The sequence below is a fragment of the Dryobates pubescens genome, chromosome 27 (genome assembly GCF_014839835.1).
Source record: "Dryobates pubescens isolate bDryPub1 chromosome 27, bDryPub1.pri, whole genome shotgun sequence".
Lineage (NCBI taxonomy): Eukaryota > Metazoa > Chordata > Aves > Piciformes > Picidae > Dryobates > Dryobates pubescens.
Window position 1 is genome coordinate 12,737,985 of NC_071638.1, and position 72,089 is coordinate 12,810,073.

General features: G+C 42.4%; 2 protein-coding genes across 4 annotated transcripts; both read right to left on the reverse strand.

Moving 5' to 3' along the window:
- Positions 1-5,183: 5,183 nt before the first annotated feature.
- On the reverse strand, positions 5,184-6,275 carry PHLDA1 (pleckstrin homology like domain family A member 1). Its single transcript, XM_054173909.1, has 2 exons — positions 5,693-6,275; positions 5,184-5,499 (listed from the first exon to the last, which is right to left on the reverse strand). The coding sequence occupies exon 1, from the start codon at positions 6,166-6,168 to the stop codon at positions 5,698-5,700; it is 471 nt and encodes a 156-aa protein (XP_054029884.1). The 5' UTR covers positions 6,169-6,275; the 3' UTR covers positions 5,184-5,499; positions 5,693-5,697.
- A 7,005-nt stretch (positions 6,276-13,280) lies between these two features.
- On the reverse strand, positions 13,281-42,614 carry NAP1L1 (nucleosome assembly protein 1 like 1). Of its 3 annotated transcripts, none has more exons than XM_054173797.1 (15): positions 42,497-42,614; positions 28,589-28,623; positions 27,775-27,863; positions 25,443-25,545; positions 22,298-22,439; positions 21,760-21,840; positions 21,399-21,524; positions 20,856-20,927; positions 20,076-20,215; positions 19,190-19,335; positions 19,084-19,103; positions 17,436-17,558; positions 16,427-16,459; positions 15,968-16,018; positions 13,281-14,425 (listed from the first exon to the last, which is right to left on the reverse strand). In XM_054173797.1, the coding sequence occupies exons 2-15, from the start codon at positions 28,603-28,605 to the stop codon at positions 14,387-14,389; spliced, it is 1,182 nt and encodes a 393-aa protein (XP_054029772.1). In that variant the 5' UTR covers positions 28,606-28,623; positions 42,497-42,614; the 3' UTR covers positions 13,281-14,386. The 3 variants fall into 3 exon arrangements, with proteins under 3 accessions (XP_054029772.1, XP_054029771.1, XP_054029770.1); XM_054173796.1 differs by having other exon boundaries at positions 13,282-14,422; positions 21,399-21,527; XM_054173795.1 differs by having other exon boundaries at positions 13,282-14,425; positions 21,399-21,527.
- Between the last annotated feature and the right edge of the window lie 29,475 nt (positions 42,615-72,089).

Consider the following 72,089-nt stretch of genomic DNA (forward strand, 5'->3'; position numbering starts at 1 on the left):
CAACAAACAAAAAACCCCCAAACAAACAGAAGTGTGGAAGTGAGGAAAGTCATTTGGGCACTTTCTAGGAATGACTGAGATGCTCCTGCTTAGAAACAGGCAAGGCAGTAAAGGCTTTAGTTTAGTTCTAATCCAGGTTCAATGACAAAGAAAATTGTTCCACTTCACCTACGCTGTGAATTCAATGAAACTGCAAGAAACTGTTCCGGTGTAGATTTTGTTTTAGAGGGGAAAGGAAACATTTAGATTGGTCTTCATATTTTGTTTAGACTGGGAAATGCAGGCATTGTTTCATCTTCTTACTGCTCTCCCCCTCATTCCATTGGCAATGATGAACACCATCATGTCAGTGCTATCATAACCACACACCATGTACAGATTGCAGGCAGAGGTCCTGCTTCTGGGGTTTCATTCCTGGGCTTTCCGAACAGAAAGAGAAGCAGCCATAATTTTTACAGAAGGTCAAAATCTGGTTTAGTACAGAAAATTCCAATTCAATGGATTTTGAATCAGGTTCACATTTTACTTCCATACCTCAAGTTCATCTCAGTTTCTGCATTCTTCCTATCCTACTTTAGGTCAGAGGAAGCTTTAAGGCAATACTCCCCACTAGAAAACAATGGCCCAGTTTCTAAGCCCATTTCATATGCACCACGAGTATGGGAACAGCCTTAGTTTGTGTCCCCTTAGTCAAAACTTAAGTCCTTAGAGTAGAAAACCAAGTTTTCAATGTACCTTTATAAAGGTATCATCACTGGTGCAGGATCAGAAACAAAACCAAGTTGTTAAGTTTTTATTCTACTCTATTTGTCCCTTACAGACCTACTTATTTATTGCTGTTACTAAAGGGACACCTTAAGGAACATCTCCAAAAGCTGTAAGCAACAATAGGCCCTCAAATAGGCAATAAACCTGGAGATGCTTAACTGGCTCTTCAAAGTTGCTGAGCACCAGCACTTGTGAGAAGTCAACTTTATAAGCCATCATTTGTGTAGCAAATATTAAGTTCAAATGCCTACATTCTGGATGTGTACTAGTGAAAGAGAACTGTTGTTACAGCGAGAGCTTTCTTATGTAAGAGGTTGCTGGTATGTCTCCAGTGAAGGAAAACACCACTAATAATAAGGCTAGGTCAGTGCAGACTGTGCCACTAAAGCCAATGCCCTTTTAGAAGATGATGATTTGAGTTCAAGGTATCAAAAAGGCTGCAGTTCTGTGGAACCCCTAAAGCAGCAGAAGCCATCACACATTTTTCTCATCGTACTTCTTTTCCCACAAAGCTAGAAGAAAATGGGTCAGAGGATGCACTGAATGGTGGAAGTGTTCTTTCCCCACTGCTTTCAGGTCACTTCAAATTCAATCACAGTGCTTCAGATACATAGAAGAAAAGAAGCAACAAGGCACATTTAATGCTTTGTTTTAGATTCCTAATCAGTGAAGATTAGGAGCCCCAAGTCTGTGTCCCAAAGATTTGTTGTGCATAGACTGTGATGCCAGGCAGAGTATTACTGCAGCTCGAAGGACTCTGCGTGGGTGCTCGCACCTCTCACACAGCCAAAAGCAAACCTGATGACTGTCTCCTAATGGTGCTATGTATGAAGATTAAGTGGAGCACCTAGGTGGCTCTTCCCTGTGGAAGATATCGACACAGGTTCAAAGCATTTCTCTTAGGCTTAGGTTAAGACATTGAAAAAGCTTAGATCAGGCTTTAATCATAACAGACAGCCCACCAACCAACCATGCCTCCAACATATCAAGAGCTCTTTCAATAGATACCTCTTTATTTGAAATGGAATGCATCTTGGAAAATATGAAAAATAAATCACATCTCTCAGAAATCATTTATGAGCCATATTTACACACACTTTTTGTTTTATCACACCGATATTTCTCCTCACAACAGAATATGCTAGAAAACATTTGGTACATCACTGCAGCTATAATTCAGAAGCTGGCATTTGCATATCATGAACCTTAAAAAAAAAAGAGGAATTACTTCAGGATGTCAGGGACAACATCCACTTGATCTTCCATTTCCCCAAATTCTACGTTTTCTTGGTTGCCACAGCTTGAATTTTGTTGCCTTTTTAATCACTTTTAATTTTTTTTTATTAAGGCATGTAATTTTGACTTGTGAACTGACTCTCCACAGTTTTGCTACCATATGCTTGCCCCTGTGTATTTTACTGGCATTGGCTTATTCTGCAATGAACTAACTTCAGCCACAGGCTGCTGGCTTTTGTTTCATTTGGGGTATTTTGTTGTGGTAAGGGGAAGGACAACTTGATTTCTTTACTCAAAAAGCTCCAGTAAGATGAAGCATGACCTGCTGGACTTCTTCATATCCATTGATTACAAGGCAGTGACAGTATTTAATCAAGTTAGCTCCAATGAAGACTATGGAGTAGTAGAGCAGCAATCTCCTCTTCCCACCCCCACCCCCCCACCCCTAAAGGAAAAAAAGCCCAGAACAACCAAATTTAAAACATCAATTTCCTGGTCTAAAAATCAAAACAAAACCCATCCCCACCCCCCCCAAAAAAAACCCAAACCCCAAAACTAAACAAAAAGCCCAAACAAACAAAAGCAACCAACCAACCAACGCCCCCAAAACCTCATGGAATTTAGAGCGTGAGAAAGTTGTCAGACTGCTCACATCAGACAATTTAGCCTTATTTATACTGACATGGTGTGAGCCACGCAGTCTGACTGTCCCCCAGGGGACCCCAGCCAATTTGTTCCCATTCAGTTTCCAGGAGACAGTCAGAGGCACAAGGGGAAGGCTTGATCCTTACATGCATCCCACCAACTCAGGCTGCAGGCTCAGGAACAGCTCAAGGTGGATTCTGTGATGTGACCACATCAGACTAAGAGTTTGGCTGACATAAACATTTTTATAAAGGTTACACAGCAGGCAACGGCAACCACCAGAAGTTTGTTGATGTCCAAACCAAATGATTTTGAGAGCATCCTTGAAACCAACTTGAAACAAGAAATGTAAGCTAAAAGTGGGACAGTGACCTCGAGCTGGTGGGAAAAAAGCATAGCAAATTCAAAACGAATGCTGGCAATTTCCTTGTAGATTATGTCTGTAAAACTGCCATGTTTCAGTTTTGAAGTACAAGTACTTCCAGAAGAGCAGTAAAATGTCAGCTTTAGACTAGATTCACAGATTTTTGTGGCATTTAGGGACTTGCATCCACTAGGGATTGGAGTTATCTGGCTCTCCTAGAGAAATGTGTGTCTCTGATCCCATCAGAATTAATTTTCATCAGTTACATTTGTCCTTCAGTAGGTTAAACATATTTTAGTAGGTGAGACATCTGCATATCTGAAAAGGTGGATTAGTTACTCAGTAAACTGTAATTAATGACTCTAAAGAGAGGAGCCAAATTACAGCCTATTTTGCGAATCTTTGACTAGCTCATTAGAGAATCCCCTTGCAGCTCTAACATCCAAGCATTAGCAGAATGATAATGGCAGACGTACAGAGATGTGGAAATTGGCTGTTACGATTGCCAAGACAGCGAATCTAATCCTTGAAGATGCAAGGCATCTTCAATTTCAATTAGTCTCAAAGTAATAACTTTGTTAGGACAGCTGTAATCTACCAACCTGAGCTCATCACACAACCTTGTCAGGGCCAGAATGGAAAGAGGAGTAGCCACAGAGTCCTCTGAGGTCTGGGCTTTTGGTGTGCACCACGGCATATTTTGCACATCTAGGTATGTGACTCCAACACATGAAGGCAAGGAAGCAAAGCAGAGGGCTAGAAGAGATCTCAACTTTTTCTTTACAGGCCTGAGCTCATGCTTAGGGTGCAGAGGAAGGGATTGCCACATGCAGTAGCCAATTCCTTCTAATGTCTCTTCAGTCTTGTGCTTTGAACACTCACAGACACAGCTTGAACCAAGAACGCAGAGCTTTTACAGTCAAGCTTCGTCTCAGTTACACAAATCGTAAAGTCCTTGGGGGGGGGGGGGGGGTGTTAAAAGATTTTGTTTACATTCATGTAACTTGTGAAGGGGCCAAAAGCCATTTTTCCTCACTGTGCTAGTTAAAATAAATAGCTCCATGGCTGCAACTTTTTACCTTGAACCAGAGACAAGGATCCCTGCTGCTCCACCCCACTAACAACCTACCCTCTCAATCTGTAGCAGCACGGCGATGTGAAACCGCCAATTGCTTGAGGGGCCCTGACCTGGAAAGCACCCCCGGCTTGCACCCAGCCCCCTCCCCTGCACCCTGGTGAACGGCTCACAAACCACTCTCACCAGTACCCACAGCCAAACTTCCACTGACTTCAGAGGCACAGGCAGACACATCAGCTGTGCAATTAGCCCTTTGTTTTACAACTTCATGGCTCGGTCAATGTTTTTAGAGTTGAGATTGCATGCCTCTCAACATCTGACAGTGCCAAACACCAATATTCATCTAGTTTTTCTCAGCCAGAGAGCAACTTTCAGCTTATGAAAACTGTGACCAGAATAGTCCCCTTGCACATTAAGACATACATAAAATGGGTATTAAACTAGGGGACACTTTAATACATGACATTTTAAAGCTGCCATGAAAATTCAGCACAGGTGGAGAGCTCAGACTGCTTACAAACCAACCATGAAGAGGTAGCCCTGAACTTGGACACTAAGAAGCATTCACAGACACTTCTCAGCTCTGGCCCTGCAGCCTAGGAGCATCACCAAATAGGTGACTGGGATCCAGCTGCACAAAAGAAGTTGGTCAGGATTCCCTCTGCTCATACATTAAACAGAGGGGTGTTAATCTCAGAATGATGATCAACTTTTCTTTTCTGAACAACCAAGTGTGGATGAACTTTATCATCTTCCACCACACACCACATTTTAAAAGGAAAACACTTAAAACCCAGACTGTAATTGTCTCATTAGACAGGTTGTTTGTTTGTTTTTTTTATGCAGCATGGGTTCTAGACAAATTCCAAACCACACATCACATTTTCCATATTAGTGTAATACAACAAATTTCAAGCAGAAATGAAAACCTCTTTTGTCAAATTGCACACGGCCAAACTACCCAGAACTTTTCAGTTCCTCTCAGGAGCAAATGCACATGTTGATTTTTCCTTTGTTTTTTTTTTTCTTGAATATAGCCTACATTCAGAAATTTCTTGCAACAAGGCTTAAAAAAACCCCCAAACACAAACAAAAAACACAACGGAAAACCCAACCAATTCTAATAAATAAAATAAAGTACATTAAAATAAAGTTACAGTACATCATGTCTCCTAGAAGTCCCATCGCACCAACGGATCCTTTCCAAGGTTCATAAATAATAGATTTGAAATGCTTCTCGGCACCGAGGGCGGCAAAGCAGCAGCAGCTAGCTGGGGTTCAGGTGGTTGAGCCGCTTCTTTCCAGTCCACCCGCATCTCTGGCGCTTGCCCAGTTTCTCGCCAACTGAAGTACGTCCGCCACGAACACGCTCAGTCTCGCTTCCCCGAAGCCCTCTGCTTAACTTAACCTGCAATAAGACAGCGCGGCGCAGGGCAGCCGGCGAGCCGAAGGAACGGCGCCCGGAGCCGATTCTCCCTCCCGGGAGCCGCGCTGCAGGGCCAGCTGCTCCAGTCCGGGGCACCCGGGGGGCGGCCAGAGTCGGGCGGGGGAGCGCGGCCGCGCCGCGGGGCTGGGGAGCGGAGCAGGAGCCGCGTCCCTACCTGCGCTAGGCGGAGTTAGAGGCGGCGCGGAGGCGCGGGCCATGGGGCTGCTGCGCCAGGTGCTGCTGCTTCTGGCGGGTGGAGCGGACGGCCAGGATGGCCTGGCGGTTCTTGTACTGTACCATCTGCAGCGTGATCGCCGCGTTCCAGCCCTGCTCCTGCGCGCACCGAAAGTCGATCTCCTTCCCCTCGGCCATCACCACTGTGAAGTACACGTACTTGCCCTTCCGTTCCACGCAGTCCACGGTCTTCATGTTAGAGAAGTGAAGCTCCTTTATCTTGGCCGCCGGTTCGGCCGGCAGCGGAGGTGGCGGCTGCTGCTGCTGAGGCGGCGGCGACGGCTGCTGCTTGGGAGGGATGAGGAGCAGCCCCTCCTCAGTAAGGATGCAGCGCTTCTTCTTCCAGAGCTGCAGGAGCCCGTCGCTCCTCTTCTCCAGCACGCCCTCCTTCACCGCCTTGCAGCCGCCCTCCAGCATCCTTCTCGCATGGGCCGGTGGGGCCAACAGCCTCTGTCCGCAGGGACTAGGGTCGGGGGGCAGCCGGCACCAACCGATGACTCTCCGCCCCGCGCCGGCTCCGAGGCGGAGGGCCGGGAGCGTCCCGGCCCGCAGGAAGCGGAGCGCCTGCCGCCCGTGCCGCGGCGTGGCGGGCAGCGGCAGGAGCGCTGCCGGTGCAGACGACTGTGTCGGCGGGCTTCTCCCTCCCCTCGGCTTTTGAAGGCGCCTCTCCCACCCCGGAGTGACACCCAGCGGAAAGGACGGCTCCTCCCGCCGGCACCGGGGAAGCCCAGCGTCGCCGATGGCGCGGCCGCGGTGCTGAGCGGCGAGAAGCCCACGGAGCGACCGCCCCGCCCGTCGCGCCTGCGGGGCGCGCTCCCTCGGCCGAGCCTTGCCGCCCCTCCGCTCAGCACTGGGTAACACCGCCGCCCCCCTGCCCCGCCTCCTAGGCAGAGCATGAAACGGCTGCGGAAAGGGCTTCCCCGCTCTATCTGCTAATACAGGATCAAAGTAATAGCCCAAACGCTCGAAAGCGAGCTTTGGCTTTCACCGCGGTATTCCGGTAGTATTTGGATTATATTTCCTCAGCCTCCTCGCGTGGGGAACAGCAGCAAAAAGGCCCCTTTCTGTATGGTTTTGGTTCAAGTCCAATAGAGCCAGCGCCGATCTCCAACAACGATCATTGCTCCATTAAACAACCCAGCACGACCGCGTTACCTGTTATACACCTGCACTGCTCTCCTCTGCGGGGGAAGAAACAGTTTCTACTCTACAGAACACAAACAACTATCGATTGCAGAGCAGTACGAGTAATGCCTACAGCAAGGAACGATTCATACCACTTCCCCAAAGGAACACTGATCAGTACTTTGAAATGTTAAAAGCAAAGGGGAAAAAACCCCAACAAAACCCACACCAAACCGGCAACCAGCTAGAACCATTTTTCTTATTATTCTGCTCTGCTGCCACACATTTGGTTACTGTTTGAATTATTCCCCGAGGTTAGCTTTTTAATTCATTTATTTGAGTAGAAAAGTGACCCAAGATTAAACTACTTTTAAGTCTTTTGATGCATTAGATGTAAATCAAAGCCCCATGGAGCAGAAAGCGGCTGATAATGCCAGTGTAAACTGAATGCCGTTCGTTTCACGCAATGAGAGACCATAGTTGTGTTTTTAAGTAAGTATTTCACATGGACATAAAAAAAAACTCCTCACAAACTTGGCAGCTACAAAGTAGGTCATGCTGTAGCATAGGTCAGTGGGAGAACATTAGAAAACAATCACTATCAATGATAGCTGTAACATTTTAGAGAGGTTTTCCTCTTATAATCTCTTCCTCTTGAAGCACAAAGTTAATTTTGATAAACTGTTGAGAGATAAACCATCAAGATAATAGCAGCAATTAAAATTATTTACCTGCTTTACCTTTACCTTTCCTGAGGTACCAGGAAGGCATTCAGAATTAGTAACAAAGCCAACATGCTAGCCATGAACTGGACAGATTAGTATCCTAATCAGCCATTTATCTGAAGAATATAGACTTTTCTCCTCCAGCTTTACATGCTGTAAGATGCACCTTGTTCTCAGAACTATCTCCCATGGATTTTTAAACAGAGGCACATATAATTTCCAAGAGATATTAACACCATTTGAGATCGTCTCAATCAATATATTCACTGCCACATGAATCTAAATTCTCCAGCACAACCATCTGCACACACACCTCCCACACACTGGTGTTCCCCCTCTACTCCACTCTCATGAGACCCCACCTGGAGTACTGCGTCCAGTTCTGGAGCCTCTATTACAAGAAGGAGCTGGAGGTGCTGGAATATGTCCAGAGAAGGGCCACAAGGGTGATCAGAGGGCTGGAGCACCTCTCCTGTGAGGACAGACTGAGACAATTTGGGCTGTTCAGTCTGAAGAACACTCCAAGGAGACCTTATTGTGGCCTTCCAGTATCTCAGGGGACAAGAAAGCTGGGGAAGGACTTCTTAGGGTATCAGGTAGTGGCAGGACTAGGGGGAATGGAACAAAACTAGAAAGGGGTAGATTCACATTGGATGTTAGGAAGAAGTTCTTCACCATGAGGGTGGTGAGACACTGGAACAGGTTTGCCCAGGGAGGTGGTGGAAGCCTCATCCCTGGAGGTTCTGAAGGCCAGGCTGCATGCAGCTGTGAGCAACCTGATGTAGTGTGAGGTGGCCCTGCCCATGGCAGGGGGATTGGAACTGGATGATCCTTGAGGTCCCTTGCAACCCTAACAATTCTGTGATTTGTGATTCTGAAACTGAACTTCTGGAAACTTTTACATTTATATTTTGAAACCCCACTTTGAACACAGTTAAGCGTACTGCATTATCCCACTGAGATGTTGCTTTTCTTTAAATATACATTTACACCATTGCAATTGTATGTTCCATGCCTGTTACCTACACTGAAGTTCCACTAGCTAGGCAGATCCTGCAGCCCTTCCTCCTGAAATAATCTGATGTGCAGATGCCTCCTACCGGCAGACCTGAAATATAACCTGAAAAACTACAACCTGGTTCTCCAAAGTCTCTACATCTAAAATGCATTTATTCCTGAATGATTTTTTTTTCCTGTTCCATGTTCAAAGTTGGTATGAGTTTGGACCTTGAATACATTGTTCTCTGCCATCACCCTAACTTAGACTCAAGTAGTTGAAATTTTACATACGTAACCTTAAAGAGTAACTACAGTTAAGAGAAAATAAAAGTGTTCTTTATAATCCCTGAGGCAAGACTAACACTGGGTTTGGGTAGCCACCACAGAAGACTAAGAAGTCCCTATTTTTACTAGTGTTCTGCTGGGTAATACATCTGCAGACAGTGGCCTGACACCAACTTGTCAGCTATTACTTTCAAAGGGATAAACTTGTCCTCAGTGACAACCCTTAAAACATCATAATTTCTCCTGATACTGAGAAGAGGCTTAAACAGAAAAAGGTTTATCATGGAAACCTAAAGGAAATATGAGCTGGTCATTGCTAGACAGAAGGAAACTGAGGGGAAAAGTAGCCAAGGGTTGAGAAATACATGGCAAATAGATGTGTTGCAATATGCAGATAAAGCAACTAGACATTGTTTACTACTTAAGGGATTTTCTTGATTTTTACTACCTCCCAGTCATTTCACTGGAACCTGCTGCTGACTGGAGACTGAAGCACCAAACATGTGATCTGAGGGGGCAGATTTCTCTTTTTGCAAATTCCATCTCACCAATACTTGTCATTGCTCCACAGCACACCAGACAAAGGAAAGATTTACTCCAACTGTCCAACACATTTCCCTCAGCCTCAGCACTCCCTATTACCCATGGCACTACCAAGCAAAGAAACTACAGTTCAGACTCTTGACATTGCAGCTGCTCTGGCTTGGCTTTTCCGAAATCCCCTGCAGTGCTCAGATAGCTGTCTTCCAATAACATTAAAAAGCACTTAAACACACATTGCAGAGCAAAGCCAGCCTCTAAGAGTGTTTAAATGACTGGCTGTTCTACATTCATCACCTAAGTGCAGAGTAAAACACAGGAGCTGCTCATCAGCTGCAGAGCAGGCAAGATTGGACAGACACATGCAATACTTAAGCACATAGAAGCAAAACGCAGATCAGGAGCGAGGCCTTCTCTGCAGCTGCACAAAGATTAACTTTTCTTGTCAACACAGCACACTTTAGTTAGGCACCTATGAAAACAGCAAGAACCCCTCTGCCACACACCCACACTCCTTGTGTATCTACTTCTGGTGTGCAGCAAGCAGATCCAAATGCAGAACAGCTTACCTTCCACTTGGTGTACTCCATCTTCTCTGCTTGACTTGTTCCAATTTTTCTGCTAAAGCAGAGACACAGGTCTCTAGCCTGGAAGACCACTGGCTCTTAGCAGAGGTCTAACACTGACTATTTAAAGTGACACAACCAACCTTGTCCGGCATGGCCATGGACAAACTTCCATGCTTCCACTGTTCACTGTAGGCAAGCATTAGCCATTGAAAGCCATCTTGAAAACTTGCAGGGAGTAAGTGCATCTCAAACACAGCTAAGCAGTTAAGAAATGAAACCCAGTGTGGTAACAACAACTTTTCTGACCCATAACATCTTGGATGGGAAGATGCTAAATCTATAGAAGGGAGAAAGCACTGGAGGGCTGAGTCTACCTAAATCCAAATGCAGTCCAGCTCTAAGCCCCAACCTAGCAGGCCATCACATATAGAACCACAGAATTGTTAGGGTTAGAAGGGACCTCAAGGATCATCTAGTTCCAACTCCCCTGCCATGGGCAGATCCTTCTTGTAATAGGGGAAATCACTTCATTATGAGACCGTTCCCTTCATACTGAATTTTATATCCTTACATCATTAAGCATGGCAGCACAATCCTCATCAACATAATATGAAAAGCAACTGTTGCATAGATCCCTTTGAAAAGAGTTAGTGCCTGGCAGACATACACAGGTGATCAGCTTATCAGCTTAAGTCCCCTATCAATTTCTGAATCAGGTCTACAATGGGCCTTAAAAACAGCTGAAGAACCAGCCAGAGTCAAAGATCAGTTATGGCAGTTTTCTGTATCTGCTGTGTTTTTCAACATTGTAAATGAAGACATGTCAAAATTAAGGAGTATCTGCAATGTAGCTTGGGAAACATGAGTTTCAAAAATCCAGCTAAGAATCTGAGCTTGTGAGGCTCATTAACTGTAGAAGAGAGTGGTAGGAAGTGTTGCTGTACCTAGCATTTAAATAAAGGTAAGATTTCTAACTGCACCTGACATAACCCTTCTCCAGAAAGTAAAACTTAATAGATCTAAGTTTACATCTGGTCCACTACTTTAAGGGTATTGTAATTATTTTTTTCCCTAACCATTAAACTTACATCAGACAGGAACCCTGTAGTGCTAACAATCTAACCTACCATTGCTGGAAGTACAGAATTACCAAGAAGCATCCCTTTCCATCAAGCACAAGGCACTGAGAAGCCTTCCCTCTCATCCAAAGTTTCAGTTTTAACTCCAAGAAGCTAATTCTCCCTTCAGTACTGCAACCAAAACTGGCATCGATACAGATTTTAAATTTCAGTGCAGTACTGCAACTGACCAAGAAATCCTATTTCAGTGACATGTTTTCCTAGCTTGAACTTGTGAGCAAGGTAACTTACCCTCCTCAAATACTACTGTAAGGAGAAAAATACTCTTTCATTACATGGTGGCATGTTGATCATTTGAATCACAACTATCAGATGTTAGCTTTGTTACTTCTTAGCTGAGGGCAATTTGTTAACTAGGAAGTGGGCAGAGGAATTGAGTACCCAGTTAACCATGGCTGCTCTCCCTGATATAAATCCATGAGAAGTGAAAAGAATGAGTCACAATAGTCCAATCAATGTTGAAAGTTTAATGTTCCTGTGACATGCTGCTTTTCAGAGCTGCTAAAGAAGTGTCACTGATCACAAAACTACATTAAGCACCAAGACAGTTTATTTAGCTGATGCCATGAGAACTGGCACCTCGATTTGTATGATCATAACTTTCCTTTTGCCACAGTCTGGAGAGCACAAGGTTAGCCTAGAGAGCACCTTACCAAAATCCATCAACAGAGATGGATTCATGGCCCTGGATCTTGCAGGCTGCAGGTGAGTTTTGACATCTGTCAACTCCCCTTTTAAAATACTGCATCCCATTGTGTGATCGAGATATTAATGAGAAAGCAATCTAGAGATGCCAAATTTCTTAAGAACAGTGACCTCTGGAACACATGAGAATTCTAACAGTGCTTTCTCTTTTTAAGATAGTTTGCCAGATGCTGTTAGTGAAAGTGGGCTAGATCTAAGTAAGGACTTCAATACTTACGTCCAAAAGTATGGACCTCAAAGCCCTGTAACTAATGACTGCTCAAACTCATAACATACCATTAATTATGTGTCTGCATGTCCCAATTTTCCAGTTTAAACTTAATCCTGGGAAAGATTCAGAAGAGACTTAAATGATACGTAAACATCTGGTAAGGTCAGTGCCTCACAGGCTAAGCATATTCTGGCAGGATTTATGTTATCACAAGAACACAACCACATCTACATTAATAGACAGCTACCAGAGAATATGATACTAACTTTTCACTACATTAAAAGCTACAGGCTACCTAAAAAGCACTTAAGAGCACAGCTTTAACAGTACTATATTTAATAAGATCTCCTTCTCCCACATTCATGAAGAGGATACAGATGACACCTGACAAGATTCCAAAATCAAGCAGTATGGCATTTAAGCCTTCAAGGAAGAAGTAAAACAAACCCAAATCACAAACAAAAAACCAAACAAAACCCCCCTCAAAACCCAAATGAAGCAAGCAAACAAACCAAAAAAACCCAGAACCGTTTAGAGCACCTTAAACCTTCCTTACAGCAGGGCTGAGGATTCAGAACAGCACATGGGATAACTTTCATTCTGTACTACTAACCTACCTCCAAGCAAGAGGTGTATTACAGAACACCATCCACCAGCCCCATCCTCATGTGGCTGTTACATTTTTCTTGTCCTCTTCTTTTCAAACTTTTCAACCTTTATGGCTAAGTCAGTATATTAATGGCAAGAAAAAAAAACCAAAATCACCACACAAGAAAAACACAAAACAATGAAAAGTAGCTACTGAAGAGACGGCAACAAGACCCATGGTGAGGTTGGACATTTTTATCCTACCCTACAAGGACCTTCCTGTGTCCAAAAAACCCACCAAACCCACCACTATCTGGGTGGGTACTTAGAAGATCAGAACTTCTATAGTTATGTGAAGGACAAGACTGTGTGTGATACAGTAGCATCTTGCTGACTGTGGTAATTCAAATGGAAGATGTGACTTCAAGCCAAATACATTCAAAACCCCATCTCAAGAGACCTCTAGTGCTGGGTTAGAGGAAAAGTTAGGATGAGAAGGATCTTCCATCTGTATGTTTCAATTGTCAATGAACATCCAATATGGAAATAGCATGAACCAGAATGTGCAAACTAGTGAACAAAACATTAGGTGAGGAAAGAAGAATTCCTCAGTGGTTTTTTTTTGTCTTCTGTAGATGCTTGATTTAGCGAGTACAAACTATAATACACCTAAATGTTCTAGTGTTCCCTTAGGGTGCAGGGCAGGTTGTTTGGGATACCTGAAAATCCAAGGCATCTTTCTTGGCTCCAGATTTCATACTAATAGCCAATGCCTAAGTCAAGCAGGCAATACTGAAGTCCTTCATCAGACCTAGCACCACCTCTAGAAACTTGTCTTCTCAAAACCACTAAATCACCTAGCTCAGATTCACACTGCAAATTGGAAGCATGGATCAAACTTACCAACTGTTGTGCTTGTTTTAAAAATGCTATGCAATTTACTTTCCAGGAACTCCCAACTTTGTTTTCTAGTAAGAAGTGAACTGCAGCATGGAAGATATGCCTTACCAGCTTACACATGCAGATAACACACATCATAATAAAACAAGACTAGCTTCTGAAAATAACTAGGTTTTATTCACACCCCAGTGGTAAACAATAACCTTAACATGACTAGGTTTCTTTTGTAGATCACTATGTCACATAAAATACAAAACCCATAGCATAAACAAGCTGACAGTTATGGATGTTTAATGTGGTCTCACTGGAAATTAAACAAGTTATACTAGTCTTCTCAAGTAGTCAAATCCAAAACGCATCATCATCATCATCTCCTAGCTAGTACAAGTCACTGCCATTTCTATAACAAAGTAATGAAGGCACAGCTAGTGCAAGCAGACTTAAACCCGTTCAGACTACTGGGCTGGAAAATACTTTGGTTGGCTCTTCAGGAGAGAGTTTAAACAAATATTGGTCTCAGTTAACAGTTCTGATAAATCTTCACAGCTGCAGTCTAATAGCTACATGACAAAGACTTCACAAGAACCAAACTATGTAGCAATGAATTCACATTCATGCTTTAAGGGATTTACTGCATTCTACGTTATTGGCAGAAAATTATACTGTTAAAATGCTAGGTAGACTGAACCTACATTTTAAACTGGTTCTTATGTGTTTGATTTTATTTTTGTTTTTAACAAATTGGTTACTTAATTCTACCAAGATACAAAACATAAGGCTGTAAGTAACTAATAGTTGTGTTTAGGCTATTACAGTGCAGGTAATCCTCAAGGCCACATACACACTGCTTCACTGCTGCTTGCATTCTGCTGGGTTTTGATCCTTCTGCTGAGAAAAAAAAAAAGGAAGTATCAGTTTGCAGATATCAAGTTTTAGAAGAACTATTAATATTGCTAAGCATACTTCATCAAGTGCCAGTACTCTTTTTTTCATCTTTGCCCTTAAATCAAGGGCCTAGTGGTATTAATGCCGTTGTCTGTGGATGTAGCAACTGACAGTGCATTTATTTTCTTTGTTAGTGCACAGGTATATGATCCAAGAACAAAAATCTGTTCAGAACTAAGTGTAGCAGAAGCAACTGTAGAGTAATGCAAGGAAACACCAAACTGTGGTTCATTCTTAACACTCTGGAAATACCTTTTGCAATAAACTCTAGTTCTGTTGTATTGAAACAACCAACAATATCCTAAGCTAATATGGAAATTTGAGGAAAGGGCTTTGGGGGGCGGGGGGAGCAGGAGAGAGCTCTGCTGCAAGCTTTACTCCATTACCTTGGTCTGGATTCTAGCACCACAATGCTTTAATAAAATTCAGCTAGTTTTCAGCCTGTGATCAGCTTATAAGTAGTTATTCTTAAGTTAATACACTATTGTACTATTACTGTCTCTGGTGCAGTGGAAGCTCACTCTGACCACTCTGTCTTGTCCTTTTCTCAGTTCTGTTTAGCCTATAAAAATCAATCTGAAATGGTGGAGCCCATCTTGCAGTTGTTTCATTTTGATTCCTAAACTTTCTTGAATGGGAAGCAATTGGAATACCCTACTGGAGATTAAAGATCACCAACAGGTTGTACATTTTGATCAACAGTTCTATATCCTACATCTTTCTAGGTACAATGCTCAGAATAGTAATTCCTACTGAAAAACATGCTGCCTCCTCCTTTGAAATTGCAAGCACATTTTGCAACAGACATTTAACACAGATTTAATTTTCATGGCTGAAACTTTCACCTATCACTATCAGATGCTTTCAGGTGGCCAGACATGCCATTTCTCAGCCAGGAAAATTATATTAATTGAGTGGCTCAATTTTTCCAGCAAACTGAGCCTGTCTGGTGATTTGCCCTTCCCATAGAATAAGAAAGCTGCCAGATGCTTTTGGCTGTTCCCATTTTAGTACTGGCTGTAGGTGCATTCCTGAACTTGATTTCTGTTAGGTACTGCCTACCTTGAGAAAGCCTCAGTTTTGTACTCTGATGGGAAAATCTGTGCCAGAATCAGCTAGTGGTAAGTTCCCCAAAACTGAGTCTGGATTACTCACTTCTCTCCATGTTCTTACAAGCATTACAGAGTATTTTCACCATCAGCAGCTACTTGCTGTAAGTCAGTTTCATACAAACCCAAGCCTGAATGATTTCACCACTTGAAGCCAAAAGTTCCTTTCACAAAATGATTAATGGAGAAAACTTGTTTTTAAAGTTGATCTACCAATATTAGTCTGTCATAATAGGGACTGAAGCAATCTCAGCTAAGTGATACTCACTATAGAACTACCAATTAAATGCTTACACTAAAAATCAATATTGAATCTACACAATATTTTAAATGTGTGTATGCACACAGACTTTAAACCTGCTTTTTAATTTCTTACTTTTGGGTCGTAATCAGGATCATTTTCTTCATCTGCTTCTTCTTCCCCCTCCTGAAAGAAAACATTTGTTTACATTTCTCTAGCTTATCCACATCCAGGTTCCTGAGGCATTTTTCAAGAAAATCAATCAAATTATACTCTTAGGTGCATTAATTACCACTTTAACTTAGGCATTTTTGTTGCCTCCCACAAAGCACATAATCCTTGGACATCAACTGCAACTTAATTTGTAAGATACCTTAGAGTTGCTTTTGTTTCATGTGACTTTTTTGTTTGGGTTTTGTGGTTGTTGTTTTTCTTCTGCTGGTTTGGTTCTTTTCTAATATTCACCCTAGGTGTTGTATCTTGCATTCATATGTAACACTTAAACTTCATATCCAGTAAATCAAAAAGGAATTTATTCCAGCTAACAAATGACAAAAGGGAAATAATTGAAATCAAAGTCATCTGTCAGCTTACCTCATCATCTGCCTCTTCACCTTCTTCATCATACTAGGAGAAAAAACAAATGGTTTTCATAGTGTCATATATACAGCCATCTATAGCTCAAGTAGACGTCAGAGATGACATTTTATTGTGTTCTAAAGATCTTCACATGCCTGAGATTTAAAAGTGCTTTACACATGAGCATGAACAACGCTCAGTCTCTTAAGGTATGCTCTGGCAGAGAAAACCATCTGCCTTAAGTTCCTTATGTGCAACACTGGAAGAGCTTATTATTAGACTGTGCTAACCGTTCTGGCCAGCAGAGTGTCTCAAAGCCTAAGACAAACCACAGTTACTTCCCTTTTCCACCTCCCCCCAGCAAAGGCTTTGGACTAAGGCTTACCATTTTACATTCTAAAACTTATCTGAGGCAGGATTGATCTTAACCAAATCAAACTGTCCTTGTTGGCACAGAGGCAGAAAAGAGAAATATTTTACCCAGATAATGATCTGGGGCTCTGTGGTTGGTGGTTTTTTTGTTTGGGTTTTTTCCCTTTTCAGGTGGAGAACCTTCAAAAGCATTTAATTTATGCTTTTGCAGAGCTTTGAACATCTTGGCATGCTTTGAATGTATTTATCACTTTCTAAGAAGAATGTCCCCCTGAAAGGAGCAGGCTTAAATCACAAGGAACTTGGTAGCCCAGTATCACTGTAAGCACAAAGAGCAGGCTGAGCAGCTAAACTAATTGTTCTCTGGCAGCTCATTATACTTCCATCAAAGTACTGGGTACACCACCCTAGGAATGCCTTATGCACAAAATTCTACTTGTCTTCTAAACATTCAGCTTCCACCATTACTTCTACCACAAAACTCTGAAGTCACCACTTCAAAGATTAGTTACTTTTATGCTGCTCTTCACTGAGTAATCTAGGAAGCTCAGCTGAAACTACTGTTGACACATTCCATTCTAAGGATATAAACACTCTAAGTGAGAAACTACCCAAAGTCTTTAAGCAAGATCAGAAAGATCATCATACTTACATCATCATCATCATCTTCAATAGCTTCTCCTGTGAAGTACAACACTGATCGGGGTACTATACGCTCACGCAGGAAGTGGCCTATTTCGAAGTCTGCAGCAAGGACTGCCTCAGAATCATCATCCTGCATAAAACATTATTTCCTGAACCATAAGCTGATAACCACTTTTGACACAACACAAATTGCACAGCCTTCATGAACAGATTTAAACAAATCCTACACAGTGATGTTTTTTGTTCAGAACTTGGCTTTATAGAACTGATATTGTGGAGCCCAGCTGTACTCTCTGAACAGCCTACCTGCATCCTGCAGTGGGTTTTTTTTATTCAGTAGGCATAATTATACAGAAGTCTGCTGTTTTATTCTCTCCCCACCCTCAACTTCTGTTCTAAGTAGAAAAATTTTTTAGTATCTCCCTTAGACTTTCAGTCCCTATGCACAATATCCTTAAGAACTAAACACTAACCTATAGTATTAAAGATATATAGTATTAAAGATATAGCCTATAGTATTAAAGATTTTACAAGCTACTTGCAATTCCTGCAGCACATCTCCTCCATGATGCCCATTAAACAAGACATTGTAAAGCTCCTGAGCACCTAAAAGTACTCTGATCCAATCCCAGGCTTTCACTCCTTTTGTTTACACACTACATGTTCTGCTGTCTCCCACTTGAGAGGTTATCTTCAGTTCAAAAGGCTTCTTAGAATTAACATTATGAACATATGGATTTTGGTATCCATGCCAACTGGAGTTATAACAGTATGCTTCAGGAGGCTTTCGTCAGATTTCTCACTCAAGCTGCATAACATATTGAAAACACACTGAAAAACATCAACTCGGCAATTCCCTCCCCTCCTCTGGCCAAGGACAGCACAAGCTGACAAGGAAACACAAATCTGAGACATTTCTCTCCATCTCCTCTCCTCTGGCTGAAGATAGAAAAGCATCTTGGGGGGTAATACTATAATTCCTTTTCTGCTCTCCCCCTCTTTCTCCTTTCCTTTGTTCTGTTTGATTTATCCTTTAATAACTAGCCTTGCTTGGGCCTTAATTTCCCATACAGGAACATTATAAAAAAGAACAAGTCTCTTCGCCAACCTTCAGACTGACACATGCATTCAGCACTGGTTTAGTGGCTTTGGTAGTAGTTCTCCTTACAAAAACATGGCTTATTGCCAGAGTTCACTAACAGTGAGCACACAAAAGGGTAGGCTCTTGCAATTTTCTCTACTTTCTTTATTAACCCTCTCCAAGAGTTAATAGCTTGGCAACTTTTTAACAGCATAAATTACAAACCAGATAGATGCAGCCGTTAGAGAAAATCATCCAAACAGCACCCAAAAGGAGAGACTTAAACACTACCTGTTAGACCAGAGGCTAAAAATAAAGATCACTATGTTTGTACAACTGTGAACCATTCACAAGGTGCCTTTCAGGAAAGCTTTTAATTTACTAAGTTGAACTCCACCATCCAACTCCTCAAATACTCCTTCTAACAGATAAAACTCAAGTGCATTATATTAAATACAGAAATAGCTAAAGCAGAAGCTTAAATTCCCAGTTTCAACAAATACTTTGCACATAAGGCAGGAATTCTACTGGTGTTTCTCCTCCACACCTCCATATTTTAAATAAGCCAACTTACCAGGTCTCCACTTTCAGGAACTGTAGGAAAAAAAAGAGGAAGAAACAAATGAGCTAAGTACATGCTGCAGTTAAAGTCAATGTAGATAAACTAATGTGCAGTTTACCTTCAGGAGGACTAAAGAAGTTGAAGAAAGAGTCATTTGTAACGGTTTTTGTCACTGTTCTAACTGTTCCACGACCCTTATGTTTCTGCTTCTTCTTAATGGTTTTCAAAGTAACGTTCTTTCCTTTTTTCCAGTCTATTTGGCAACTGAAGAGGAAAGGGAAAAAAGTGAACAGCTGCAAGCTTAACCCTGACTCTGCAGTGATATGCTCTAATTTAGTTATCACTCAGAAGAACAGTCAGAACATTAAAGCAACATTAAGAAAACAAAACAGGCCATGACGCATAGAGCTCTGATATATGCACAAGGGTAACTATGTAAAACCTGGGTTTCTCTCCTCCTCCTGTTCACAAGGAATATGTATAGATTCTTCAGAGTGAGAAATAAGAGCTAATTTAGAACAAAAGACATCACTGCAAAAGGACTGTGGGAGCTCTTAAAAATCATGAGAAATTTGGATTTAAAATGATTGATTCCCATTCCTGTTCTCCTTCTCTCAAATAGATCAACTGCAAGACACTCAGTTCAACACTTACAAAACCAATTAAGCCAACTGCAGTATAGAAAGCAAAACTGCAGTAGTTTTCAAAATGCTGCATGTCAGAAATATGAAAAGAATAAAGGTGATCAAAGTTTGAAAAGGCTACCACGGTCTACAAAAAGATAGTATCATCCACCTTCCAATTCAGCTTTAGTGATTGCAGAACAGCATTTCCAAATAAACATTAATTTTTAAAATATTACATATACTTACAAATTATATTATAAAATACAGCTTCACATATTTATTGAAGTTACTGAAAAGCACTAAAAAACCCCATATCAAACCCAGCTCTCTAAAAGCAACTAGGTAGTAACATCTAATTTGCAACTTATCACCACTTACCCTGTACAACCCATGATTTCTGGTCCATCAAAGGAGAAGGGATCAGAATCATCTGGCTCTGACCTCATTCTGTATGTCTTTGTCAATACTTCATTTGTGAAGTAGTCATTTGGTTCAAAATGGAATTCTAATGTGAAACTCTTCAAAAGAATGGCAGAATGACAACTTCAGTAGTTTGACAACACACACCTTCAATTTCTGAACAGTTAAAATGTGACCCCAAAAATAAACATGCAGCAGAATATAGGTCTCTCCCAATAAAGAAATGGTGCACATGTAACGTTCCAGAATTTGCTGCCCAGGTTGTACCACAAAAAATAATCTTCAAATGTTTTCATTTACTATGCTGATCTTATGTTAATGTTAATATATTGCCTGCAGTAACAACATAAGATCTCCTAGTGTGCAGCTCTATGCTAAGGTACAGAGAGCTTGTAAATTTAAAGACATCAAAACTTAGTAAGCTATCTTGATTTCTGGCAAGGGAATTGTAAACATTTATAACACTTATGCAAAAAAGCACCTGAAGGTATCAAAATTAAAAAGTGAATCTCAGTTATCTAAGGCCAAGATAAGTCGTCATAATATGAAGGTTAAATTAAGTATAAATTCATCCATATAGTACTGCAGATTACTACTAGCCAGTACTGTTTTTTTTCAGATGACAAGTAGCCTATTTCTTATGACTGCCATACAACAAATGACTACCACAGACCAAGTTATTAATATACAAATAAGCTTGAAGAGAATACAAAAGTAATCTTAACAGGTTAAACTAACCATAGGCTGTCCAACTTCTGAAAATTTCACTTTTACATCTTTTAAGTGTTTCAGGATGGGTTCATCATGTTCCTGTAAACAGAGAGAAGTTTATTCAATTTTTATAACAGCTAATTGTAGCAGACTTAAGACCCTGCAGAGGTAAAATCCATTTAGAATTAATTTTACACTGTTACAGTGCTGAACAGTGTTCATGAGCATGGCCAGCAGAGGGCAACAACGGCTGTACAGTTTCCACTGCAGCACACAAACCATGCAAAACCCATGTACTTTTTTTACACTATCTAATGCACACCTCATACACACACTCCTATAAGTACAGGAAATGTGCAAGTGAGGTAAAACAGGTTCAATAAATAACAATACAAGAAGGTATTTCAGAGTACTCAGTGCTTTCAGTTGAATGAAGTACCAGAAATGACATCCAAGTACTTGTTCCTTTTTCACTCTCCACAGACAAAATTACAACATACTGTTTCTATTCCTTTAAGGACACTTGGATTAAGTACTTACAACTTCAAACAAGCCAGAACTACCACCTACCTGAACCATATCACTGAGCAAGTCCACGTTCTTGAATACTGTCAGCCAAAACTCAGGAATTCCTTTAGGGTCTTCTTTTTCTTCATCTTTTTTTTCCTCTTCAAGCTTGGCTTTCTCTTTCATTTCCTCCTTGATGGAATAAAAAAAGTTAGCTTTTCTTAAAGAGTGACCACAAAGTTCATGAAAAATTTTATATTGGTATCAGTACAGACTTTTCTGTGCATGCCTTAGGCAGTCATTAAGAATTATCACTACAAACAACCACTATGCACCCAAATTATTTTTTTTAAACTGTAATTACTGTATTGAATCTTGTTTCATGCTAAAGCTTGAGATATTGAGAGCCAATTAAGGTACTCACTGAAATGTCTTCTTCAACATCTGCTTTCCATTCACATTCTTCCTCTGTAGGTTCATAAATTGCATTGATGATTTCACTTCGCTGGAAGATGAAACCAAGAATATTTTCCCATATCCTAGTCATTGCAATCAACAATGCCCTAACCAATAAATTCCTCACCTCAGTTACATACATAGCCACACATTAACTATTAATTCATAACTTTTAATTCTGGCCCTTGAAAACTACTCAGCAGTTAAGAGCTTTTCAATATGCTAAAATACACCAAAGTTCCAGAAAGGTTACCTTACCATCTGACATCTGCTCCATGAACAAGATGAAGCCTGGTATACTGAAGTGGTTTAAGGAACCATGGAACAGAATTTTTTTTCCACCTTAATCTTAGCTAATATTCACATGGATGGTAAAATTGTATCAATGTAGCTGAATGGGCACATATGAGATCAAAGTAACTCAGAACATGCATAAGCTTTCAGTTTATATTCCATTGTGTTTTAGCTAAAGCTTTTAAGTACAAATCAGATTAGTATTAAAATACCTTGTCAAATAAGGGCTGATAGAGAGCAGCATACTTTCTTTCCAGCTCATGAACTTCCTCATAGAATTTTGCTTCTATCTGTGCACACTGAACTTGAAGGTTCTTGAGAGCATTCACACGTCTTTTAACAACTTTAGGCAAGCTGAAAAATTCAGTGACAGAACTGTTACTAACAATGCATTCTAAGCACATCATGACCCCTCCCTAACCACTCCCCTTGCAAGTTAACCTCTTGCAACAGAACAAATTTTCCACTGTTTCAAAGCTGTACAAATCAAAGCTATGAACCACTGGACCATGTGGCCTGAAAACTGCTAGCACAGGCTCTTAAACTGAGACTTGGTCTCAGCTAAAACCACAGTATTCCAAACAGCTGGGTCAATCATGAGACAAATATGAAGTTTTATTGCGCAAGTGTCACATTATCAATGAGCAGTACAGTAAATTCATATGATTGAGCATAAATAAGGTCTCAGCACTAATTGGCTTGGTTTCATGAAAGAAAACTCAAGACAATTGAGTTATTATTTTCTAAGGAAATGAATACTCAAGATGCACATCTTAGTTCCACTGAGGAAAAGCATCTGGTACTGCTGTCTTCAAACATATTAACTGTCACTCAAAAGTGAACCAGAACTGTTCTGTTAAATGAGTCACTGTATTACACATGTGTAAGAGAAAAGTAATGAATGCAATCCTCATTAGAAACACTTGTCAGCCACAACCATAGTTCACTTTAGTAAGCTACACTAACATAAGACCTACTGCAAGGACAGAAAGTTACCTACATCAAAGACTACTGGTGACATTCATGAGATCTCTGACAGCCTCCAGTGCCTGTGAGATGGGCCAAACCTCAGCACATGGCTACAGAAGATTACTATGTTAACTTCCCATAGTTATTTTAAGCAGTTGTCCCACATTATTTAAAACATGGTAGTAAACAACTGCTTTTAATTGTTAGGACCAGCTTCAGGATAAAGGAAGTATGCTCAGTTAAACACTGAAGGTTTCATATTGATTACTAAAGCCATCCTACCTCTATTAGGTAGGACAAATACATGTTCTAACATACTTTTTCACTTTAAGATACCCTTCTCTCTGGCAGCTTTATGCTCAATATGAATATACTGTTTCTGATTTACTAAGACTAACTTAATAAGCTCATATGCATACTACCACTGAAGACTTCCCTTTACCTTCCAAATTGGGCAAAAGTACACACAAACTACCAAAAATGCTGAAATTTAGTCCTGTATGCTCACAAAGGGTCGATAACATTTTTGTTACTTTGACATTTTTCCATAAGTTAGTCAAGTTAATTTGCTGTAACTTTATCTTCAAGTACAGTATCAGAACTAACAGCAACTTAAGTGGCAAGTACAGTTCAAGAAAAAAATATGTTAAGGAAGGAAATCAGTATGACTGTAGGGGTTAAGTCATACAGCAATCACCCACTTAATGCCACATGCATCTCTCTAGAGTAAGAGTACTGGTCCTAGCAATTGCATATAAAGCATTATGAAACTTCTGAGAGTAGTGCCATACATGCAGCATGTACAACTCAGAGTAAAGATTTTTAACCCCTTTATTAGGGAATCTAGAATCCTTTTCATGTTTCAGAGCTACATTTCATTACAGTCCATGCCAACTAGTTCAAATGTCACAATTTGTACATCCATTATTTTTATAAAATCTGTACTTAAATAAATTTAGTTTCATGAAGGATGACAACTCTTACAAAATAAATCCAAAACAGGTTAAGGAGATGAAAAAAAAAATCTGGACTGCACAAGTACAAAATGGCAAGAAACCCCCATTGCTCTGAATACAAGCCACTAGCAAATGATCACACAAGAATACAATCTCCTGTGAGCAGGTAAGGGGACCTCTACTCTACAAACCTAAGTTTCATTAAAATTATGGTGGTTTGGCACAGATAAACAGGTAAGTTACTGGACAGCTGCCAAGCAATTTGCAGATCCTAAGCCTGAGCAGACGTTTTCCTGCAGCCTGCTGAGTTTCCTACCAGCTTACACAACTAGCTCCTTAGCAGTCCACATAGCAGGAATCTGGGATCCTAAAAGGCTGTGCCATCTCAGTTTCTAGACTCTGTAGATACATAAACTCAAAATACTTGGGAAGACATGTAAGGCACCTGTAAAGCATGGTTAAGTCAGCATGCATGTTGAAAAAGTGCAGTCTCAAGTTACACACATATTCCAGTTATTTCCATACTGCAAGTTAAGCATTTGGTACAATGCAAAGTTGCAATGCTTTTGTGATAAAGAATGCACTACTGTACTTGGAATTGCTGAAGAAATGGTACAGTATCTTAGAGAGCAGCTGACTAGAAGAATGCCAAGTAAATCAATGTTACCACTTTTGTTCGCTTCTTAGCTCAAGGACCTGAAAGATTAGTAGAGGTTAATTAACATGTCGAAAAACAGAAGAAAAATATTGGGTATAGAAAGCCTGTGGTGTACAGTATCTAAACTGGATACCATCTGACTCCGTGGCCTCTTTCTTGGGCCAGTATGTATTAGGGAAGTCTGCAGAATGGGCTTTACTTTCATGGTACCACCCCAGGTACCCTACATGCTAGGGTATCAGTAGGAGCAGCAGCAATGTCTGTTACTCACTAGCTGGCTCCAGTTCAAGTCAAGAGCAAATCAAGAGCATATCATATCAAGACAGTTCTAAGCTTTACATTTCCTGTTGATGTGGTGAAATGCTCATACACAGAGATAACATGAGAGCCAGAAAAATTGTTCATTTTCTTAGCTACTGGTCATTCTCTTATATAGTCAGTAATTGGTTAGACACCAAGTTTCCAAGTATTTGTTCATACTTAAATTATGTTTTGTAATTCAGGCAAAGCAACAGAAGACACTGCCTAAAAAGTATGCCATATTGTAACCGCAGGGGGCAGCATCAACCACTGCAAATATTTTAGCCTTCTTATCTTAGGAAGAGTCCAAATGAGAACTCTTTCTTCAATTCTGAGAGGCACTACAGACAGACTGTTATCAGTCTTCCTTCTCAGCAGCACAGTGGTTTAGGACTATAAACGCTACAGAAAATACTGCTCGGAAAGCAAAAGAACCATTTATACCACTCTGCTCATACTGAAGAAATACTGTACCTTTCTATATATCCTGTAGATGTTCCTACCAGACCATCAAGTCTTTCCTGAAGGGCTGCAAGAATCTGAGGATTTTGCATCATCTGCACAGTCAACTGTCGAGCTTAATTAAAAAGAAAAGTATTTAAGTGCACACTGCATCTTTGGATCTAACCTTGAAAGAACAGTTACTTCAATACTGCACAAGACAAGTGTGTTCGCAATATGTACACTTACAAAAAAGAAATGTAGGCAAAGATGCATTTCAAATGCCTCCCCATTCTGGAAGGTTGGATTAAATCCATCCTATTCTGAACACGGAAACAGCACTTGGGTTAAAATGGCCACTACTCAGCAGGCAGAGTTTTTGTTCTTGGAATCATAGAATTGTTAGGGTTGGAAGGGACCTCAAGGATCATCTAGTTCCAACCCCCCACACAGGCAAATAACTACTCTCTGCATTCCTTATACAATACTAGGTTTATCTAGCATTCTTCTGACACCTTTAAATTAGAGTGAAGCTTTTGAATGCTTCCTGATACACAAAGATTTTGGAACAGCACACCATTTCCCAAGTCCTTCGCTAGAGTAACTGTATATGACTAATCTCTTCAACTTTTATGTCCTAGCACTGAAATTACATGCTGAAAAGCTACGTTTCAAGTGACATCCAAAAAAGCAGTCTTGTTTCTCTGTAATGACTGCAATCAGTTTTTGTCTTGGCAGTAGAAGATATCATTACTTATTAAGGGTACTACCTCATCACATTGGTTAACATTACTCCTCTTGTCAAAGCATCTTGTTTTCTTTGTTGTTACTATTTATTAGTATTTCCCATACACTTGAAAACCTACCCAGTTGTCCCTTTTAAGTGTGCTGCCAGTTACTCCTTAATATCAAATCACTATCACAGAACAATAGGGGTTGGAAGGAGTATCTGGAGATCTAGTCCAACCTTGCTGCTGAAGCAGGATCAGTTAGGGCAGGCCACACAGGAACACATGCAGGCAAGTTTTGAAAGTCTCTAGAAAACGAGACTCCATAATATACACATCAGATATGGTATGCCAACACCAACAGCCATATCCCCTCATACTGAAATCCAACACATATTTGACATTTAAAAATGGAATTATCTAGATTAAAAAGTAAATCAGTAAAACCTAAGGAAAAACAGTACATAAAAAACCCACTAGAAAACTAAAGCAGCAAGAATTAGATGCAAAAGAACTGCTTAACACTCTTAACACTAAGTTTCCCTACCACTGAAACATTTTGGATTTATAAAATACAGCTTCCATCCAAAACTCCCATAGCAGAGTTTCCCCAGATCCTCATCTACAATAATCTGGGTTAATCACTGAAGACACAGATTATTCATCTCCAGGTTCCTTTGGGAATACTTCCATTTAAATACTGTAAGCTGTTCTTCATCTGACCAGGGTGTTTTCCAGAATGTTGCAATTCAGTTTTGAAAACCCTTTTTCAATAGATAAGCAAAGCCTCTAATGTTATCTTGAGCAAAATTAAAACTTCTGTTCAAGCAATCACGACATGACCCTACCAGCAGTCTACTTTATTACAGAGATTACCAGTTACTTCTCTTTTTTGGCTACAGCTCTTTAGATTCTGTGCCTCAAATCTAACTAGAGAGCATGAGTAAGATTGTTCAGCATAGACAAAAGAGGTATTTTGATACATGTTCAAGTGGTTGTTTTTGTTTTTCCCCAGGGGAAAAAAAGGTTTCTTGATTTTAAAAGTGATAACCCTAAGCATGATTTTTGTTCTGTTCACAAGCATTTCAGCAGGAAATTACCATGCAACTGATAAAAAAGAGACAGGCACACATACATGCATATGATTTTTTCTACCCAAAGCTTCACATTTTAAAAGCTTTTATCTGTTCTTAGTTTTGAAAGAACCTAGTCACATATCCACAATAATGAGGAGGAAGTTCTTCACCATGAGAGTGGTGAAACCCTGGAATGGGTTGTCCAGGGAGGTGGTTGAGGCCCCATCCCTGGAGGTGTTTAAGCCCAGGCTGGATGAGGCTCTGGCCAGCCTGATCTAGTGTGGGGTGTCCCTGCCCATGGCAGGGGGGTTGGAACTAGACGATCCTTGTGGTCCCTTCCAACTCTGACTGATACTATGATACTATACATCCTTATAAGTGGCCAGTGCTGCTTAACCACGGATAAAATGACTGACTGCAGACAACTAAAATCACAACTGGAAAAAAGTCCTTGCTTCAGAATGTAAACAGTTGTTCATCAGTAGTTATCTTTTACCACATTAACACATTAGTTAAAAACTACCTGTGCAGCTGCTCAGAACCCTATGTTTTCAATGTTACCTTTGCTGTTGGCATCTTCACCAGTTTCATCTTCCTCTACTTCTTCAACATCTTCCATATCTTGTTGATCAAGCTCAGACTGTTCTTTGCTATTAGGAATATTCAAACAACAGGATTGAGAAATTAATTTTATAAAATACCGAGGAGCTTAAAGAGCTCAAGTTAGAGATCATGTACAAGCAAACTGTCACATCACTTTTGACCTATGAGAAACTAAAAGTCTTAATAGCTAGCTAGTTGGTTGGTCAGACTACATGATCTTTCAAAGTCCCTTCCAGCCCCCAAATTCTGTGATTCTGTAAAGCAAAATTTTTCACAGATGGAAGTTTTACATTCAACAACTTCAGAACAGCTTCAAGAACTATCAGCTTTCTATAATCTTGAAGATTTCTTGTTACAAAAAATTCTTTCCATTTCCATCCATATTAACAAGTCAAAGAATCCTGCTCTTCTGTTTAAGATATGCAGGCCTGGAGAACTGAATGTGGGTTCATCTAAACTGTACTTCAAAGACCATAAAATAGAAGCATTTGAAGTACAGCAAAACACTACATACAGTGAAATAATAGTAATGGGCAGTACTACTGAGCTGCCCCTGCCAGAATTCCAGCTAATATAACAGGTGACTGGTGCCTTGTCCCAGTTTCAGAGTTACTTACAATTAACATCAAGCCCATTTGACACAAGTAACTCAAGCTTTTCTGCCGCATCCTGTGAACTTCACATCTTGTCACAGTGCATATGGGGATCATAGCCATCTGAAGTAACTACAGCATAGGACACTGAGCTTCAGTAGCCTACAGATTTTACTTACTTGTCTAAGTCTGCCATTCTCCTAGATTTCAAACCCTATTTAAAAAAAGAACAAAAACACAAACAAATGTAAGGGAAGAAACACAAACCATGTCAGCTTTAAGAAATAGGATAAATACATATTATAGTCTGGAGTAGACCCGATGCACTTCGAGCTGTCACTCTAAAGCATATAGAAATACTCAAAAACATTGCTCTGCTTTAGAGCCAACAGATCTACTCATACAAATTTAAGTACCAGCAAAATTCTGCATTGCATTTTGGTATCACAGGAGTGTACCAGTACCACAGACTGAAAACCAGTCCTAAGTATAAAAGTCAAAGTGCAATCTGAGACAAATTGGAGAAAAAAAGGATGCTAGAAGCCTTTTGGTAACTGGTTACTCATTTCCAGCGTGTAATTGCAGACAAAGGATACTTACAGTAGTATTACAAGAAAATGATTCAAAGATGCCTTTTTGTGAATTTTACTTTTAATCCCCATTTTACAAAACCAATCTAAGTAGTTCTTCAGCATACTCAGAGAATTTCAACAAGTTAAAAAAACCAAAACACCACCAGATACTAAGCTATTTAATTTTCATGTCCTGAAAGATCACAATTTTCTCAAATGTCTCACTATTATCACAAACACATTCCGGAGAGTAACTAGAAAATTACATTGAGTCTACTGCAAATCTTATATACCATGAAGTACATATGTTCTGAAATGCAGTACAAGATTAGTAACATTTTCCACCAGCAAAATAGTACTTGAAAAGTTCATCTCCACAAAGATGCTTTGGATAGCTTGACATCAGAGAGAATGCTCCACACACAACAGACTCATTATTCCTGTCTTAGGTCCAACATTTCAGGAGACACCAAGAATAATCCACTGGCCCAGGAAGCATTGAAACCACTGCTTTAGAGTCCTCATTTTAGCTGCCTTCCAGTAGCTAAACAAATGTAAGTTTCCTTCAGAAAGTTCAACTGCTTAAAATGCATCCCGTTAAGAGTTTTAGTCAAGTGTCAGAGGGAGGCCTATGTGCCAGAAAAAAAGATTACAATTCCAATTTGATTGTCCAAAGTGTGTAATACAAGAATCCCAGGAAGATTAGGACATTGCAGTCAGCATGAAGACATGTTAGACTGACTCCAGAATTTAGTGTCTACCTTCAATGTAGATATCAAAACACATTTTCCTGGTGTTATAACTCCTTCCTAGTAATTACATGGTAAACAAGTATCTCATGTCTTTGCCCAGGATCACAACTTCACAGAATCAATAAAGTCTGTTCATAACCAAAAAGGTTCCCTAGTATACAAAAAAACTACAGAACCATCTACTTATCAGTCTGTTTCAGAAATATATTAGCCTTTGCTGTGAAACAGAATGACAGCACTACTGTAAACTGAAGGACATCTAACAACTCAGTAAGAAATCAAGCAGTTTCAGTAACATTTTTGATTCATTTCAGGCTTCTTGAAATTCAGATCACATTTGCCTCTCTTGTGACTTAAGGTTTACAGATGGATGCAAGCTGCATACATAATGATACCAAAGTGTTGTAGGTTAAGATTTAACTGTTATACCATAGAGATGGAACCCCCACCAAGGGGGCAGAAAGTCCCAAGAAGGAAGCACTCGATATTGTAATAGGTTATTCCACTCCTCTCCTTGTATTATCCCAATAGAAGGAGCAGAGCTTCCAGTCAGCTCTCTTAGCTCCAGGCGTTTTGGCTCTCAGTTGGTGCTTTCACTTTCGGCTGCGTGGGAGGGAGGCCTGGCTGGTGGGAATCTATTTCTGCTGGTGTAACAGGGCCTACCTTGGGGCCTCCTCCAGGGGGCTAGGCCATTGCTAATTCTGGTTACTTATATCGTTTTCCCTTAATACCTTTTGTACTTTACTTTTGTAAATATTCTATTTCACTTCCAGTTCTGTGAGAGTTTATTTACTCCATTGAGGCAAATTCTGCATTCTGTCTTGAGCTGGAGGCTCAGCTCAAGAGAGTCTCCTCTGGACACCATTCTCCAAAACCATCATGGACTTCAGACCTATAGAAGCTGAAAACACTACAGTTAGATCTCACATTTAGATGTCTATTTTTTGAGCAAGTGGCATTATTGATTATCAAAAGATTTCATCCACACAAAATATACAACTTCTTCCTTACACATTTCCCCTTCACTTGTCCTTCATGCAAGACCTTTCAAAAGAGAGTGGTAGTACCACTGTGCAAAAGCACCAGATGAACATTTCACCTGCCTTTCATGCAATTTTATGCAAATGTGATAGTGATCACATTTACAGAAGCTATTATTGCTCCTTGCAGAGACCAACATTTCCCCTCTCTGCTCTCCCCACCAAATACAGCTGTATTTTCCATAAAACTGCAGAGAGTTCTTCAACATGACCTGTGACAGCATAGTCTGTGGTCTCACCAAACCTGTCTGCTAGATGAAGCAGCAGCAGAAACAACTTGGATGCAAGTTTTCTGCATTTTGAGACCCACTTCTAGAATTCATTTAAATTCTTATCAAAGCACTACAAACCTGAGTTGCAACATTCGGCTCAGAAATCACAGCTAAGTCAGAATTTTCTATTCCAGGCAACAGCATTGCAGCAAACTTTCACCAGCAGTCTCTGTGTTCTTAAATTCCTCAGTGGGTCCTTGTTTTCACCATCTGAACAACTACCTGTCATCATTAACCTTCACACTTTTACTCTTCATCCCTCTTTCCAAGAGCACTTAAGACCATGCTAAAGGCATTCATCTCATTACAGCACCCTGTGGAAGCCCAGTATCCACCATTCTATTCACTGCAAGGAGCAGTTACTCACCCTCTTCTTCCTGCTTTTAAACAATCCATACAAGCATGCATGCTTTCCAACTATGTCCCAGTTTACTGAAAGACTTTGAATAACATTCTTCAAAGACTTTTTGCAAACTAAAATGCACTGTATCAAACAGCTGTCAACTTCAGAGCCTCCCTCCAGTGTGTTCTTATCTACCTCATTCCATTTTTCCAATTCTCCTTCCAACTGCAAATATTCTGAGACATGAAAAAGTCTGATGCAAGAATTCTTCTGCAAAATGAAGAGATAGTGTTTATCATGACACTCAACTGCCAGCTCCAGACAACAGTTCTTGTGTGAGGAAGCTACAAGGCAATAAGCCAACAGCACTATGCTGGCAGACATTTAGACTAACCCACTCACATGGATATATGGTTCCATCACATTTAGTTTATTGTCATTTACTTAAACAACCATAAGCTTCTCTGCAAACACATTTCTACTGGTAAAAAAAAGGCTGTAGATGCAGAAAAGCATTTAGAAAATGCATTCCTTAAGAGCAAAAAACTTCCACTGTTTTTGCACAATGCCTAACACAAGCTCTCAAGTCTAGTATCCAAAACTTTGAATACAATATATACCACGCTCAGTAATACTAAAATACATTGCTAGTTTAAGAGAGGTACTGCAAAATATGTCTTTGCATATATCACTCCTATCTCTCAGCTTTCCATAAGAAAGAGGCAACATTTAGGACTGTGAACAGCAGCTGTACCTGAGCACACAAACCACAAGAAGCATTCACTTGTATCACTTGAAGTAGTCCCTGAGAGATACCAGTTCACCACTTGTCAGTGCAGGATTATAACAAGCCTGGCTACACCTGGTGTGTTATTGCAAGCCTGAAAGCATCTAGGGGATTGCATTAGGCTAAGATACTACTTAGAATCTAGGCCTCCTGACTGCAACAAAAGGCTTATGGAGTACCACTAACAGGTAGCCTCCAGCCCTCTTCAAAGGCCAGCAGGCAAATAGCCTCCTTAATTGTAAAATATCTCCCTGTTACTTATACAGCTACAGCCAGTAGCATTGCATTATGGTCAAGCAGAGGTACCCAGAGGCTAAACTTCAAATGTTTTGCTGCTCACTGTAAAAATACAAGGAAAACAAATAGGTATCTTTACAAAGCTTCAAAGAATATGCATGGGAAGTTCATGCTACAAAGGGGAAGGAAAACCACAGAAAAGTGAGCTACACTCAAGTTTTCTAGAGGCTAAGGTTTAAAACTTCTCTCATACAGGTAGCTTAAGCTCAGCCATAAGCCTGCCATCACAAGCACCACCTTTTTCAAAATAGAAGGTTAATAGGCTGCTACTAAACCAGCACAAGACTAGCCAGTTTTGAGAGCATCCTGCAGAACCACTCCCTAGAAAAACCACAATGCTATCAAAACAGCATGAAAATTTGCTATTTTCATGATGTTTAAAAGAGATTTCACATCTTTAAGTTGTCATATTTAACAAATGTAGTTTGACACGTGCAGAAGCTAAGACTACTGCATGTGTTCATCCTCAAGTTACCCATTGGTAAGCTGTAAGTTTCCAGGGGTTATTCTTTCTTCACTACATGATTTTGCTCAAGGGAACACAAATACATGCTGCAAATATTCAGCCCTTCCCAGCCTTTCTGTTCCTCTCCCCCACCCCCATCTGCCTTCATCCACACAGAAGCGAGTCTGAGTTTGCACCGCAGCAGGCATATTACAGATTGGACACAAACACTCTGGTGAGGTGGCTTTTCTTTTTTGAAGGTCAGTTTGAAGTGTCCCAAGTAAATATGCCAGTATTAGATTACCCTAACATCCGCTCAGCCTCAGGAAGGCAGGTCACAACAAGGTGAGTTAATTGTCAGCTGAGAAGGGAAGACATTACAGAGACAGTTCAGAGACAACATCTTTTTTTGCACAATCCCTAAGGCTGCCAGGCCACCAACAGATCTCAGCTGTCCAGTATCCCTGTGGATACCATACCACACAGCGTACCATTCCCTCCCTTTCAGGAAGCAGTTTCTCCTTGTCTAGAGGAACTGCTCATACAATAAGCTCACAATAGCAAGTAGAAGAAATTTCTCAAGTAGTTCAAGAGACACAAATGGGCTTTTTGAGGATATTGGAGCCCAAATATAGCCAAGCCTTATTTACTCACATCTTTAAAAAGGAACCTACCCTTACAGCCAAACAAACTCCTCAGCAGTTATTAATTCAGAGCACTGAAAATATGTCAGAATAGTGTACTGCTTTCAGGCGCCCAAGCTTGCCAGAGACAGAAAGAGGCTGATGAATTAACCGACAATACCTAAACCAGAGGAGCCTCTATGAGATAAAAAAAGCTACAGTATAACATAATCAACCAAGTGGATCAAGTCAGATGTCAGTTACAAAATAGGTCCTGCTGGAGGACAGCTAGGTGTTTTAGGAAACAAACAAACCAACCCCAAAAAAACCACAAACCAACCCAAAAATCATTTAGTCCTGTAAGCTATTTGCAGTGTGTGCAGGCACCAAGAGGTGCCAGCCAAATGGTATCATTCCAGTCAAGTTCAACTCTCACTACCAACTGGGAAACCCAAGGGCAGGATTTCACTGAAAGTTTCTTCAAATTGATGGTCTTGCCTAGCACTCCCGGAAGGCAACTTCTAACATTGTTTAAAAAATCAGCATCAAAAACAAAAAGAAAGCAAAAATTAAAATAGAACCATAGAGATACATCAAAAGACTCTTTGGCTGGAGTAGTTCAAAACAATTTTTAGTGTGGTTTCTTCCTACCATGCAGCTCAAAGCTCCTCTGGCACAGCTTGAGACTGTAACCTCATGCTCTGTCACTGGTTGCCTGGGAGAAGAGACCAACCCACACCTGGCTACAACCTCCCTTGAGGTAGTTGTAGATAGTAATAAGGTCTCCCCTGAGCCTCCTCTTCTCCAAGCTAAACAGCTTCAGCTCCCTCAGCCACTCCTCAAAGGATTTGAGCTCCAAACCCATCCCCGGCCTTGTTGTCCTTCTCTGTCTGTTCCAGCATCTCATCATCCTTCTTTAACTGAGAGCCCCAGAAATGGACACAGTCCTCAAGATGTGGCCTAACCAGTGCAGAGTACAGGGGCACAATGACTTCCCTGCTCCTGCTGGCCACACTATTCCTGATACAGGCCAGGATGCCATTGGCCTCCTTGGCCACCTGGGCACACTGCTGGCTCATGTTCAGCCAGCTGTCAACCAGTACCCCGAGGTCCCTTTCTGCCTGACTGCTCTCCAGACACTCCGACCCCAGCCTGTAGTATTGCATGGGGTGATTGTGGCCAATGTGTAGAACCTGGCACTCAGACTTGTTAAATCTCATGCCCACCTGTCCAGCCTGTTGCAGTCCCTCTGGAGAGCTCTCCTACCCTCTAACAGATCCCAACTTGGTGTCATCTGCAAACTTACTAATGGTGGACTCAATACCCTTGTCCAGACTATTAATAAAGATATTAAACAGGACTGGGCCCAACACTGATCTCTAGGGGACACCACTAGTGGCTGGGTGCTAACTGGATGTGGCACCATTCACCACCACTCTCTGGTACTGGCCTTCCAGCCAGTTCCTAACCCAGTGCAGAGTGCTCCTGTCCAAACCATGGGCTGACAGCTTGGCCAGCAGTTTGCTGTGGGGGATGGTGTCAAAGGCCTCGCTGAAATCCAGGTAGATTACATCCACAGCCTTCCCTACATCCCCCAGGTGGGTCACCTGATCATAGAAGGAGATCAGGTTGGTCAGGCAGGACCTGCCCCTCCTAAATCCATGCTAGCCCAGTCTGATCCCCTGGCCATTCTGTAGGTATGCATTGATTGCACTCAAGATGATCTGTTCCATAATCTTGCCTAGCACTGAGGTCAGGCTGACAGGCCTGGAATTACCTGGTTCCTCCTTATGGCCCTTCTTGTGATATGGAAAGCTTCCAGTCATCTTGGGACCTCTCCAGTGAGCCAGAACTGATGGAGAATGGCTTGGTGAACTCATTGGCCAGCTCTCCCATCACCCTAGGATGGATCCCTTCTGGTCCCATATATTTGTGAGGATCCAAATGGCTCAGCATGTCTCTAAGTGCTTCCTCCTGGATTAGAGGTGGGGGGGGGCGCTATACTGTTCCCTGACCCTATCTACCAGCTCAGGAGGACAGTTCTCCTGAAGACAACCTGCCTTACTATTGAAAATTAAAGCAAGGGTGGTGTTAAGTACCTCTGCCTTTTTCTCATCTTTAGTTACAATATTCCCCTCCACATCCAATAGAGTGGGGGTTGCCCTTGCCCCTCTTTTTGCCATTAGTATCTTTATGAAAACATTTTTTATTATCCTTCACAGAAGTGACCATTTTATGTTGTAACTGGGCTTTTGCCTTAATACTAATACAAAGGCTATAGAGCTCTGATACAGAGTAAAGAGCTAATGTTCAGTGGAAGCAAGGAATTCAGGTTGCTGAACCAAGTAACTTAATTGAAACTCTGTTCTCTCTCCCCTTCAAGTGGTATTTTTTGCCTTTTCCTAATAACACCTAAGACAAAGGCATCAACTTCATCTATTTACCAATGCAACTCTTTCACCCATGCTTGCAGGCCTCTGCACAATTCATGTAATGGCACAAAAACAGATTTTCCACATTTCAGCTTTGAAGTGCTCTAAAATTTGTATGAGAACAGCAGTTACATGATGGGGAAAAAACTCAAGTTCTTCAAAACAAAACAGGGATCATATATATAACTAACTCAGTTACTAGTAACTGCAGGGCTTGCTTTCATTCATGTGGAAACGGTTTTTACAGCTTTCCCTTTAATTTTTATATCAGGAAATAAAGATTCAGTCAAATACTGAACTCCCCTATTTTTGCAGCATTTTTATTGAATTTTAGGTAGTGCCTGTTTACTCTTGCAACCAAAAAGAGCCTCCATAAGGAGAGGGAAACAGACCACAGAATCACAATTTAAAATCAGGACTGCGTATCTGCCTGTTTATCTCTGCTACTGATCTGAGCTCCCTGACCATTTTCTAAAAATAGGATAATTAACACACAATGTGGCCTTTGTTCTGGATGCCAAGATTCTGTAGCAGAAAACCTACCAATTTCTATTTAGAACAATATTTCTTTATTAGGAAAGTAATACAGAAATTTAAATTCAAATGAAAAAGAAAAGGATTTTTTTACAAGCTAATGAGCATAGCTTGTTGCAGTTTCTCCTTCCCATCACTGGTAATGGGGAAACAGCAGCCAACCTAAAAAGGTTGAAATGTTGATCTTCATATACAAAAATATATATGCAACGTACTATGTCCATACAGTTGATGCTGGTAAAAGCATTCCATTTGTTAAAGTGTCAAAGTAATAAAAAAAGAGCATTTTACAGAGTACTTCAGGGTAGCAGGCTGTACTTTAACAGTTTAAAATATCAGCTTGTGAGCCACAAACTAAAGAAATGAGCTTTAGCTGACTGCTGAGATTTTTCACATAAACACAACCATATTGGCAGTTATGCTGCTATCTGCCAGACTCACACTGCAGTATTAAAGTTTTTACCTGACTTCACTTTAAAAAGCATTTAAGCACCCTTATCTGAAAGGAAAGCTAAAAAAAAATAAAGCCACTGAAAAAATGTGTACAGGTTTCAAGAGTATGTTTCTTTCTGGAATATCTGATGAATGTGATCTTGTAAATTCGTTTACACACATGTCCCAACCCCCATGCCCCCCAAGAAGCCACTGAAATCTCTAACATGTTTAACATCTTTTTTGTTAGCTTCAGGTCAGTACATTATAGGGCAGCAACAAAGACACAAACCTTGAAACATCTAGCTTTGAACTAACAAGCTAGCATTCATTAAAAAACACAACCACAATCAAATGTTGACACATTTTGGAGGCTGTTAGGGGTGAGATGTCACAGTAAGAAATAAGACCTCACAAAAACATGCAACTGGCTTAAGTTTCAGTAAGTCACTTCCAATGGAACAGAGGTGCGTATTTTGAAAAGCATTTGTAAACACATATTAAACCTATAGATAAGAACTTAAACCTTATTTATAGTCTCAAACACTTAATTGCGATTTCACTCCATGATGCTTTTGGCATCAGTAGAAGTATCTGATAACCACCCAAATCGTGCAGAAGGTGATAAAAGAATCAAGAGTCCACGTCACAAAGAACTCGCCAAGTCAAGAACACTGAGAATGTTTCTGAGGCTGTACCTTGTACATGCAGAAAACAGAACAAAGCCATTATACTGGCTCTTACTTAACCATCCAGAGTCAAGACAAGTAATTTCTAAAACTGGAGTATCACAGAATTAAGAACCGCTTTAAAGGGTGGTCCAGGCAATACATAATTAATAGAAAGAAAATCTAAATTAATAGATATGTAAGAGTAGTGATTCAAATGAATTTGAAAGCTCAAAAAAACGCTGTGCAATCACAAAAACAAATTGCATGCAGCCCATTTGAGACTTTTCCTCAACATGCAGAAGCAGTAAAGATGTGAAATGAATGCATGAAGTGTTTTAACACACAATGACCATGATACACGTCAGCAATATATCCTTCGTAAAAATACTGTATTCACTGCTAAACTTTGTGTAATAAAGGAAACAAGCCCAGACTCAGGACCTATCAACACTAATACCTGAGGAACAGAAGCAGTTTACATCTGAGATTAATAGTATTTGAGATATGAATAGTAAGAAGCAACACAAAAATATCCAAGTTAAAAGAAAGTTCAAAATTAACTATTTAAAAAGTTTGTTTAGATGTAAACAATTGGTTTATTTCATATTCCTTCCTGTATCTCTTCAACTTAACCTCTCAATGCCTAAGCCAGCTTTTTAACCAGAGCCAGAACTAAAAGGGAACTTTCCCTCAAGGGCAGGTGAATGTGAAAGAATTGCCCCTCCTTCCTTTGAAACACTGCATAATAAACACAACACCACCTTCTACATAAGATAGTGGACTAAGCTAATCTTACTGCAGATGGTCAGAAAACACAGCAAACATTTATGATGCTAACTTGAGTCTTAGAAGTCTAGGGGCTTGTTCCAGATTTCAGGCAATTTCTTAGTCAAATCTGTTGACTAGAATTTCCAATATTTAACAATGACATCAATTCTAGCATCTCTCAGGTTTTGGGTCAGGGTTTATTTGATGTTTTGTTTGATTGTGATTTGTATGATGGTGGTATTTTGAAGAGCAAACAATATCATCAAATCAGCAACTGAATGTTACATGACTACAGGCACATCCAGAAATAGAATGTTTCATATCTAAAACGTTGCTCTCAACTTTTGATCATAAAAAGCTAGAATGGATCAACTGATAGTATTTTCTCTAACGTCTACAGAGACCAGGCAAAACAGCTGATGTGCAACTGGCTACTCACTACCAGAAGTTTTAAACTGAGACACCACCTCACAATCACTCCCTAAATTCATCTGTATTTCCATGTATATTTCCTTAAGATCTTCAGTCTAACTTATCACAGTAGTTAAAATGCAGATTATGTGTAATATATAAATTCATTTTAAAGATTCTTTAGCAGGAACATAAATTACTTCACATTATAAATAACTTCTATTTAAAAACTAAATATCAAAAGTAAATTAGCAAAGTTGTCCTTTTTTCTGAAGGCAACTGAAGTTTTAGTCCACAACCTAGGCAGTCTTCCTGAAAACTGAAGGTCTAAGATCACTAAACACATGAGGTCATATTCTTAATTTTTTTCTCCTTTGCATTAACTTTTGAGTGTAGAAGTCCTCACAAACCTCATGCATTGTTTTCAAATAGCTTATTTGTCATCTAATGAATCCCCAAGCAACTTCTGTGATGCCTTCCAAGCATGTCTGGTTTTCTAGACAAATACGTTATGACACAATACCTGCTCTCCAAATTAACACCATTTAGTAATGAGAAACTGCACTAACCTCTGAGTTGAGTGAAGTTCAGCAAGATTGAATTAACCTTAATCACTTTTGAGTAAAAGTAACTTACAAAGAAAACCGGGTCTGTAAGCATCACGACCGTTCCTTGAATTAAACACTGCTTGTACAATGCAGTTCTGCTCCATTACTTGCTATCTGCTTTCCTAAGCAGAGGTTAGATGGAACACAGTGACCTAGTCCAGAAGCTAACTCAGGAGTCTCATCAGCTCTAGTAAAATACAACTGGTGCTTAAAACTTGTTTCTGTCTGAAAAGCACTGTTTTCTGTGTAAGTGCCTACTAGTACCACACAAATACCAAAGCACTACGAGTCCAAAGAAAAACAAAGCTGACGTTCAACCGAATGCATATGCAAATACAGGAAAAGGACAATCATTTAAAAAACACCTGCACCTCCAATTTCTGCAAATTGTCCAATATCTGAAGTTTCCCAAAGGAATAAGACCTTTAGTCCATGACACAGCATGTCTGCAGCTGTGTCACAAGAACCTTGTGGTGGGTTGAAATTTCCCCCCCAACATTATATTTGCCAGACCAGCTCAGTTGAAAGCAAATGAAAGATGAATTGGATTACAACCATTTTAACAAAAATGTGTAGATACCATAGGTATACCTCAATACCATAGATACTACTGGTGCATTACACCCACTGGTCTGCTGGAACAAATTGGCTTTCACCAAAGGATTCAATCAACAATTCAAAATATAAGATGCTTGTCTTATTTTCCCCCAAAGATTTTTCACTACTGAAATTAAACTCTCAAGCCACAGTGAGTTCTCAGTGTTACAATTATTTCAATTTAGGAGCTGAGTGAATAAACAGATTTACATCCATATGACTAACAGTACAGTGAGCCAAAGTTTCCTTGACAATCTGGAGTTCTGCATTGAAGACACGGATCCAGCCAGGAAGACTCAGATCTCACTAAGAGTTGTGGAAACAAAGCTTCATAACATACATGCCCACAATGCCTTGCTTTCAGTTTCACTTGTGCATGCATGTTCACAGTCACTTAAGCAAAAACTTGAGAAAAAAAAAAACACAGACCACCCATTTCTAGGGTGCTCAGTAAGCAATCACTGTAACAATTCCCCTGCCTGCTCCCAGGAACAGGTTTTGAGGGAGGTTAAATGAAGGGGTTTTTTTGAGGGGTTAGATAAAGCACAAGGATGACAAGAGCATTACATAGTGCTACAGCAGATCCAGCAATTTGAGCTATTCCTGTAATACTGGGCTGTGAATGTCAGAGGATCTGATAAACCCTAGATCTACCATCTGTGCTCAAGACCCTCATTCTACAATTCTCTTTTCTCAGAAACCAGAACACATGATATGCAAGACTGGTCACAGAAAGAGTAGATTGAAGGGAGGCTGCTGATACATACCACTTTCATGGGAGTTAAGTGGGCCACAAACAGAAGTTTGGCCTTCAAAGCACTTTCAGGTAACTGAGCTAGAGCGAGCTAAAGCTTTGTCTGGCACAGAGATAAAGTCACTCAAATTCCAATGTACACAGATGTCAAATTCTATTTTGCCCTAAGAACCAAGATAATTTCTGAATTTACAAGAAACTAGAAGTGATTCAACTGGTTTCAATCCCAGCAAAGTGCTTTTCTTATTCACTGAAGAGTGTACCATTGTAAAATGGGCACAGCAGGAAAGCAAGCTTCTAGCATTTTTATCAGAAACTACCTACAGCTGTACACAGCCCCAGCTCTTCTCTCAGGTTTTACTTTATGACTGACAAGAAAATTATCAGGCACTATATATTTGCCTAACATAACCTCCATCAGAACATATTAAAATCCCTACAGAGCAGGTGTGTGAAGAAAGTATTTGTCATATGTTGCACACCTAGCATCCACTTCTCTTACCTTCCTCAAAGGAATCAGAAATGCCTGTGTATTTTCATAAGGCTTCAAGCACAGGCAGACATGCACAAAACTGCAGTGTGCTTGGAGATTAACTGTGGAAGATTGTCGATGTATTATTACTATACAATGGTCACTTGAAAAAAAGTTTTTTATATGCAATCAACTGCAATGTGTTTTATACGCAGAAAGATCTATATAAATTCTAAGTACAAGCCAGGTATAATTACTAGATCTTTCAGGCAGTTTCTTAGCATTCATTGGTGACAGACATCACCCACAGCTTAAAACTGCTACTATGAACATATACAATCAGGCAGAAAGCAAAGGAGCAAAGGCCACATTTCAGGTGATACCAGCTAGCAGACACCCAGAGAAGCGATGTGATTAACTCCAGAAAAGCGAAAAACGCTCTGTCCTGAAGCAGAAAGCAAGATTTGCCCGTTCCCTCGCTGAATCTCTGGGTCCCCCTGCCAGCAGCACCGCACAGCACACCCTCGCCGCGGCTCCCGGCACGAGTGAGAACAAGGCGCGGGAGTCAGCACAAGGCCACGGCGCGCTGCCATCCGCCGTCCCCCCCTCGCTGCCCGCCCCTCCGCCATGTGCACATCCACCGCCCCCCTCACCCCCTACTTGCCGCAGCTCTCCCGGTCACCGCCACCACCGGTCGTGTCTGCCCAGCACCCCGGTACTTCTCTCCCGCGCCCCTCAGCGCGGCCGGACGAATACACATACACACCCCTTCCTACCCGTGCGGCTTTCCGGCCTCGGCGCCCTCCCCCTCCCTGCCGGCGCCGCTGGCCCCGCTCGGTCCCCACGTGTTGCGGGCAGACCCGCCTCCCCTCAGCACCGGCCCGAGCCGCGCGGTCCAGGCTAGCCCGGCCCGGCCCCTCCGTGGGGCGCGGCGGAGAGACGAGCGGGAGCTGGCGGGAGAAGGGAGGGGGAAGGGAGAGCGGGCAGCGCTCCCCACCGAGGGGCCCGGCGAGTCACGGCACTGTCGGCGCCGCCAGCGCCGCGACCCCGCGAGCCGCGAACGACAGAGGCTCGGGGAGGCGAACGCACCGCTCGCCCCCCACAAGTCGTCGGCCAAGCGGCCCCACTAGGCCAGAATGGTACCCACGGCCTCCCGCGCGGGTGTAGGGGGCCACGACACCACCACTCCCCATTCCCCCCCGCTCGCTACCCCAATCCCACCCTCCGCAGCCCCGTTCCCCGGGGGCGGCGGCGGCCCGCAGCGCCCCACCCGGTACCTGAGCGGGCCGGGGCTGGCGGTGACTCAGGAGCGAGGAGGAAGCGCCGCGCGGCTGGCGGTAAAAAGACCCGAGCTCCCGCCGCTCGCGCTCATATAGAATTAACGTCACCACGTAACCCCCCCCTCCCCCTCCCTCGCGCGCCCCGGGTTTCTTGGCAACGCGCGCGCGCGCGCTCCCGCGCCCTCGTGCTGGCCGTCTGCCTCAGGCACGCGCCTGCCGTTGGCCGAGGCGGTTGGGGCCTGCCCGGCAGGCGCCCTTCCCCCGCTGCCCGCTGCCGCCGCGCTAGGCGGGACGGGCAGGCGGGAGGAGAAGCGCAGAGGGAAGGCCCGGCCTTGTCGTCCCCAGGGACGTGTGTCCTCTCACGTACCTCGGTCTTATGCCCTCGTCCCTACTGTGGGCCCGAGGGGAAAGGCACGCCAGTGCCCCGGCAGGCGTTGGGGCCTCCCGGGCGGGGCTGAACTGTAGCCCCTAGACATTGTTGCCCTGCTTGATGGGCCAGAGAGTGGCATAGAAAGTACCTCCTTCTCGGGGGAAGGGTGGTAAGAATGGACCTGCCAGGGAGTCTGGATGTAATCCTACCCTGACCACTTCAGTGCTGGTTTAAACCTGAACCAGGAGGGTTTCTAAGGCACCTGAGCAAAAATAGAAGTTACTCAAACAGGCAAACCCTATTCACACAGGCAAACCTTATTCACACAGGCTACAGGTGCCACAAAACCCACAGTCAGCTCTAGCTGACTTTAAAAGACCAGACTGAAAACCATGGTGGTTCAAATGCTGTTTCATCAGTTTCGATTGTTTCTGCATTGGCGAGGATGGAATGCCAGAGGCAGCAAAACCGACAGCCCTTCCACTTTAACTTGCCATACTAGACTGCCAGGGACCTGAGCAGACTGGTTTCCTACAAACACCTCTCGTGTGACTGTATGCTCCAAGGGAAGCCTTTTCTAGAAGTGATTCTAGAGTTTCTTCCAGTGCTCACAGTCTTGCATGGAGCACACTTGGAGAAGATTATTTGTGATCTACACTGAACTTACAGAAATGTAAATGTGTTTGGGACTTTTAGCTCCTCATGGCTGGAATGGGCTGATGATTTCAAACATAATTTGAGGCAGACGCATGATGGCATAAGAGGTGTTTGCTGGGGATATATCACCATATACTTAACGTGTGCTATTTACAGTTTACTAAATTCTTGCCTCTACTTGCCCAGAGCAAACTGTCAGCTAAATGTAGCTGTTTAAATAATGGAGATTACAACAGAAAACAAAGATGAAAAAGTAGTGGTTCTGCCTAGTATCTTCACCACCATCTATGTTAAGAACAAGCAAAAGTTAAAGAATCCTGTTCTTTAACTGGCAGTGTATGGTGCCACACCAGATTTGTTACATGCATGGCAGTAAAATCTCAGCTGCCAAAAGAAATTTCTTTATGGGACAGAAATCCCATCTGCAATGCACAAGTTTATGGAGAGAGAGCACACTGAATTTGGGAAGGGTGAGCTCTTTTATGACATGCAATTTCAAACAGGTAGAAGCTGCAGAAGTGTAAGGAAGCAAAAATAAGATCCAGGCAAAAGGTTGCACAGCATAGCATGGATGGAGATGTTGTTCTAAAATGAAAGTCTCCATAGCCCCCTTGCAACCCCCAGATTTTTCAAATTGTACTAAATGCTAATTTTTTATTTGTCTGAGGCGTCTGTGCTGCTTGGGAATAGCAGGAGGGCTGAGGTGCATGGAAGACAAGCAATCGATTGGGATTTATTGCAAAACCAATTATATGCATTTGCAGGCATTCCCCTTATTCAATCAGCTAAAGTGGCAATCACTTGTAAATGAGTGATTCACAAGGCGGCAGCTAACCTCATGACATGCACAATCCTGAGGCAAGACCCAGTGACCCCTATGGGCGAGTGATGTACAGAAGAAATGAGGTGTGTAGAAGCCAGCACTGTGGGATAGAGAGTGAGTGGACAGCAGGGGCCAAAAAGTGGGGAGAGGTCTAAGCAGGCTTAAGCTGGAAGTGTAGCTCTAGACTGCAAGGAAATACCTTTTCATCCCAAATCCACAGATTCTTTTAGGGGTTTTGCTTTCATCAGGTAAGTCCACCCCTTCTCACGAGACAAAGTAAGCCCAAAGTCCTTTATACTAGGGCTCTTTAGCAGTTTTGAAAGAACAGTTATGGAAACATATTTCAATAGAAGCAGTTTCTGTGGGCAACTAAGTAGGAAAGGACAAAAGAGAGAACACAGACTCCAATCCTGCTTCCCCATGGCAACTGCCATCACAGACCTGAGCACACTGCTAGCTCATGTTCAGACACTTGTCAACCAACACCCCAAGGTCCTTTTCCACTAGGCAACCAAGACTAGGCATCCACCCTGCCCAAGACTAAAGCAACTCTAAATTAGGCATCAGTTGAAATTAAAAACTGCACTTGAGTTTTAATGGCATACATATTTTTCTTTGCTTTGAATTTTCATCTTCCTGTGTGTTTCCTATGCTGAGAGCATGCTCTGCAACTTTTGGGGTGCTGGGTAATTGGAGCACTGCCTTGGTATTGCACAGAAAGTTAAACTAACACCATTTTTTTTGCATATTGGAAATCAGAGCACCTGAGAGGACATGTTAAATACTAGAACAGGTATATTTTCTTCATAAATGTATGTTATTTTTCAAAGCATTGCATCCTGAAGCTTTTTTTTAAAGCCTTAAAATATGTGTGTAAGAATTGTGCAGGCACAGTAACTGAATGCAAAGAGAAGGTGTTATCTCCCATTGGAGAGTTTTAATCATAGACACTACAAGAACTGCCCTTCAGCAAAGAAGCTGGAGCAAATCTCCTGTGGACAGCGGCTTCAGCAAATCTGTGGTCAAATTGTGGCTCCAATTGGAGGAAGATGTCTTTGAACCAGAAGCCTTTGAAGTCTTTGAACCAGACCATTCACATGGTTGTAGCTGAATGTCTTACTCATGGGGCTATTGAATCTGACCACTCCCTTGAGAGCATAGGCCTTATCAGATGTGCTCCCTTTGAATCCTTACCCCCACAGCCTGCATCACTGACTTGCACGGTGGCTGTAGAGGGAGGCTCAGGCAGGGGCTGTCTCCAGGCAGAAGCCATAACAACACCCAGGAACAGAGCACAGGTCTAGGTTTGCATATGGACAGGCCTGAGGAAGGTCAACTACTGAAGCAGTTGCAGAAGGCAAAGCCACTATATCTGTAACAGCCTCTTGCAACAAATAAACTTGGCATTCTCATCCATCATCCCAAGGATAGCACGTCAGGCCACAGCTAAGCTAAAGTGACAGTGCTTTAGCTCAGGAAAATGTGGTCTTGGTGCTTTGTATTCTTACTTTGGATCAAGAACTCTGTGGCAGGCTGAACATTTAAGCTGCTTTCAGTCCTTTTGTACTAACAGAAAAATGTAAAAGGCCCTTAGTGTGGACTTGGATCTAGTTACATGAGCAATTAGACACCCCTTCAGAGACCTGGGCACACTGAGAAAGCCTCAGTTTTACAGGTCTCAGGACCTGGTCAGCACTGCACACCTGCTATGCGTGAAAAACTATGACCACATGTCCTCTTCTGATCATAGCTGATTCCAGATCAGCTCACCCCTGACTGTTTTCCAAAGTACTGATTGCCCAAGGTTACCCTCCTGAAATCTATTGGCAGCGCTCCACACGTGAGCACTCCGCTATAGCAAAGGGTGATGTGAGTGCTCCTTGTCTGCTTCTGTCTGCGGTAGCTGGCTGAGTTACAATCACCATGGAAGTTATCGTCAGTCACTGCAAATGACAACAGCCTCACTGAACTATTTACAGAGCAAAATCCCCAAGGTTCCCCAAGTGCCACAAAGAGATGCCTTTTCCTCCTTACACTTTCAAGCTATGATGAAATCCCACACAGAAGTACTCGGTTTACCAATACACAATGAAAGCAGTGAATCCAGAGTATTCCTGTTAAAAGACTGGGGCAAAAAGCGGTTCTTTTCAACTCTCACTGAGTAATTGTCCCAAATTACATGGCTAGCCAATGAATGATACGGTGCAGAGCTGTTGTTAGTTCTTCCACGTATTGTTTACTTTTTGAGGAACTGCTTGTTTTCTAATGGAAAGTACATCACCCCAGAAAGCAAGGCATCATTTATAAACAGTGCCATGGACTGTGTAGAAGAGTTCTGCTCAACTATCACATAGCAAGGTATGCAAATCCCTATGCAGAGCTGAATGAACGCCTCTCACACATTTCTAGTTCGCACTTGCTTCTGCTTTTGTGAAAAGAGAGCAAATTTTCCCTCAGGGAACAGATTTGCAGACAAAAGGAGCAGCAAACTAGAGAAATACAGTGTGTGTAACCTTTGTGATACTGTAATAAAAGACAAGATTTGGAAAAGGTGAAACAGTGAAATGTGATTATACACTTTTTGACATAATAAACCTTTTCCTTTCCAGCCACACTGACCCCAGCCTGTAGCACTGCGTGGGGTTGCTGTGGCCAATGTGCAGAACCTGGCACTTGGACTTGTTAAATCTCATGCCCTTGGACTCTGCCCATCTGTCCAGCCTGTCACGGTCCCTCTGCAGAGCCCTTCTACTCTCTAACAGATCAACTCCTGCCCCCAGCTTGGTGTTGTCTGCAAACTTACTAATGGTGGGCTCAATCCCCTCATCTAGATCATCAATAAAGATATTAAACAGGATCGGGCCCAACAGTGATCCCTGGGAGACACCACTAGTGACTGGGTGCCAACTGGATGTGGTACCATTTACCACCACTCTGTGGGCCTGGCCCTCCAGCCAGTTCCTAACCCAGTGCAGAGTGCTCTTGTTCAAGCCACAGGCTGACAGCTTGGCCAGGGGACGATGTCAAAGGCCTTGCTGAAGTCCAGGTAGATGTGATGGGTTATGCCCGTCTTGAAAGCGGGGGAGGGCTTGTGAGAGCCTTGCTCTCCCTGGAGGGTGTTTTCCGCCCTGAGGAACTGAGTCAGTCTGTTACACTCCCCCTCCCTGTCCAGCAAGCCTAGTCTTTTTGCCTCCTGTCTTGCCTGGATGAGAGGACTGCTGCTGGCTTCCTGCTTCTCTTCTACGTGGTCAGGCCTGGTCCTCCTCCCTGCTACATCCATGCCTCTCCAGAGGACTGATTTTGTATTCATATTTTCCCCATCCATCCTTGTCCCTTACCCTTGTGAACCCTTCCTGTTATTGTTAAATATATGTATATTATATATATTGTTTAAAGAAGATTTTTACCTCTCTACTTCCAAACCAACTCCAAATTATTTCTTGGTAGATTTGTTCCTTCCCTTCTTTTTTTTCCCTCTCTATTGGGAAAGAGGGGAGGGGAGCAGGGGAGGGATTCTCAGCCTTGGACCACATCTGAGCTCCTCTTAAATCCCAGTTAAGGCTCAGGCCACCACAGTAGACTACATCCACAGCCTTCCCCCCATCCACCAGGCCGGTCACCTGATCATAGGAGATCAGGTTGGAGAGGCAGGACCTGCCCTTCCTAAATCCATGTTGGCTAAGCCTGATCCCTTGGCCATCCTGCAGGTGTGCTGTGATTGCCCCCAAGATGATCTGCTCCATAATCTTGCCTGGCACTGGGGTCAGACTTACAGGTCTGTAGTTTACAGGTTCCTCCATCCGACCCTTCTTGTGGATGGGCATCACATTGGCCAGTTTCCAGTTATCTGGGACCTCTCCAGTGAGCCAGGACTGGTGATAAATGATGGAGAGCAGCTTGGTGAGCTCATCTGCCAGCTCTCTCAGCACCCTAGGATGGATCCCATCTGGTCCCATGGACTTGTGAGTATTCAAGTGGCTCAGCAAGTCTCTAACTACTTCCTCATGGATCAGGGGGAAATTATACTGCTCCTTGACCCCATCTACCAGTTCAGGAGGCTGGCTATCCTGAAGTCCTTTTGCCTTACTGTTGAAAATGGAAGCAAAGAAGGTATTTAGTATCTCAGCCTTTTTCTCCTTTTTAGTTACAATGTTCCCCTCCAGGTCCAATAAAGAGTGGAGGTTCTTCTTGCCCCTCTTTTTACCATTAATATATTTATAAAAATTCTTTCTATTATCTTTCACAGAAGTGGCCAGCTTGAGTTCTAACTGGGCTTTTGCCTCTCTAATTTTTCTCCTACATGATCTAACAACATCCTTAAACATATCACAAATTGCCTCCCCCCCTTTCCAAAGGTGATACATGCTCTTTTTCCCCCTTTAATTCCTTCAAGAGCTGCTTGCTCATCGCCTTCCCTGCCGGCTCATCTTTCAGCACATGGGCACAGCCTGTTCCTGTGCCTTCAAGAGGTCCTGTTTGAAGCAGGTCCAACTGTCCTGGACCCCTTTGTTCTTAAGGGCTGCTACCCAGGGTACTCTCTGAATTAGTTGCTTAAATAAGCTGAAGTCTGCAAGTTTGGTTGGTGGGGGGTTTTTAATATTGCACTTACTATGAATTCTATCAGAAATAAAGCAACTGGGCTAACTGGAATATCAGCATAGAACAGACTTTGTAAAGAAGTTGTATGTGGGAACAGATACATCATTAAATTCTTATATTTGAACAAATCTTTATAATGCATAAAAGTTTGTTAAGAAAAGACATTAAATAGGAAAAGCTGTATCTCCTTAGTGCCTGCAGTTGGTTCTAATATATCTCCAGCAAAAGAGTAAAACCATAAACAGAGGGGTACTTGTTTCTAGCATTATTGGTCACTTCACATGCTAAAATAAAACACCATGAAATCTGAGAATCAAGAGTTTGGCAGTGGTCTCACAAGGATGAATGAAATCTAAGGCTACCCATCTTTCTCATAGTTAACTTGTACATAAAAGGAAGAAGCTCACTCTGTTAGACTACCCTGGTTCTTTATCCTTCGCAGGTTTAATGCTTTGGAGTTTGGTTTGTTTTGGTTGTTTATTTCCCATATTAAGAGTGTTCTAACTACTGCCAGAATTCACGGTGGTTACTGCTAAAAATGTAGAGGGTAGCACCCCTGACAGGGACAGGATATATATTCAGCCCCAGAACTGGGCATGAAGTGCTTCTGAACCATATGAAAAAAGTTAGCTTCCCGAAAAGGGAGAGGAGAGAAGAAAAGACAATAACCCATCTTCATGGATCATAATCCCTCCCTCCCCTTTTCCACCAAAAAAATCACAAATCCAAATGTTTCATTTACATCATCTTCAATTGCTTTATTTTTACCCCTTTGCAATTTCTTTACTAGCATTAATTCAAAAGTTTGCAATAAAAACTCATAATAAAGCTTATATTTTGCATCTTCTTAATTAAAAATGTCAACATGAAACCCTGGCAGTTTTAGAACTTTGAGCTGAACCATTTGCTAAGACTAACAGTTTTGGAGCAGCAATTTAGTTTTCAATAAATTGGCAATTACCAATTTACTGTCTGACCTTGCCCTTTAAAAACAAGTTCTCAGCAGAGGTTGCAAAGGATCAGAGAAGAGTAAAGGAGAGGAGGATTGGTGAGAGCTGTGGGATTTGTTACATGAAGTAATGAAAGACTTTAAAAGTATGAGGTGGAATGAATTCCACCTAGCTTCAGCTTCAATATCTCAACTGTCCTGGGTTGCCTTAATAGTGGAGAAAGAGAAACTTTTGTACAGTGTAATTCACTTGGGTCTTTTAATTGTTTGCTTGAAGGTGGGATGACTTGTGCCTTAGAAATGCCTCTTTCTGTCTGTTGACAATACAAGGCCTAGAGGATAAGTCAAACATAAGTGTGCATTTACTAAATAAACCTAAATTCTCTAGCACTATTTTGAACACCCAAAGTGAAGAAAAGGAAGCCAAGCAGCAGAAGTAGTCTGTACAGCTTGTACCTACCAAAGCTCGTGGTGATCCAGAGCCCCTGGAAAACAAATTGCCCAGTATATTTATTTTGCATGCTTAGTCAGTCTTGTTTTTCCTTCCTGTTTTCCACAGTGGTGTCCATATCTGAAAAATGGGGAATATATTTAGGGTCTGGTTGTTTGGCTTGGGTTTGGAGCTGTAACAGTGACATCTCTTCCCAGTGTCACTTGGCCACCATCAAGTCCCAGTAAGAAATTCCAGAACATCTGAGAAAGAAGGCCACATGTTGCAGCTAATTAACTGCTTTTATTGTCTAAGTGTATAAATAGGTACTTGACTCTCAGTAGCTTACTTACCACTGTCTATCTTTTTCTTTTGTTTTGTCCTTCCATATGTTTTTGCTTTTGGAGTGGTTTTTTGGAGTGCATTTGCCTCCACAGGTAGGAGATAGCACTTACTACTCTGCTCCAATATTCCTGTCTACCAAGAGATACCATGCATTGTTCTGTACTATTTCTTACCTTGACAAATCATTTTCTTCCTGTTGGAAACAGAAATTCTAACTTGCAGCTCTGTGAACTACATCTTGACACTGCTTCTCTTTCCATTCTTTCCTCCTTTCCACAGGAGCCTGGTGTGCTTCGGTAGTTCCACAGGCAGACAGGTAGCTACCACTGTGTAATTTTAGGGGGCAAACTTAAGGTTTGCAGGCTGTGTATCCCTTTCTTAACTTCATGTTTATGAAATTATTCCAGAAGACTTTTCAGGACTCTAGGCCTTGCATCCAGGATAATCCCTGTCATTTTGCAGGTTCTGTGAATTAAACGTACGGTGATGAAAAATAGACAAGACAAACCCTAAAGTATCTCCATTAAAGCCCTAAAGGCATTTTGGGTGGAGAGTATGTAATGTTGGAAGGGTTTTCCAAAGGGAAAGGCTGAGGCAGCTGGGAAAATGAGACAACCTACTTGTTCTTGTTCCTTTGTTCTATCTAGCATTCCTTATCCTGCACTTAACCAACAACAAACCACTCTCATTGTAGGGTTTTTTTGTTACCTGCAGAGGCAATATGAGAGCTACAAGCTCCCCTGTGCCGTCATATCATTAAGATAGAATCCATCTCAAAGCCCTCAGCAGAGTAAGATCATAAAGAGCATCAGCCTGAGCATCTAGCAAGGATTTCCTGGATTACAACTCAGGCTGACTTTATGTCAAGGATGAAGAGAGCAGATAAACCTGGAGAGTAAGATTTTAATCTGTTCCTGGTGGATCTTACTAGAGGCCATGCAAGTATTATAAAGAGCCTAACCAGATAGGTTTGCTCAGGTCAGCCTAAAGGAAGAAGAGAGCCCTGGGGAGTGAATGTGTAGTCACCATTCTTTGATGACCTGCATACTTAATGGATAAAGTAATGTGCAGAATAAAGATGATCTCACATCCCTAAGTTAATGCATTTGATGGAACTTCCAGAAAGAAGCACAGGTTGCATGAAATTTGGAGATACTCAGGCAGTGTTCTAATGGCTAAACACTTGCAGTCATAGTATCATCAAACAGAATTCCGTTTATTAAAGGATACTCAGGATTTGCAAGTAGAAAAACTCAAATGTTTTGCTCAGCATGTGGTGTAAACATTATCAAAAAGAGGCAAAAAAAATATGGGTAATAAATTTCTGACTTTGCTGACTTAATCAGCACCCTAATTAGCACCAGTTATTACCGATCCATATTAATCCACCAAGGAACACTAGATGACAACACCAAGTCATGGTGACCTTGTCATTCCATATGCTACAGCTACAGATGTTCACTGGAAAGTGTGAATTCTCAAAAATCTTTGGTTTTATTGGAAATACACATATTTCACTGATTTCTTTTGGGAAGGTCTTTTGGGATCTGACATAGCCTCTTATACCTATGTTCCTGAGAACATTAGACAATTAGGTCCTCTTTCTTACAAAGTGGAAGAGAGGAGACAAAGGAACACCCAGAAAGTACTGCATTCTAGGCTGACCCAGCTTTGAGACCAGTTTTTCTTATTCTGGCCTCACCCAGTGGGGCCTTATATTTTGAAAGATCCCATCATGCTGAGAATTTAAACATTCATGGGATGAGAAAGGTATTTCTTGTTGTTCTGCAAGTGAAGCTAAAAAAAACCCCAAGTAGCAGATAAAGAGGATAACCTCAAACCTTAACAGAAAAATAGGGAAGTGGGATTAACTTTTGTAATATTTTTAACATGAGTGTTTTAGTGATTTAGTAGGAGTCACATCTGGATGAGAAGGAAACTTCAGAGATTAACCTTCAGAAACTATCAGTTTAACCAAACATTGAATTAAATCTATTGGAGTCTGAAAGCGACATATTATTCTTTTCAAGAGGGTTTAAAATATATCTTTGTGCCCTGGTTCAACACAGTCTTCCTGAAGTCCCACTAAACTCTAGTAAACCTGGGAACAATGTACAGTTCTTCTGTGTGCATTACAATGCCATGTAGGATTTTAGCATAGTTGAAGATTTTTGTCCTTTCCTTTCCCATACTCCTGCCTAAGTCAGTGCTCTTTCTGCATATTCAACAGAGCAATAATTCTGTGCAACAAATAATTTGATCATTAATGGTTATATTGAAATGTACATGTTTATCCAGATAGGAAAGCCTGGTGGAAGGTAATGTACCCTCTAAGCTATCACATCCAAGAAGATATTAACTCAGACTTTGTTACCAGGAAAGGTTTCACTCACTTTTGCATGTGAGATGAGCAGTGATCTTTGGTAGGGATCAGAGGAACAGAAGAATTGTTCTTTCTGCTATGAGAAACAAAAAATCAGGAACAGCAAGCAAATGGCCAAGGTGTGAGTTACAAGGCAAAAATGCAATGAGGCAAGAAAGTGCTAGGAAAGGAAGGTGAATGGGGCAGTAGACCAGTGTAAGAGGTAAAAAATAGAAGTCAGAAGAGAACATGAGTAAAAAACAAGGAGAAAACTGAGATCTAAGTTTTTTTTAGGGTGAAATATTTCACACAGCATCATAATTTTTAGTAATTATAATTATTGTTACTATTATTATTATTGTTGTTGTTGTTTCTTTTTCCTTAGCAACAATACTAACAAAAATGTGAGAAGATAGGACAAAAATCCCAGGAAAAGTGGTAAAAGTCTCATAAAAGGGACAGAAGTCTGTTTAACAGTTATCTGTTTTGGTTTTGGGGTAAAATGCCACCCATTTTCTATTCAAATATCAGGTGAAATTTAATATTTGTGCAGTGACTTGGAGGCAGATTTTGTCTGAATGAAAATCACAGGATCACAGGATGTTAGGGGCTGGAAGGGACCTTCAGAGATCATCAAGTCCAACCCCTCTACCAGAGCAGGACCATAGAATCTAGCACAGGTCACACAGGAATGCATCCAGATGGGGCTTGAAAGTCTCCAGAGAAGGAGAGTCTACAACCCCTCTGGGGAGCCTGTTCCAGTGCTCTGTGACCCTTACAGTGAAGAAGTTCCTCCCCCTGTTGAGGTGGAACCTCCTGTGCTGGAGTTTCTATCCATTGCCCCTTGTCTTATCCCAGGGTGCAAGTGAGCAGAGCCTGTCCCCTCACTCTTGACACCCAGCCCTCAGATGTTTATAAACATTTATTAAATCCCCTCTCAGTCTTCTCTTCTCCAGACTAAAAAGCCCCAGGGCTCTCAGCCTCTCCTCACAGGGCAGTGCTCCAGTCCATTAAGTAGAACTAGAGCTGGTCAAATAAATGTGAGACTTTTCCAAAAAAAGAATTACCTAGTTTTTATATTTCTACCGAGATGAATAGGTTCCACAGATTTCAGATGAAGAGGAGGAAGAAGACACTGGCTTTCCTCTTGCTTACTAAACCTCATTATGCAGTTTTAACCCTCTGAAAGTGCCCTGTGACATAGTTTTGGTGGGCCAGTTTGGGTAGTGAATTACAGCTTGTCAAGACATTGTCATAAGCTGAGATAAATATCCTAAGGTAGCTTAAAATCAGATTGTTTACAGATTATCACAGAATCAACCATGTTGTAAAAGTCCTTGGAGATCATCAAGTCCAACCTATCACCCAACACCTGACAACTAAACCATGGCTCCAAGTCACATCCAGTCTTTTTTTGAACACCTCCAAGGACGGTGACTCCACCACCTCCCTGGGTAGCCCATTCCACTGGCCAGTTACTGTTACTGTGAAGAATTTTCTCCACACCTCAAGCCTAAACTTCCCTTGGCCCAACTTGAGACTGTGTCCTCTTGTTCTGATGCTGAATCTATGATTCTATGGAAGGGTGTTTATGGCCTGAAAAATCTCTCAGCCCAAAGCCTCAGAGGTGTTTGAGAGTCAGTCTGGAGTGGATCTCCTCCCAAGCATTATAGGGAGACAGTGAAGGGATTGAACTCAAGGCAAAAAAATCAACTTTTTTGGTTTAGTTTCTTGGAGCAGAAGAAGATGAGATTCTGTCATTTTAAATTTAGATGCTATTCAGAACATGGTTTTAATTTAAATTGATTTAAGTAGGGTTTAGGAAACAAAGCTCCTAAATCCCTTAAATAACACAGGCTAGAATTAAATAGTCAATGACAGGAACAAGGATGGTGGGAAGGAAACATGATACTTTACTTCTGCTCAGAGGCACATCCTTTCATGGGAAGGATAAAGGAGCCAGAAACCCACTAAGAATACTATTGAACTCATGGAAGCTTAGCAGAGCTAGGAAAAAAAAAAAAAGAATAATATGGATTGGCAATAGAATTATGTAAGAAAAATATCTGGAGCAGCTGAAATAAAGTGGATGCTTATTCCTTAAAGTCAGCATATGATAAGTGAGCAGGTCCTTAGCAAAGGCAAGGCAAGGCAAGGCAAGGCAAGGCAAGGCAAGGCAAGGCAAGGCAAGGCAAGGCAAGGGGAAAGGCAAGGAAAGGCAAGGCAAGGAAAGGCAAGGCAAGGAAAGGCAAGGCAAGGAAAGGCAAGGCAAAGAAAGGAAAGGAAAGGCAAGGAAAGGAAAGGCAAGGAAAGGCAAGGCAAGGCAAGGCAAGGCAAGGAAAGGCAAGGAAAGGCAAGGAAAGGAAAGGAAAGGCAAGGCAAGGAAAGGAAAGGAAAGGAAAGGAAAGGAAAGGAAAGGAAAGGAAAGGAAAGGGGAAAGGAAAGGAGAGGAAAGGAGAGGAGGGGGAGGGGGAGGGGAAGGGGAAGAGAGGAGGAAGGGTGTGGTTTTCCCTGATTTACCTAAGTTTCTAATCACGCTGACCTGTTCACATGGATGGTGTGCAGGTATTAGCAGCCAAGCAACTTACCTGGATAAGTTTTTTTTCCTCCTTAGAGCCATTTAGCACCACTATTTTGAGGTGAGAGATGCTAAGGAGGGAAGTATCTTATACCATTGTTTAGGCGCAGTACTCTAGTGAAAACATCCAGTCAAGCTCAGCTTATTCTCCAAGGGAAATTGTAGTTACAAGCTCACACTTTTTGTGTGCCTACCTACAAGTCTGTCTCTTGCCTATGCTATTCCTCCCACTCTACTTTGTAAGCTGCTGGTGGATTTTAGCTAAGCTGGGGGTGAAATGGAGAACAGAGAAGTAACGCAGTTCCTGCCAGCTCTGTAAACCAGATGCACGGGCACATAAGTGAGACCACGGAAAGAGCCTCCTCTCTCCTATCAGGCAGGAAACCACTCCAGGCAGAAGAGAGAGCTTACCAATGGCCCAGTTTTGAGATAGCCTTCAGTGAGCAGTCACAGTTACAACGAGTCTACAAGAAACCACGGTACTCCAACAGCACTTGTTTGTATATCCTCCTTCAGTTACCTTACCACAAGACAACAGGTAATGCATAGGGCTGATAGTGGAATTCTGTGCTATTGATGACAATTACAGGCTCCAGTATTTTATTCTGAATTTCTGCTCTGTATCATCATCTTTTATTTTTCTCCCTCTTCTCTCTGTTCAGTGGCAGATATATTCACACACAGAGACACAGCAAAGGTTTGGGCAGAGTTTAGTCATGGGGTTCTAAAGCTGAGAGTAACAGCCAGAGCTTTTGCAGAAAGACTGGGCAGGTGTTTCGGCAATGGACTGGGACCCAACAGTCTGAGATTTAATTCTACATGGTCTGCATCTTCCAGGGTTTTTGTTCCTTCCCTCTGTGATGAGAATAATGATGCTTTCTTTCTTCCTTCTTTTCTTGTTGTGGGTTGTAATAGCTGAGATTTCTCAGCAAGCCCTAGCAAAGGTCTGAACCTGCGTGAACTTCTAGCAGAGAGAAGTAGGAAGGTGAAGCACTTTGTCATAGCCAAGGACTCCAGAGCACATGCAAACCTGGCTGGTTCTACAGTCCTTATCCAGGCAAGGCTCAGACTCAGTGAAAGCACTGGCAGAACGAAGGCAAGGAGGTGAGAGAGCATCTCCTTTCCCTATGTGCAGGCATCATACACCTCTTGTGCTGGTATAATACCACAACTGGCATGCTGTTGCTATAAATTATTCATCATTTTAAGCAAGAAAACTGTATTTTGCCTTTTTTACTTTGCTTCATTCATTCAATAACCAAGGTCAGATGATGTGTAAAAGTCCCATAATTCCAAGTTTGAACTGGCAGCCTTTGCAGCAATGGTCGAGATCATTCTGTCCCTGTTCCCTCTTAGATTGTTGTTTCTATATTCAGTCTTGAAGAGGAGAAAGAATGTTTGCAATCACTTGATCTGTTCATTTATAACTTGCCAGACCCTTGTCTAGAAGCATCCCAAGCACAAGAAAAAAATCCCAACAAACCTATATGGAATGCTGTATTTTAATTAAATGGATTTATATTATCTTAGAATTTCTTTTGCCAGTTTGTTTTATCTCCTGGTTACAAAAAAAGAAAGAAAGAAAAAGTTCAATTGTTCCATCAGTACCAACATACTTGTCTCAGTTGAAATCACTCCTGAATGGAAGTTCCTACTAAAAAGGATTTAATTTTAGCATTTTGATGGGAAGAAAAGATACCAGTTTTGCTTTTGGCTCTCCTCCTCACCACCCCCATTTACATTTTCAGAAGAATGTAAAGCTCAGAAAAGCTGCCAGACTGGCAGCGCTGGAAATTCAGAATCTCCATTTATCTGCACGCTGCTGCATTTTGCAGCAGTACTGGATGTCAGCTTGATAGGGAAGTTCACAGGCTAGAGGGTACCTCATCCTTTCAAACATTATTTTCTTGGTTTATCAACACTGACAACAACAGTGAGTTACTGGTCTTGAAACTATTCCCACAGGAGGTGGGGAAGATGAGTATCTTCTGGCAGGGCAGTCGGGGGTAACCTGACATTTCTGCAGCGCATCTCAGATGAAAGTTCCTCTTGCAAAATCTCTGACCAGCAGTCCCAAAGAGGCATACTGGGTAAAAGGGGCAAGAAAGTAATAATCCATCCTGAAGCTCCATCCTGAGGCTGGATTTTGCTACCTGAGATGTGACAATTGGCTTCCAAAGGGAGAAGGCATACAAAGCCATTCCTTTTTGCCATGTTGTGGCTTTATAGATAATGTATGCTTCTCAGCAGGGCAAATTAATCTGTGCCAAGTTCCATGTTGTAGTGGCTAGACTGCTTCCTGCGTGCTTGGTCAACAATAGCTCATTAAATCCCTTTGCTCTGCCCTGGAGCCTGTGGAGCTGACACCTGATGTCATTACAGAGAAGTTACGATAATGATGGAATTTTGTTTTCTCCCCAGCAGTTTGGTTATCAGGACAAAACTGTCAGAACCAATGTGGCTGTTTCTTATTCTGCATGTGTACAAGAATTTAGTCTGGAGCATCTGTAAGTGAGAATGAAAAAATGGAAATGCTTACTATGCCATTTGTAAATGAGCTCGCTGTGGGACACAGGAATACCAGCCTGAACGTATCTGGATGGAATATTTGACACTGTTCCAACTTTCCTGCAAAGAAAGAACCAGCTCAGTTTTTAAAAGTGCCCTGTCTTTTTTATTGTTTCTTTTTTGAAATAGCATCTTGCCTATGGAATCTGATCCTTGCTGCATTAAAGACATATCTTGCTCTGTTACAAGTCTGCAGTTTATGATGTGAAACACAATGACACAACTGGTGGGATGTTGCCAGAACAGCCCACGTGATCACAGAATGACATAATCAACCAGGTTTGGAAGAGACCTTCAAGATCATCAAGTCCAACTGATCACCCAGCCCTAACTAATCAACTGCACCATGGCACTAAATGCCTCATCCAGTCCTTTCTTAAACACCTCCAGCAATGGCAACTTCACCATCTCCCTGGGCAGCCCATTCCAGTGGGCAATCTCTCTTTCTGAGAAGAACTTCTTTCTAAGATCAAGCCTAAACTTTCCCCTGCACAGCTTGAGACTGTGTTCTCTTGTTCTGTCACTGGTTACCTGGGAGAAATGACCAACCCCACCTGTCTACAGCCTCCTTTCAGGTAGTTGTAGACAGCAATGAGGTCTCCCCTGAGCCTGCTCTTCTCCAGGCTAAACAACCCCAGCTCCCTCAACCTCTCCTTCATAGGGTTTGTGCTCCAGACCCCTCACCAGCTTTGTGTCCCTTCTCTGGACACATTCCAGCGTCTCAACATCTTTCCTAAACTGAGGGGCCCAGAACTGGACACAGGACTCAAGGTGTAGCCTAACCAGTGCAGTGTACAGGGGCAGAATGACCTCCCTGCTCCTGCTGGCCACACTGTTCCTGATCCAGGCCAGGATGCCATTGGCCTTCTTGGCCACCTGGGCATACTGCTGGCTCATGTTCAGCCTACCATCAACCAGTAGGCCCAGGTCCCTCTCTACCTGGCCATTCTCCAGCCACTCTGACCCCATCCTGTATCACTGCATGGGGTTGTTGTGGCCAATGTGTAGAACTTGGCACTCAGACTTGTTAAATCTCATGCCCTTGGACTCTGCCCGTTTGTCCAGCCTTTTGAGGCCCCTCTGCAGAGCTCTCCTACCTTCTGACAGATCAACACCTGCCCCCAGCTTGGTGTGTCACAGACACTTGTACCAATGGCAGATTTCTGATATAAATCTATGGCGTTGAGCACAAACAAATTGAAGACAGGCAGGGAGGTTGGAGTAGATGATCTCTGAGGTCCCTTCTAACATAAGCCCTTCTATGAAGATGATAAACAGAGGGTTCAGCATCTCAGCAAATTAGTTTCAGATAACATACAAATGTTTTTTTAGTGAAATTTTGTGCAATCTCCCAAGTGTTTCACCAAAGAATGGACTGCAGGGTTGGGAGGGCTGTTCAGAAGGCTTAAATGAGGTGACATGAATCATAGACTGGCTTAGGTTGGAAGGGACCTTAGATACCACATATTCCAACCTCCCTACAATGGGCAGGGACACCTCTCAACTAGACCTGGATGCTCAAAGCTTCATCCAACCTGGCTTTGAACACCAGGAGGAGATATTCACAGCTTCCCTGGGCAACCTGTTGCAGAGTCTTACCACCCTCCTACTGAAGAACTTCTTCCTAAGATTCAGTCTAATCTTGCCTATCTTGCCTGTTTAATCCAGCTTTAAAAAGCTGGATGAACTTCTAAGTTTGAGTCACCAGAACACTAGCAAATAAATTGTTAGGAATAATCCTTCATGAGATGATCTGAAAGACCTCTACTAATGAATTTTAATTAATATCAAATGTAAATTGCTGTTATGAGCAATGCTGTCTTTAACTACTAATATTTCCTTTTGATATTTTTGGGCTGTGCCTATGGATGCTACCTACAAAATTACAATATGTAGGAATGAAGAGAAAAGTAGGAAAAGATTACAGTCTGGTTTGGTCAATATGATGAATATGTTCATTTTAGCTGAGTATATAAATGTCTGTTTTTCTGTAATTACTTCTGTCCCATAGGAGGAAAACATGTTTGGATATTTCAAGAACAGCTAAGAGTATTGCCATTGTGAGCAGCAGCATAGTGGGCACAAGAAAGCCTTAGAGGCAAGGTCCTTTTTGTAACTGATAGAATAGAATAGAATAGAATAGAATAGACCATAGATAAAACCTGGCAAGCAAGCTAATGTGAAAGACAAAGTGTGATAACGTGGGCTACTCAGACATGAGTATGACTTAGGAACTAAAAGCCTTTGTATGAAAATCTTTGTATGTAGAACCATAGCCATGGACTTCAATTCTGAAAATCTCCCTTTTCCTGATACAGTCATCCCTTGCTCAGTCTGCTGACTGGTGTGTTCAGTGCTGCAGTCCTCATCTTACACTGGGGAAGATGCTGAGTCCATTCAGACCAGTGAATCTGCAGATAACTGCAGTGTTACCAACAGAATTGCTCTGTATTTGAAGAGAAGAGAAGAGAAGAGAAGAGAAGAGAAGAGAAGAGAAGAGAAGAGAAGAGAAGAGAAGAGAAGAGAAGAGAAGAGAAGAGAAGAGAAGAGAAGAGAAGAGAAGAGAAGAGAAGAGAAGAGAAGAGAAGAGAAGAGAAGAGAAGAGAAGAGAAGAGAAGAGAAGAGAAGAGAGATAAAGAAAAGTAGAAAATTTGTTCTTCTGGATAAATAAATGTTTTACCTTTGTGTTATTCCGTGCCCACATAAGTCATCCAGGTACCACAACACTCTCTCTGTTCCTCTCTCTGTTCTGTCTTCCTTTCCAAGAGCTGCCCCTGACCTGCAAAATTGGGATCCCAATATGTCTATCCTCACTTTTTTGTTTCCCTCCCCAAACCCCAGGCTTATGAAGCATTCTCATGACTTTTTTTTCTGGCCTCTTTTGATGTGCTATTTCTAATGGCACTTCAGCTTACAAAGCACCCCAAGGACATTATTTATTTATTTATGTCATTATAAGGTTAAGAGGTAGACCTTCCATAACAGGCAAATGACATCTTAGTTCTTTTGCCTCTTCCCCCAGTTTGCCTTTCTGTCTTTGTCTCTGTGTCTGGCAGGGTACAAAACTATAAGCTATCCAGATCTTCCTACAGACATCTCAAAGGACATTGCAGCAGCTCGGGTGGTAAACACAGCCTCCACCTTCATACTGACAAAATAAAATAGGCCAACACTCTCTCAGAAGCTATATCATCTGTGAAAGCAGCTGACAAGCAGATGCTTGTGATTATCCTGGCTAAGAAGGAAATATAACCAAGGAAGGCAAGTGGGAAGTAGAGAGGAGCTACAGAAAGTGTCAGGTATGCAAACATGACACTGATGCATGGCTGATCATAGAATCATAGAATCACAGAAATACTCAGTTTGGAAAAGACCCTCAGGATCACCAAGTCCAACTGAGAAGCCTACTCTACAAAGTTTACCCCTAAACCATATCCCCAGGTACCACATCCAAACCACCTTTAAACACATCCCTGGACAGCACATTCCAATGCCTCACTTCTGTTGCTGGGAATTTTTTTAACCCTAATGTCCAGCCTAAATCTACCCAGTGGCAGCTTGAGGCCATTCCCTCTTGTTCTATCACTAATTATGTGTGAGAAGAGACCAGCACAAGCCTCTCCACAACCTCCTTTCAGGCAGCTGTAGAGAGCAATGAGGTCTCTCCTCAGCCCACTCTTTTGCAAACAAACCATCCCCAGCTCCTTAAGTTGCTCTTCATAAGACTTATTTTCCAGGCCCTTCACAGCTTCCTTACCCTTCTCTGCACTGAGTCCAGCACTGGAGCATGGCTGACTGGCCAAAGGACCTGGTGACAAAGTTTGTGTGCATCAGCCGCATTTTTACCACCCAGGAAGAAACTCAAGAGAGGTACAGTGACAGGCCACAGGCTACCCAGTAAGGTATTGGTATCACTGGAGAAAGCACTTGGATTCTGTATCCCCTTTTCTTGCCCTCTTTTGATTCTTTTGTAGCACTCTGTGAGTCTCATCTTTTTTGTCCTACAGGATGAAATGCAGGACAAGAAGGAGCTGCGCTGTTTGCTGGGTCCATGTGCTCTACTGAGTGCAGAGAGCTTCTCTGGCTGCATATTGTGCCTCATTTTTACAAGCACATTCTGAGGGGAAAAAAAAAAAAAAAAAAGAAAAGTAGTGCTTTGCCTGCTAAAGTGCTTTTCCTTTGAACCTGACCCAGATCTTTCCAAACTGCCTCAGCTACAGAGCTAAATGGAATGTAAAAAAGTCTTGCCTGCTTGCCCTGGCACACAGAGTGCAGCTCCTGCTGCACACTGAAGTGAGAGAGAGCTCAGAGGTAATGGAGTCTACAGAAGGACTGGCAGGCATGGATGTGCATCCATCTTGTCCCACTGCTGGCAGTGTGTTCCTGTATATTTACAGTGGCAGACTGTGAAAGGCATCTTAAAAAAACAAAACCAACCTACATTATTTAATACAGAAACTTCCCTGTATATATTATTTAGATGTGGGATTGCTCTGTGTATGATGGCCTCCCTAAAATCCAGTGATCCTAGAATAGAATGGTTTGAGTTGGAAGGGACCTTCAACAGTCATCTAATCCAACCCTCTGCATTCAGCAGGGACATCTGCAACTAGAGCAAGTTGCTGACCTTGAGCGATTCCAGGGATGCAACATCTACTGCTTCTCTGGGAAACGTGGGCCAGTGTCTCATGACCCTCAGTGTCAAACATTTCTTCCTTTTCTCCAGTCTGAATCTCCCTCTTTTAGTTCAAACCCTTCGCCTCTTGTCCTGTCACAATAGGCCCTGCTCAAAAGTCTGTCCCCAGCTTTCTTATTGGCCACTTTGAGTAGTGAGAGGCCATAAGAAGATCTCCCTGGAGCCTTCTCATCTTGCTGGTCAGCTGGGATGGGGCCACCTGCAGCCCAGCTACCTGCCTAAAGTTATCCAGTCTAAACCCTGGTTGCTGCTGGAGGTGGGATCCCTGTGTCTCTCCCAGATACACTCTGCTGTAGGATCCTGGTTGAAGACTCAAGGTTGTCTTTGTGCTCCATTCCATTGTCAGAGTACGATTTAAGAACTGCAACAAAAGAGGTGGGTTGGAAGCTGCCAGTGCCCTTACCCAAGGTCTGACCTCTCCATCAGTGTGTGAGGCAAGGATCCAGTCCTGAAAGATGTATTTCAAAGACACAGCCAGCTGAAATCCTAGCCTGTTTGAAGTACATGGGAGTTTTGATCAGCGGATTTCCACTTGGTTTGTGTAATAATGGAGCTGAGGTGGAGCTAGCATCACAAACACAGCCAAACAGCAAGCAAAGTCTAATAATAAAAGCAGGACCTTGAAGACCACGGAATGAAATTCTGTGCCTAGTTGTACTCCTGACCAGTTGAACAACCTTGACAAAAAAATTGACATTGAGACTTTTTCAGGCTGCACTGGAAGCAGGACCTTCTAATATAGCTGCTTGAGAAGAGAGAGGCATGGCTGTAGTGTGAGCCTGGGTGGTGGAGAGATGGCTTTCAGGGAAAGAGAATCCAGCAGAACTTGGTTAGACAATGTCAGGTAAAGACAGTCAGGTGGGAGGAGGGGAGGAATAGTTTTCTTCCTCAACCTAACCCACTTCTAGCTGCAAAGTCCTGCAGAGCCTCATCTAGATAGTAACAAATACAGGAGGATATGGATAGTATTATCTTATTATTATTTTGCTGTACTCATAGGAGCAAGCTCAAAGAAAGGATCCAATGCTCCACTGAAGACAGAAGGTCATTTTCCTTCTTGAATAAGCAGAGTGACTTTGGGTTTTTTTAATGTTACAAAAAACTTTTCAGTAGAAGTCATTCCCATGTAAGTGTCTGCAGGGTCAGGCTGAAAGTGCTGAAGTGAAACCTAAGATTTTTGGAAAGCCATAGTAAAATTCTGATCTTCATCTGGTTGCAAGAGAACAAAGGGAAAGGAATAGCACAGGTCAATTCTAACTGAGCACTGGGGAATTAGGAGGTGATTCTTGAAATAGCTTTTCCTAGTTGTTATCATGGTCTCAGAATGGAGGGGTGGAGGGAGGAAATATTAAAAGAGGCTGAATAGAAATGTGGCCATTTCCATTTCCCTAACTGTGATGAATTTTGAAAAGATATTTCATCTCCTGAGCAAGGCTAAATTACAGACAGGATGACAGATGGGTTTTGGTCTGAGTACAAGGCTGCAAATCATTTAAATGGCCCTGCTAACATCAGACAAGCAGGGATGCCATCAGTTTGGGAATTTAGAAACGTTACATGCAAACACCATTTACTGCTTAGTTTGCATAAAAACATAGTTTGATAAAATGCCTTTTCTCCATGGATGAACTCTGTGTGATTTTCTTATCAATGCTGGAAAGTCCTGAAGCAGGTAAAATTATCCAAAGCTCACTCCAGTGAAGCAGCTGCTCTGCTTTTCTTTCTGTGTTCACCTCAGCTGTCCTTACTGTGTAGCCAGCTCCTTGACCTGATCTCCTGGTTCCCTTCTGTGCCAGTGTTTTTTCCACCCAAGGAGATACCACTATTCTCGGCCACAGAGTGATCAGACCTAATGTGTAGCAGATTAAGTTCATGAGGGAAGGTACAGCACAAAGAAGGAGCCTTCTTGCCAAGGGGCTTTGACTGCAGATCTTCACTGTCTGCAGCTGATCACAGATGCCACAGGCAGCTCTGCCTGGTGTGTGGGGCTGTGAGTTGAGAGATGAAACCTGAGGACACAACATACTTCTGCCTGCAGAGGACTGTGAGTTGAGAGACAGTTATGGCAGACAAGACTAGAGAGCTTGGTCTTCCACACTCCAGCCTTAGTCCTGTTTTCAGAAAGGTATTGTGCTGAGCATGTCCTGTTGTCATGTTGTACAATCACTACCAGCAGCTGCATGTTTCTGCCCCTCTTCCTGGTGGCCTTTTCTTTCTCATAACAAGGCATGGAAATTATCTTGCTATTTATTCTAACATTCTCACTACTGCAATACCTGTTTTTCTCAGAATCACAGAATGTCAGGGGTTGGAACAGACCTTGAGAGATCATCCAGTCCAACCTCCCTGCCAAAGCAGGATCACACAGGAACACATCCAGGCAGGTCTTGAATATCTCCAGAGAGGGAAACTCCACAACCCCCCTGGGCAGCCTGTTACAGTGTTCTGTCACCCTCACAGGGAAAAAAATTCTTCCTTCTGTTTCCATGGAACTTCCTATGCCTCACCTTCCACCATTGCCCCTTGTGCTGTCATTGGGCATTGCTGAGCAGAGCCTGGCTCCATCCTCTTGGCACTCACCATTTATGTATTTATAAACATGAATGAGGTCACCTCTCAGTCTCCTCTTCTCCAAGCTGAAGAGTCCCAGCTCTCTCAGCTGGCCTATCAAGGTAGTCTTTCTGGGAAGCTGAAAACATCATGCTGTTGGTGAAGCAAGGCAAGATAAGAGGTATGTTCCCAGTGTGGAAAAGTGTGGCCCAGAAAGTGCCTGTTGACCCTGCTCCAGAAAATGGGAACTTCTCAGCTGTGCCCAGCATGATGCTGAGAATGCTGCAGGCAACCTGCTGGCACAGTCACCTCTTTGTGAGAGTCCCAGGTGTAAGAATACATGGTGCCATGGCAGCCCAGCCTAGCACTAGCTCACCTTATCTGTCCCTTGATCCACTGCTTGCAGTGGTTGCAGGCAGCAGTGCCCCAAACCTTGGTCAACCCAAGTAGTGCTGTAGCAAAAAAAGGTTTCTATCCCTCTGAGAGAAGAAACAATGTGAATTTGCTCTCTGTACCAAGAAGACATAGAATAATAGAATTGTTAGGGTCGGAAGGGACCTCAGAGATCATCTAGTTCCAACCCCCTTTCCATGGGCAAGGACACTACATCAGGTTTCCCAGAGCCACATCCAGCCTGGCTTTGAAAACCTCCAGGGATGAGACTTCTACCACCTCCCTGGGCAACCTGTTCCAGTGTCTCACCACCCTCATGGGAAAGAACTTCTTCCTAACACCCAATCTGAATCTACCAATTTCTAGGCTTTTTCCCATTCCCCCTAGTCCTGTCATTACCTGTCACCCTAAACAGTCCCTCCCCAGCTTTCTTTTAGCCTCCTTCAGATACTGGAAGGCCACAAGAAGGTCTCCTTGGAGCCTTCTCTTCTTCAGACTGAGTAGCCCCAACTCACTCAGTCTGTCCTCATAGGAGAGGAGCTCCAGCCCACTAATCATAGTCATGGCCCTTCTCTGGACACATTCCAGCACCTCCAGAGCCTTCCTGTAACAGGGGCTCCAGAACTGCACACAGTACTCCAGGTGGGGTCTCACCAGAGTGAAGTAGAGGGGGAGAATCACCTCCCTTTCCCTGGTGGCTATGTTTCTCTTGATGCAGCCCAGTCTCTGTTTGGCTTTCTGGGCTGCAAGTGCACACTGGTGGCTCCTATTGAGCTTCTCATCCACCCTCAAGTCCTTTTCTTCAGGGCTGCTCTCAAGCCAGTCCCTATCCAGCCTGTATTGGTGCTTGGGATTGCCCGAACATGGTCATATTCCCCCAGAGAGCATGGAGGGAAGGAAGGTCCATGCATGCCACCACCAAAAGCATAGCTAGGAAGAGATCAGATGTTCCTTCCTGCTGCCCATAGCAGGAAGATTTTCATGCCCAGGCAAAGAGTCATGGAGTGCTGCAGGAGGCTGTTTCTCAAAGAACAGTGAAATTACAGTCCCTATTTGTATTTGCATAAACAAATACCATCTTTAGGTTTATTGAAAGCCTTCAGTGCTTGGCTTTGTCATCTGTCACTCAGCTGTTATATTCATAGTAAAAAAACCCAATATATAGGACATTTATACATAGGATGTATCTGAAATAATATTTTAATCATACTAGATGGAGATCAGTCATTGGTCCCCAGAGCTCCAACTCTGTCATCATCCACTTTCAGGGTTTTTTCAAGTGCTGGGAGTTCCATAGGAGTTCATGGGGACAGATAAAAAAGTTGAGTGAGCATAGAAATGCTCTGGTTTTGAAGCATCAGCTTAAGAGATACATTTGGGTGATGAAAGTGCTATTTTAGGAAATCAGTTCAGCACCATTTTCAGGTTCAAGATATTCCAGCTGAAAAAGACCTAACCTATTAGGTCATTTGTCCATCTTTCTTGCCAAGAGATGATTATGGGAGCCATGGATATCTGAAATTGTGTCAGTCTTCACAGATGCCCTCTTTGCACCGGTGTAAAAACATTGGCTGTGGATTGTTTCTTACTTGCAGCTCCTAAATCACACCACTGTTAGCAGAGCTTAAGGGGGGGAAGGGGGGGAAGCAGGAAGCAACCGGATGCAGCTTTCCAAAGGACAGGACAAATCTCTGAGCAATACTTTTCATTCCTCCTAATCAGGCTCCTATATTCAGAGAAGAGAATGAGCAAAGAGAATGGCCCAATGCACAGCAACTTCATGCTTCATTACCTTCCCAGTGCCTCCAAGACAAATGAGTTTTCCCCGTGTCAGGACCAGATAGGTTAGGCTTAAGTCTTGATTTTGTCAGTCAAGACAAATATCCGGGGCTTTTAATTCTCTCCCTGCAGTTTGATGAGGAAGCGACTATCTTGCCTTCACATGCTTAAATATCATTGCCTCCTGGGGATTGGCAGAGCCTGTTGGATGGTTCTTTAATTTGCTTCTTCAATTGTTTCTAGGAAGTACACAGGTACAGCTCAATTGCAGAACCAATCATTCACTTTGTAATGCAAATAGTCAGATTAGTAGAAACAGAAGCAAGAACCTACTTGTGAGCTCATTTGTACCCCTACGCATCAGGGGTGACTCATCTGAGACTGCAAGGGTTAACATGGCCGAGCTGTTAGGAAGGAGAGGAGAGACGGGCCCCAGTAGCATACATTTGTTCCCTTTCCTTGTTAAATGTCTTATGCCGCTTTTTCTCTTGCTAGCAGCTAGTTTCTCTTCTGAATTCCTCTAATGTTTCCCTGGTGGAAGAAAAATGCTGACTCTTGGCAGAGGTCACAGGGAAACTCATTAGAAGCACAGCCTCCCTTCACCTCCAAGGAGGAACCAAAACTCACATAACACTGGTGGGCTGGAAAGTTTCATAAAGTATCTTAATGTGATGTGGCTGTTAGTTAAACACCGTGGGCAGAATACATAAACAAGGAAACTCTGAGCCCATCTCTCCTTGCTGGACCCATAGGATGATGGATGTGTATTTTGTTCCCGGTGCTCTTAGCGCTTCCTACCTCCTGTGCTAATTCAGCATTTCTGCAGGGCTGCCTTTGCTGCTGTGAGCAGCTGATGGGGGAGTGCTGAGGGCACTCGGCACTGCAAGGTAGCTGTGGCATTGCAGGGGACACCCCGGACAGAAATCTGACAGGATACAACTGATAGTAGCAATTAATAGACTTGGACAAAGAAGTGATTGCAGCAAAAAACCGAGAGATCAGTGTTATTATCCTGCCCAGCAGCAGCTCCAAATAGACAAGAAGAGTACAAGAAGCTGACCAATACCTTGGATTTTTTTCCCCAGAGAATAAAATCCCTTTTCTTTAATGACATCTTACTTTCAGTTGGTGTTTGATTCTTTTCAGCCAGCTGAACAAACCCAGGAGCAGATGGAGTTTCTCCTCCCAGCATGCTCACAGCTGGAATATGCAAAGCTTTAATCTGTATTTAGAAGAATATTAGTAAATATATTTACATTCAGTGTTGCTATGGAGTCTGAATGGCAAATAGTGATGATCTCAATATTCTGAGGTGGTTGGCAAGGTATTAGTAATCTGGATGAGAATACCCTTCTGTCATACTGCAATACAGGAATATTTCTTTGGGAAAATATGTTTGATGCATTAATATGAGCAACAAAACATGGAATGTTACTGGTATAATCCTTCTGCTTAGTCCTGAGTTCCTTTATAAGGACTTGGTTTTTAAAAAGAACAATTCATAACATGATCCTCTTAGTGTGGCATGGCATAATTTGCTAGTGACTATACAAGGAGTAGAACACTCTTAAGCTACAGTTTGGGAAAAAGAATCCAACAGCTTGGGCACCCTTTTCATCATGTCTGATTTAAAGAAAACATCAGTTTTAGGGTCAGCCCTTCAGTAATGACCTCAGTATGTGAGGGCACCAATTATCTTTGTCGTTGACACAAACTTATGAGGCTTTGTTGGTCTAGGGGGGGTGGTGGAAGTGGTAATCAGAGGACCCAGGGGACTGAAGCAGCAGGAATCTAATAGCATCCAGCAGCACAGGGTGGAGGGAAAAATACCAAGGGACTAATAAGAGGATACACTCAGAGCTAACCAGTTGGAAACTGCAGAGGAGGAAGAACACTTGGGTACAGCAGCTGAACTCAGGGTGATTATGAAGTGGGGAAATTCACTGTTTTTCATGAAGTGTTTTTCTTTCTGTCTGTTAGAAAACTTTCCCAACAGCTAAGAGAAATTAGCTTCCAGATTTGTAGACTTAAATAACAGTGAGGCATGGAGCAAAAGAAGATAAAGAGACAGTTTGAGGAGCAGTGACCCAAAACTCCAAAGGGGCCAAGATAAAGATTCACATACTAAGAAGCTGACATCAACAAGAAGTAAAAGGACTTTATCTATTAAAATGACTCCATGCATATGTAAACCATTTCCCAGCAATTTAATGAATATGCATAGCTCTAAGTGTATAAAGCACCTTGGGCCCACTCTCAGGTTGATGTGAATTTGGAGGGTGTCCCCTTCACATCCATCACCAGAATAAAGCAATACCTTAGCCTAATTGTTATTGGCTATTAGGTTTTGATCCCTGTCTCAACTATGTGTCCAAATGGTCCCAGGGGAGGTATTTTCAGAGGCAGGGAAATAGAATCATAGAATTGTTAGGGTGGGAAGGGACCTCAAGGATCATCTAGTTCCAACCCACCTGCCACTGGCAGGGACACCTCACACTACATCAGGTTGCTCAGAGCCACATCCAGCCTGGCCTTAACAACCTCCAGGGATGAGGCTTCCACCACCTCCCTGGGCAACCTATTCCTGCACATAAAATGGAACAGTAGAGCAACCCTTCCCACTCTGCCTTTGAGGTGAAGTTTGGCCAATTTCTGACACAGCTACCTGCTACTGCAGTACATTGGATCTGAAAAACCTGGCTGGGATCTGCCTCACTTGCCTTTAAGGACAACTCCTATATCATCCAGACCTCTGTGTCGGAACCTGCCACCCAGGCTTACTCTAGAGTTCAGAATGGGCAGGTATTTTAGGAGCTGTGATATGTCTGCTCTGTTTTACACAGGTGCTCCGGGATAAGGCATATCATGTCTTGGAAGTGCCTATTTCACTCTCTTGCTAGACATCTACATCTGCTGTGATGACTCTCACCTTGCCTGCAGTCCCAAGGCTCAGCTGTCTAAATGCAGCCCAGCTGGCTGCAGGAAAGTTTTGCTAGACAAACACATTCCTCTCCAAATATTACTGTTGATGTTCAAGATACACAAATATTGGAAAAAAAATAAATTGGGAGGTATTATTTACTTAGGGTTATTTTTGTTCAGAATCAGAGAATTGTTGGAGTTGGAAGGGACCTCAAAGGTCATCTCAAAGGGTAAGGGCACCTCACACTGGATCAGGTTGCTCAGAGCCATATCCAGCCTGGCCTTCAAAACCTCCAGGGATGAGGCTTCCACCACCTCCCTGGGCAACCTGTGCCAGTGTCTTACCACCCTCATTTCTTCCTGACATCCAATCTGAATCTACCTACTTCTATTTTTGCTCCATTCCCCACAGTCCTATCTTTACCTGACACCCTAAGAAGTCCCACAAAGGTGAGACTGAGTGGCCTATAGTTCCCTGGATTGCCCTTCTTACCCTTTGTGGACATGGGGGTTATGTTTCCCATTTTCCAGTCAGTGGGGACTTCCCTGGACTGCCATGACTTTTGCAATCCCTTAATAGGTTTGAGGAGCAAATTAAGGTTTGGATTTTTCAACTGCAAATATTAATTTGAATACTTAATTGTTTAAGAATAAGATTTTTTTCTTCTGGAAGCTGTTGAAAAACTGAGATTCATTAAAAAAAACAAAACAAAACAAAACAAACAAGGCTTTTAATTACTGTGGGAGTTTGTACAGTTGTTTTCAGGAAGAAAAAGGGATTAAAAAGAAAAATAGAGTCAGTAATTAGAGGATTTCTAGCCCTAGTCCAAATGAAGTCAGCTGGCTTTGCATGTTTGTGAGGATCCCTGTTTCAGATTTTGAATCTTGTTATAACTAACACATCCTTCATTTCTGTATGGCAACAACTGAGAAAAGCAAGGTTTTTACACTGGGTGTCTTGGGTTTGCACCTGTTATAGGCAACTCAGTTGCTGCTTCTGTTATGTCTCATAAGCAGCTCAAGGCCTGACTTGCAAAGTGAGTGCAATGCCTGTGTGCATTCCTGGGTGATATTACCTGTTCATGCATTGGGATTCCTGTTCCCATATCCCCCAGACAAGCACAGTGGGAAACATCAAGCCTGAATATTAAGGCTCAGGGTCTGAAGATGTACCAGTGGCCTTCTTGACCACAAGGGCATGGTGCTGTCCCATGCAGAACTTATTGTCCACCAGGACTCCCAGGTCCTTCTCCACAGGGCTGCTCTCCAGCAGATCACCTCCTAACCTGTACTGCTGCAGTTTATTATTCTTTCCCAGATGCAGGACTCTGCACTTGCCCTTGTTGAACCTCATTAGATTCCTCTCTGCCCAGCTCTCAGTCTGTCCAAGTCTCGGAATGGCCTCACAGCCTTGAGGTGTCTCAGCCAAGCCTCCCAGTTTGGTATTGTCAGTAAACTTGCTGAGCAGACTCTCTCTGTCCCCTCCTCGATGTCCTTGATGAAGATGTTGAACAGGACCAGATCCAGCACTGATCCCTGGAGGTCTCCACTGGTTACAGCTCGCCAGCT

What these genes read in the sequence shown, in the direction of transcription:
- NAP1L1 (XM_054173795.1), bottom strand. An exon ending in TGAAGATGCCAACAGCAAAG is followed by an intron (nt 25,546 to 27,774) that starts GTAACATTGAAA and finishes TTTTTAATTAAG; the next exon opens with CTCGACAGTTGACTGTGCAG. An exon ending in TCTACAGGATATATAGAAAG is followed by an intron (nt 22,440 to 25,442) that starts GTACAGTATTTC and finishes TGAATTTTTCAG; the next exon opens with CTTGCCTAAAGTTGTTAAAA.
- PHLDA1 (XM_054173909.1), bottom strand. Translation starts at nt 6,168, where the DNA reads ATGCTGGAGGGCGGCTGCAAGGCGGTGAAGGAGGGCGTGCTGGAGAAG.